The following is a 72,089-nucleotide window of genomic DNA, read 5'->3' on the forward strand; positions in this document are numbered from 1 at the left end:
CGTTGTTTTGCTCTAGCTTTGGAGTGTTACTCTTTAGCGCCCCCCACAGCCTGTAGTATGTACTAAAACAGTGTTGGGGGGGATGTTGAAGCCTTTCTACTAGTTTTCGCCACCGTTTTCACACCTGAACCGGCTTCAGTGCCATGTGGCCATAGCCTGAGTGACCATAAAGTGAGGTGAAGAGGGAGTGAAAAAAGGAGGGTTCATCAACATTTGGACCATATACATTTGCAATACATAACATTTTGAATGGATAGTGTAACTATTATGAATCTGCCTTCTGGATCTGTGATTGTATTCTCAATGTCAAAATTTAACCTTCTATTAATAAGAGTTGTACTCCTCTCTGCCTAGAATTACAACAAGCTGAGTACACGTGTGGAAACTGGGCTGTTGAAAGAAGATTTATTGTTGAGTTTGATAAATGAGTTTCTTGAAGGACGATGTCTGCTTCATTTTCTGCATCTGATTGAAAATCTTTAACCTCTTTTCCCTTGTACCAGCTCCACACACATTCCAAGTAACACACCTCAAAGTGTCCGACATCTGACAAATAAAATGAGGCTACATGCATATTACTGAAGCATGTATGTATGCGTCCCACTGCCTCTCCACGTGGATGTGTGTCTGCCAGCTGAGTGTGTGACATGGATGTGTGTATTAAATGTCTGCATGTGCACTTGCTCTGTTCTGTCATTCATTCTGCATGTGTGTTTGTGTGAATCATGCAAAGTACTATCTGCTAGCAAGCTGGGCCTGATGTTCAAGAGTGTGCGTGCGCTGCTAGTATCATTAATATAATGACAGGTGTGAGACGTGAAAAGAGCAACAGTGCCAACAGGGCGTTCTCTGCAGCGAAGGTTTCTACCTGCTTCTGACTGAATTCCAGTGACCCACATAATGCTTGGAATTCTTTGTGGAGAATCTCTACCAGACTCAAACGAGCATCCAAACTACTAAGTTTCTTGTCTATGGAAATAAGAACGTCCGTTAAGTCGTTCCCAGGTGCTGAAATAGCTCCAGTGAATCCTCATTTTGCTGCCCCTTGGCCTTGGACGAAGTGGAAGGAGTAGATGTTTGATTGGCTTCCCCATGATGATTCTGTCATAGCACCGATCTATAAAATCTGTCAGGCTGGCCAGATCCTCCTCGCTGTGCTTCAGAATGTACCTAAAGAGACGCTATTTTCCTACTTTCAAGATTACGTTGATCAGAATGGTGAAAACACAATTAAATGAAATGTTTGAGCTGCCTGGTTTGAATCTGCCATCTCACCGGAACTACGTCACCTACAACATCTAGTTCTTTTTGATCAGGGGAAGCAGAGTTAAAAAACAAAAGTTAAAAGTTTTTAAAGCAGTTTGTTTCTTTTTCCAACTGAGCCATCTTCCAGACTTAATCTCTAAATTGTTTACTGAAGGCATCCTGGCGTGCAGCCATTAGCACCATTCCGGGTGGGAACTTGCCAAAACTTCCTCTAGTGTCCACGCGCCTCTTCTCCGTCGTATGGCCTAGCCCACCAACAACCTGCAGAGAAGAGGGAAACACGCAGTCCGCCTACCCTGCAGCCGGCTTCTCACCTTAGGTCCATATCAATGTCTGGAAGATATACTCACTCTTTTCCTGGGCCGCCCCGGAGTTCCTGCAGCCCAGGGCTGAGTAGTTGCACCATGATGGGCTATTGCGCTCCTGATCCGCGATCTACCTTCCATGCTTCCGCCATCCCACAGTGTGTCACGTACTCGCCCCAGCAGCCTCTGGTCTTGTTCGCCTCCAGTTCTAGCCACTTCCAGTCTCGGTCAGCCATGTTCTCGGCCTCTGCCCTCTGATCCTGACCGTCTTCTCCTGATCACATCCATGTCCTCTCCATCGCTCTGCCGCGCCGCCCATGCTCTCTGCACCTCGCAGTCTGGCCTGCTGACTCCCATCCCGGTCGTCTCTCTCCCCACTGTGTCCTTGCTCTGTGTCTCTGGCTTATGCGTCACCTAAATCTTCTCAGAGCTGCTCAAACATGTCTCTCATTGGCTAATTATAAGGGTTTGATTGGCTTCAGAGGGTGTCAATAAAATCAATAAAAACACTCTAAAACCCAAGGTGTAAAACAAATAAAACGCGGTTAAAAATATAAATAAATCACGCAATTAAAATGACATGCAGTTAATAAATAAGCTGGACAGACTTTAGACACGTGATCATGGGGACAGATTGAGATTCAGAATGATTAAACCAGAAATTTACCTTATTTGAAATATCTTCAAAGCTTCAATTTTAAAATTGGATTCTCACAGAAATATACACTTATTATTTTATATGTGAATTTGGTCAGGTCAGAATTTAAACTTTAAATTTGTTAATACACAACCTTTGACAAATATGCAATATATTATACATATATTAATATGCAAATGTGTGTACAGTTTTATGCTTATTATGGATACTGTAAATACTGAGAGTAGACATCACAGATCTGGTGGGTGCAGTTAAAGAAAAAACCCAAAAGAGTCCTGATGGTAATACCTCTACTGTCAGATGAATCTATTGTTTTATTCTGATATGTTTGTACAAAGATGCTCTGTGATTTACTTGTGCTTTGCTGTAAGAGATGCTACCTGTAACACTTTAATCTAGGGCAGTTATTTCAGTTTGGATGGATGTGTCATGTAAAATGTGGTGAAGCTGTGTGACATCAGATTATAGATGTAGTTCACAGGTTATCAGGACTTTAAGGGAAAACTGAGACTAAGAATGAAGGAACATTGTTGCTGGTTAGAGAGTGGTCATTGTTTAACCCCAACTGCTTGCATCTATAAAAGATCAAGAACTGAGCCCTGTACCAGGAAGCTGGATAGTCAAAGTCAGCTTTGTTATCAAATCTGCAGCATATACAGGACAAACAGAGAATTAAAATTACAGTTCTCTCAACCCTCACTGAGATAAGATACAAAAAATATATAAGCCATTTATGCATCCCTTTTCTAATACACCATATATATACATATATGGTGTATTGGAAAAGGGATGCATCTAAAAGTTGGGGTTGTAGATAGGACCGGACCTAACAGTATCTTTGTCCCTGCATGTCAGTTCTGCTAAATATTTTGCTGCCATCTGGTGGTTGGATTGTAAAGTACCAATTGTGTATTTATATTTAAGCCAAATGTGCTACAACCTCAATTCCCAGAAAGGTTGGGTCTCTTTGTAAATAGTACATAAAAACAGAATCGATGATTTATAAAACTCATGAAATCATATTTTATTACCAGTAGCAGATAAACAACATCTCAGATGATGGAACTGAGACATTTTACCATGTGATGGAAACTCTGAACTCAGATGGCAGCAACACATCTGGAAAAAGTTGGAAGAGGAGCAACAAAAGGCTGGAAAGGTACCTGGTACAAACCAGAAACACCTGGAGGAGCATTTTACCTGGCAACAGATCAGTAACATGACTGAGTATAAAAGGAGCATTTCAGAGAGGCAGAGTCTCTCAGATGGAAAGATGGACAGAGCTTCACCAATCTGAGACAAACTGGGTCTAACAGTTCAGAAAAATGTTTCTCAGACTTTGAAGATCCTCCATCTACAGTGTATAATCTCATGAAAAGACACGAGGCTCAGTTTCTACTGGGAATAAAATACAAGTTTATTAGATTTGTTAATCATTACATTCTGTTTTTGTTTGTTTTACATGACATCCTGACTTTTCTGGACTTTGGATTGTAATCATAATTCAAGGTTTTGTCTTATTTTGCTCTTTTTACATGATGGAACAAAACTCAAAACAAGTAGTACACATAGATTTATGTGCAATCTCAGTTATTGCCACCATCACTCCTTAAAGCCATATCTCAAGATGAGGATCTTTCCAGTAAACTGGAAAACTATCAACTACCACAAGCCATTTTCTTAATGGATTAAACCTGAGTCAAATAAGTTAGCAACATTAGCAACCTTCACACAGAATCCTGCTCCATTTCTCCATCTTCTCTGGGTCTGGGGAGGATTGGGTGGGGAATTGTAAAAAAAAAAAGTCCCACCTTTGTTTTCTTTTTTCACTTTGAACTTTACCACACTGGAACAACGTCATGCAATTACAACAACTGCTCACTGTGGGGCGATGTTCCCCAAAACAACCACTGACCAAGACAAAAGAGGAATAAAATCCAGCTCACTGATTGGCAAGGACTGAAAATATCTTATTCACCACCAGTAAACAATGGAACAACAATAAAATTCTGCAGTCTGCTTTCTGGTTTTACTCTGATGTTCAAACCTGATCCGGTTTTCACCAGAAGCTGTCCAGTGTGAGCAGCAGGAGAGGCAGCCAGATATCCACCATGCTGATCTACAATGTGTCCTTCATCACTTCCTCTCTTTGCTTGCATGGATGCTCGCGAACTGCACCAGGATTAGAGGGGAACCAGGAACCCTGGTTTTCAAGAGGACCAGAGTTCACTTCTTTGGTCCACATGAGTGTTCAGACTGCTCCAAATGAAACGTACTATCCATGGAAGTGGACCTGGGTTCATTTAATCCTTGAAACTTCACAACATTGGGGCGATAGCGTCCCAAAGTTTCATCACTTTTTTTTCTGTCTCTAGCTCTGTGGGGTAAATTGTGATGGATAGCCAACTTTTAGGTGATCTACTGATGTTTTCCAGGCATTTCTATGTGTGTGTGTGTGTGTGTGTGTGGCTAATTTTTGTGTAAAGTCATGCTCAACTTTTTGTCATAAGATTGACATGTTAAAAAAAAATAACTGACTGGACCTCAGGTGTGGAAAATCGGTCATATTTATTATGTGCAACCAGAGATACTTTAATAACTTTTGAAAGAGACTTTTGTGCAAAATAAAAGTGAAATTTTGAGGACATTATGTTACAGAAGACAGAAGAAGTTTTCAAAAGAAGGGATGACAGTAAGAACTGCGGAAAAAAAACTAACTTTGTATTTTCTTGGACATGTTTATGGCTTTTATCCTTCGTTCTAAATGGATAAAAAGTTATAATGAAGCAAAGAAATGAACGCTGTTCGATATTCGCTCTTTCCGGTGCGCCCACGTGCGTAACTGCAGTAAAATGGCAATGATGCTCCTTTGTTTACGTGCAAGCATTTATACCTGACAGACAAAGCCTTGTTCAAGTGTAAGATATTGTTGGAAAGCTTGTATGATGTAGAATTTGACCAAACTTTATTTACACTGCCAAGACCCACAACAAGACAACAATGGCTGTGAATGTTAGCGCATGGCACAGTTTCACGCTGGGAGTTTTGGTCGGTGAGAGGGGCTGGACCCTCTTCCATTCTGGAGCTGCTCCCGGTGAGAGGCGCAGAGCAGGTGTGGGCATGCTCATTGCCCCCTGACTTTGCGTCTGTACGTTGGGGTTTACCCCGGTGGACAAAAAGGTAGCCTCCCTCCGCCTTCGGGTGAGGGGACGGGTCCTGACTGTTGTTTGTGCTTATGTACCAAATAGCAGTTCAGAGTACCCACCCTTTTTGGTGTCCTTGGAGGGGGTGTTGGAGAGAACTCCTTCCGGGGACTCCCTTGTTCTGCTGGGGGACTTCAATGCTCACGTGGGCAATGACAGCGAGACTTGGAGGGGCGTGATTGGCAGGAACGGCCCCCCTAATCTAAATCCAAGTGGTGCTTTGTTGTTGGACTTCTGTGCTCGTCATGGACTGTCTCTAACGAACACCTTGTTCAGACATAAGAGTGTCCACGTGCACTTGGCACCAGGACACTCTAGGCCGCAGTTCAATGATCGACTTTGTAGTCGTGTCGTCAGACTTGCGGTCGCATGTCCTGGACACTCGGGTGAAGAGAGGGGCAGAGCTGTCAACTGATCACCACCTGGTGGTGAGTTGGCTCAGATGGTGGAGGGAGGATGCCAGTCAGGCCTGGCAGACCCAAGCGTGCTGTGAGGGTCTGCTGGGAACATCTGGCAGAGTCCCCTGTCAGAAAGAGTTTCCTCCCATCTCCGGCAGAGCTTCAACCATGTCCCAGGTGAGGCGTTGGACATTGAGTCCGAATGGGCTGTGTTCTGTGCCTCTATTGTCGAGGTGGCCAGCCGCAGCTGTGGCCGTATGTCGTTGGTGCCTGTTGTGGCGGTAACCCCCGAACTCGTTGGTGGACACCGGCAGTAAGGGATGCCGTCAAGCTGAAGAAGAAGTCCTATCAGGCCTTTTTGGCCTGTGGGACTCCAGAGGCAGCTGATGGGTATCAGCGGGCTAAGCGGAGCGCAGCATTGGCGGATGTTAAGGCAAAAACTCGGGCATGGGAGGAGTTTGGAGAGGCCATGGAGAATGACTTCCAGACAGCTTCGAGGAGATTCTGGTCCACCATCGGGCGGCTCAGGAGAGGAAAGAAGGTAACTAAAAATCTCCTTGGTGGCAAGGCCCCGGGGGTGGATGAGGTCCGCCCAGAGTTCCTTAAGGCTCTGGATGCTGTAGGGCTGTCTTGGCTGACACGCCTCTGCAGCATCGCATGGACATCGGGGACAGTTCCCCTGGACTGGCAGACTGGGGTGGTGGTCCCCCTCTTCAAAAAGGGGGACCAGAGGGTGTGCTCCAACTACAGGGGGATCACACTCCTCAGCCTCCCCAGTAAGGTCTATTCAGGGGTGCTGGAGAGGAGGGTCCGTCAAATAGTTGAAGCTTGGATTGACGAGGAGCAGTGTGGTTTTCGTCCCGGTCGTGGAACAGTGGACCAGCTCTACACCCTCTTCAGGATCTTTGAGGGGGCATGGGAGTTTGCCCAACCAATCAACATGTGTTTTGTTGACTTAGAGAAGGCATTTGACCGTGCCCCCCGGTGACTCTTGTGGGGGGTACTCCAGGAGTATGGAGTGCCGGACTCGCTTGTACGAGCTGTCTGGTCCCTGTACGACCGTTGTCAGAGCTTGGTCCGCATTGCCGTCAGTAAATCAGAATCGTTTCCAGTGCGGGTTGGACTCCGCCAAGGCTGCCCTTTGTCACCGATTCTGTTCATAACCTTTATGGACAGAATTTCTAGGCCTGCAATAGGGTCCTGCCCCAAGTGGAGGAGTTCACGTATGTCGGGGTCTTGTTGATGAGTGAGGGAAGGATGTAGCGGGAGATTGACAGGCAGATCGGTTAGGCGTCTGCAGTGATGCGGACTCTGCATCGGTCTGTCGTGGTGAAGAAGGAGCTGAGCCAAAAGGCAAAGCTCTCGATTTAACGGTTGATCGATGTTCCTACCCTCACCTATGGTCACGAGCTGTGGGTAGTGACCGAAAGAACAAGATCGCGAATACAAGTGGCCGAAATGAGTTTTCTCCACAGGGTGGCCGGGCTCTCCCTTAGAGATAGGGTGAGAAGCTCGGTGATCCGGGAGGGGCTCGGAGTAGAGTCGCTGCTCCTCCACATCGAGAGGAGCCAGATGAGGTGACTCAGGCATCTGGTGTCCTGGTGAGGTGTTCCGGGCATGTACCACTGGAAAGAGGCCCCGGGGAAGACCCAGGACACGCTGGACGGATTAAATCTTACGGCTGACCTGGAAATGCCTCGGGATCCCTCCGGATGAGCTGGTGAATATGTTTCCCTGCTTATAGGCAGCTGCCCCCGCGACCCGACTCTGGATAAGCGGCAGAAAATGGATGGATGGATAGAGTTTTGGTCGAAGAACAGTGTGGATAGACTTAAAATGACCACAATAGGGTAAGGTAATAAAAAATATCGTTCTTTGTGAGAATAGCTTTGGGATTTGGTGCTGTATTTGGTGATAAACATGCTATCTGATAAGACCAGCTGTGATATGTGAAGGTTAGCTTTGTGTTTGTTTTGAGTATGACGTGAGGTGCTTGGCGAATATCTTTTTATGCTTGGTATCATATGAAAGTGCAGCTTTTCTAGTTTCATTTGAGACCCAATATGTTGGGGTGGAGTGAACGGATCACGCGTTGTGTTGCATTTTGTTTCGGGTGTTACTCGTTATGGTGGCGCTCTTGTTTGCGGCATACGTATTTTAAAGTTGTTATTAAACAAATACTTTGTTGACTAAATGCACTTGGAGAGTTGATTTAGTGGCATTAGGTATTCTTCTTTGAGACATATTATAAACAAAATATCCTTACATCACTAAAGTAACTTTTTTAAACACGTGAACTTGTGTTTCCACCTGTTGGACCCACCGGTGGGTCCGTCTGGCTTAAGAGGTTAACAGGTTGACGTTCTGAGCAAAGCATTAGCTCGGATAGCGCTAGCTTAAAACCCAGCAAGATAAATAAATAAATAATAAAGTTAACTCCCCTCCTCCAGTAAGCTTTAAGATGTGTCAATTAACAATGATTACCAATACATCATGCAGTTCAGACAGACCCGGAGCATAGCTGAGTGCTGGTAACTCAGACAAAGTTAGCAAAAAAAAAAAAAAAAAAATGTGGAAGAGGTAAGAGTGCCAACAATTTTTGTTTCATTTGTTGAAAAAGTGAAGATGCTGTTGGCCCAACGTATACAAAACCATAGATCCTGAATATGATGCAACTTCTAACCTAACGTCCTCAGGCGTATGTGGTCCACAGATGGTGTAGCTGTAAATGTTTTGAATAAAACACCGGTGTGACACCACATATGGGACATTTTTAGTCTAAGACAGTGTTGCATGTAAATGAGTGTGACACAGCCAAATGATGCTTTATGTTTTCTACTGAATGTAAGGTTTATGTTGCCAAGACACAAACATATAAAACTGTTGTAATGCAGCAACCAGACGCTCAGTGAGAGGACATTTCTGCAGCAGTAGAAATAATCCTCTGATAGGTTGGATAAGACATGACAGATGTGCGAATGTGTGTGTGTGTGTGTGTGTGTGTTAGAGGCAAAGATAGAGTATAGTGTTTGTGTCCTATAAGTATGTCAGAGTATTAGACTGAACATGTGTGCACAGCAAATGCCACCAAAGCTGCTGTTGTCTGATTGGCTGCTGCCCACACACGCTCAGTATGAACCCCCACTGAGATGTGTGCACGAGAAGAAGGGAGAGAGGGGTGGCGTATAAAAGGAAAAAGACAGGAATAATATAAAGTAGAAGAGACAGCCATTGGTATATACACAGAAACATAGAAGAGCTTCTTCTTCACACCAGTTACTGGGTAGAAACCACCACGTCCATCAACTCAACCAGCAGGTAGGACACATTCTTTACTGGGCTTTGTCTTTTTTGGCAACCAAACTTTTATTTATTTATTTATTGATTTTTATTTATTTTCCACATATGAGAACATATGTAGTAACAGAACTGTGATTCCTGCATGTGTCAGGAAAATTGTCCAAAGAGTTCAAACTGTACAATAAAGAAAAAGCCCGCTGGTCTGCAGACAAATAAACAAATAAATAACTTGCAAATACACTCTACCTCACCTATATATTCATTTCACTCTTTCTCTGTTTTCACTTGTTTTCTACTTAGAATGTTTTATATTAATATATATACATATATATATATATATATATATATATATATATATATATATATGTATATATATGAATACTCTAAATATCCACTGATGTTTAATTTTTATTTAGAGATGCACAATATTATTGGCACGAAATCGGTATTAGCTAATAATGGCTTCATAATAAATATCAGATATTGATCATTCCACCGATCCAAATAACCACTAAAATAACAGCTGCAAAGAGAACATGATCCAAGTCTGTTATAAGTAGGATAGGAAGCACATATCTTACTTGTTTAGTTTAAAACAACTGTCATGATGCAGTTTGACAAGTTGTAACAAATGCAAGTTATTATATATTTTTTGTTTTGCACAAGGAGAGGAAAAAGACAGGAATAATATGAAGTAGACGAGAAAGCCGTTGGTATATACACAGAAACACAGAAGAGCTTATTCTTCACAGCAGTTCATCTGGCAGAAACCACCACGTCCATCAGCTCAACCAGCAGGTAGGACACGTTCTTTTCTGGGCTTTGTCCTTTTTGGCTGCCGAACTGCAGGGGGTGCATATCAATATCGGTTATCAGTCAAATGAGTTGTTAAATATTGGCAAATCAGATACTCGCCAAAAATCCAATATCGTGCATCCCTACTTTTAACGCATGTTCAGTACACCACTCACATGTCACTTTAAATATTCGAAAGTATAAATTAATACCAGAGATATGAATTTGCATCCTTTCAACAAAACACATTTATCTTTATAAGCCACTTAAAATAATTCAGTTAAATGAACGAAATGATCGTTTGACTTTCGTGGATTGTTGTCCATGAAGTCCATCATCTCTTCTCCCAGCATCACTTCGTCCCATGGCATTATTGATCAGTAACAACTGGTGGTGCTCGGTCATTGTGAAAGGAAGCGGAAACAAGCCGTGGAGCTGGCAGCATCATCTAGCTGTGACCTTGTCCTTCATAGCCAAAAGAGAAAAGCATACCATGATTCATGTTACTGGAAAATTACTGCAGGAAGAACAGTTAATGCAACACAACCAAGCCGCTCTGATGCAGCACATCTGCCCAAGATTAGACCCTGACTTAAACTGAGTCAGACATTTCAGATGTGGCTGAAACATACTTCTAGAACTAACAGAAGATTTTAAACCTCAAGCCTTCAAACAGATTTTTCTATTCTATTCTATTCTATTCTATTCTATTCTACAGTCATTTAGCAGACATCTTTATCATAAGCAATTTACTTTTGAGAGTAAGAACAACACAAGCATGAATTCAAACAAGATGGGACATCATAATTAAGTGATGGTTAGACTGCTCTGAGTCCAGTTGGACCCAGGTGCTGTCATGTAGTGCTAGAGGCAGTTCATATACATTTTTTTTAAGTTTTTTTATTTTCTTGTAGTTTTTGTAAGTCATTTTGTTTAAATACAAACATCATGATTTCATCAGACAACATCATCTTGGACATAAGTGCAGCAGCTTCTTCAGTACTTGGTTGAGCCAAAAAGCTGGACAAATCTTTCTAACTCATTTAGTTAAGCTAAATGTGGAAATGCTCCTTAAACAACTGAGTCTTTAGCTTGCTTTTAAAAGTGGATAAGGACTCTGTGGATTGGACGGAGTTTGGTAGATGGTTCCACCACCGGGGAACAACAGAGGAGAAGAGTCTAGGTACTGATGTGGCGCCACCTTGTGGTGGGAGCACTAGGCGTCTTTCACTGGCAGAGCGTAACTGTGGAGAGGGAGTGTAGCTCTGGATTAAGGAGTGAAGGTAGACCCGGAGCCGTTTGGGTTATTGTTTTGTAAGCCAGAAGCAGACCTTTGAATCTGATGCACTTCAACTGGAAGCCAGTGGAGAGCGATTAGCAGCGGAGTGACATGAGCTCTTTTGGGCTGGTTGAAGACCAGACGTGCTGCTGCGTTCTGGATCATCTGCAGAGGTTTAACTGAGCATGCAGGCAGGCCAGCCAGTAAGGAGTTGCAGTAGTCAATGCATGAAATGACCAGAGCCTGGACCAGGAGCTGGGCCGTGTGTTCAGTCAGGTAGGGTCTGATCCTCCTGATGTTGTAGAGAGCAAATCGGCAAGATCGAGCAACCGAGGCAACATGGTCCTTAAAGGTCAGATGGTTGTCTACCATGACACCAAGATTCCCGGTAGAAGACGTAGGCACAAGTGTGATTGAGTCAAGCTGCATACTTATCTGTGGAGGTAAGGAAGGATTGGCTGGAAAGACAATAAGCTCAGTCTTGGACAGATTTAGCTGAAGTTGGCGAGCCTTCATCCATGCAGAGATATCAGCAACATGCTGATATTCGCATTGAGACGTTGTGTCGTCAGGTGGGAAAGAAAGGAAAAGCTGAGTGTCATCTGCATAGCAGTGGTAAGAGAAACCATGAGAGCTAATGATGCACTGAGTGAGGAGGTGTATAGTGAAAAGAGAAGAGGGCCAAGCACCAAGCCCTGAGGCACCCCTGTTGTCAGCCCATGTGATCTGGACACGTCCCCTTGCCAAGATACTTTGAAAGATCTTCCTGTGAGGTAGGGCATAAACCACGAGAGGACAGATCCTGAGATGCCAAGCTTCGAGAGTGTGGAGAACAGTATATGATGGTTGACCGTGTCAAAGGCAGCCGACAGGTCCAGCAGTATAAGGACTGAGGATTGACCAGTGGATCTGGCAAACCGTAGGGAATCAGTAACTGACAGGAGAGCAGTTTCAGTAGAGCGGCCTTGCCTATAGCCAGATTGATATGGATCTAACAGGTTGTTGTCTTGGAGGAACTGTGAGACCTGACTGAAGACGGCACGCTCTAGTAGTTTAGACATGAATGGAAGCAATGAGACCGGCCGGTAGTTTCCAACCTGGGCTGGGTTGAGTGTGGGTTTCTTCAGCAGAGGGTAACCCGAGCTTGCTTGAAGGCAGAAGGAAAGACACCGGATTTAAGAGAGGAGTTGATAATACGGGTTACTGCAGGTTTGATTGTAGGTAAAATGCTCTGCAGGATGTCAGAGGGAACAGGATCAAGAGGACAGGTTGTGGGTTTTGAGTTGACTAGAAGTTTAGAGACTTCGTCCTCATTTAGAGAGCGGAAAGAGCAGAGTGAGGCACCAGTAGCTGGTTTGGTAAGGCTGAGTTGGTCAGGCTCAGTGAATTGGTTACTGATGGTAGCAACTTTTTCAGTGAAGTAGGAAGCAAACATTTCTGCAGTCAGCACAGTGGGAGGCTGAGCAGGTGGTGGAGATAGAAGAGAGTTAAACACCATGAACATGTCGTGTGTTGGGAGCATTGCGGATCTTATTCTGATGAAAGGCTATCTTGGCCGCCTTTAGGCTGGATGTGAAAGTTTCAAGTTTTTGCTGGTACTCACACCTTCTTTCTGCAGCCCTGAGTCCGGCTCTGTGCTTCCATTTTGGTGCTTTTTGGTCTAAACTCAACACAAACAATCAGTAAATGAGTGTTTGGTGTATAATTTCTAACATTAACATTCATTATCTTCTACTGTTGCAAAGTCAGTTTATTTCCCTTATATTTGTTAGGTATATGCATGTGTGGGATGAGCAGTAAGATATGTCTGTAGGGACATGTCAGTGATTAAAACAATAACCCTTACAGAGTTTTCTAGGATGTATAAGCCGTTAGATTTAAGAGTCAAACATTATGGCGACTGACTTCTGCAGTAGTTCCGTGAGGACTCTGCAATTGAAAGTCAGATGGGATCTGATTCATGGAGGCAAAGCTCATCCCTCTTGATCGGTTTCTCATGTTCTCCGTTTTTCTGTTTCATCTTCAGATGTGTTGCATTTCTCTCTTTGAGGTTTTGGCTTCATCCATGTTGGTCTCCACCTGGCCTGACTTATTCTTGTCTACTTAACCCTCCTGTTCTCCTAATTTTTCTCAACTTTGTTTTTATATTTGGTGATTATTTCAGCTGTGTTACATCGAGGGGCGGGAGTTTTGCAATAGCTCTTCATTTTTTGTTTTCCTTCATGTCATTTATGTTGATGCATTTTCCACCCTTTGATGACCTTCCTGCACAAAGAATGCCATAAAACAATCAAACATCAATGTTTTTTTTCAGCTTTTTTTTTTATTATTATTATATTTTAATACATTACTTTATGGAATTCAGACTTGCTCAAAACTAGCAAACATTTAATCAAACTGAGTGTTTTGTCTGGATAACAACCAGGGCTGGATTACAAGATCCAATTGGATTTCCCTTTTATACAACACATTTTCATGATTTAATCGTATCCGATAACCAAAATCCAATCAGATTAAGTTTGAACAACCAGGCCTAAGAGTCAGTTTTATTTCGGCTCTGCTGCAACGGTGTGAAAGAATAGTTTAATTTATTCAGATTAGTTGTTTGTTTGATTCTTTTGTATTATAATGCCGTTGTGTTATACTGTTTAGTAAAACGGAGTGATTTGAGGTCCTTGTGGGCAATATGAAAGAAATTTCTGCCAAAATGGACGATACAGTCGATACAATCAAATAACGTGTTCGTTTGAGAAGAAGAAGAAAGACAGAAGAGCTTATGCTGATGGTCTGATCAGAACTGGAGGAGTTAAGGAGACATTTGTCTCCATGTCCTCTCGACTTGTTCATGTTCACTTTTGCTAAACATTTAATGAGGCCGTCCAATAAATGAGCTGAATTCTGTTTCCTTTTGCATTCAGTTGTCACTTCCTCCTAACAGTCATAAATACCTCTATCAGTAAATCTACATCAGCAGCAGAATTCTTTACAAATGCAACTCATTTCTGGACATCACGATGCCGATGGCGGTTCAGAACAGTCGACTCTCAGGTTAGAACCTCCTGAAACTACATTAATGCTGCAGATTATATGCTGCATGCAGCTAAGTGCTGAACAAACAAAACACCTGCCTGTAACTAAAGCTGGCGTATTTAGCCAAACATGGTGGCTGTGGAAGACCAGCAAAGGGCTGGACCTTCGTAGGCTCACAAAGTGGTTTTAGGACAATGTGAGATGTGGTTAGGGAAATACCCACCAGTCCAGTTCCAGGTATCTGAAACCATCCACTGCGTCAGACCTGCTTTTGGATTGGATCCTGATATCTGGAACCATCTATTGCTTTAGATCAGTTTCTGGACTAGTTCCTGGTATCTGGAACCATCTGCAGCTTCAGACCAGCTTCTGTACTAGTTCCTGGTATCTGGAACTATCTGCTACTTCACAGCCAAGCAGAGAAAATATTGAAAATCTTGGAAGTCTGAAACATCCTGGTGTGTGGTTGGTGGAGGCAGTTGGGACTCAGACCCCTCATAATAAATCCTTAATTTTTTCTGCTCCTGGAGGGACCACTTTTGATATTTTTATAGCTCTGTTGCTATGGTGACCAGCTGTTTCTATCATTGTAAATACTTTTGATAGCAGTGGTTTTCAGACTTTTTGAGATGCAACCCACAAGATAAAATGCATTAGTGTTTGCAACCCACACACAACAACTTAGTGATTAATTGTGTCGTATCAAATCGTCTTGCAGCATCCTCTAAATGTAAGGCTGGAAAACTATCAGAATCTTCACAAACAAGGATGAGGAGGACCACTTTTTGGTGGTTCGCTGCTGAGACAAGGCACCTACATGCCCAAATTCAGCTTCTCTTGTTGAGATAATCAAATTCCGATTTTTAATATGGCATGTGCAGTAACTTTGTTGTTTGTGTGTTGTTAATTCATTTTCTGAAACCACTTTGCCCAATTAAGGGTCGTGGGGAAGCTGGAGCTTATCCCAGCAATTAACAGGCGAGAGGCAGGGTACACCATGGACAGGTCGCCAATCCATCGCACCTGAACGCACATGTCTTTGGATGGTGGGAGGAAGCCGGAGTACCCGGAGAGAATCCACGCATACACGAAGAGAACATACAAACTCCAAACAGAAAGTCCCCCCCACTGTTTTTTTAAATTTTCTGGTGATGCCCTGAAATTTTCTCACTAATCCAATTGGGGTCCCGACCCCCAGTTTAAAAACCAATACTTTATAGCAGTCCAGTTTATGTCATATTCATCAGAAAGGTTGCTACAACATCCTGTAGGATAAAGGTAAACATTAGCTCATGCTATAATTAGCTCTACTTGTATGCTGTTGCTAAGCAACCACAGTTTCAATGCGTAAAGCCAGAAAGCAGCCTTTCTTTCTTATCACCTCCAACATCTGGTCTAACAGAGAAGGAGCCTAACCAGCTAAAAGAAAGTGATTTCCAAACCTTTGACAAAGTGACCCTGAAACTACTTTTTTGAGCCAACCAAAGGTTTAGGAAAGTGTGTAGGAAAGTTAATGTAATGTTGTAACAAACCAAACATGTCTGGCCTCACACAGCTGAAAGTTCACTGTGATGTCCCTGTCCTGTCTGCCGGTTGCCAGAAAACCCGGTGTTGGCAGCACTTGCAGAGGGACTGGCACGGCGTGGTTCCTGTGTCTCTGTAAGGCCGGGCCCAAAGCATCACAGAGATCCAAGATCACAGCACGTGTTATTCAGAACCAGTTCATGAGCCATTCAGTAAGTCTTGATGGTCTCGGAAAATCTGTTGACTCGCGCCATATCATCCAGCAGAGCCAGATAAGCTGTTGTGTGTCTTTATGCACTGGGGTGCCATTTTATATCCATCCATCAATTTTCTGAACAGTTGCAGGTGGGGAAATTGTAGCCTGACTGACGAGCATGTTTCCATGGCGACCATGTTATTTTAATAGTAATTATTACTCATTTGTCTGGTACATGCTGGCAGCAGACTGTCCACCTTATTTAACGTGAATGTATTTTATAACGTAAGTTTTGTTTCACGTTGACAGAATTAATAACATCTCCCTTTCTCTGGAAATCCTTATTTTTTGATTTTGTTATTTTGTGAGCATGCACTCATAGGAGTATTAAAATCAAATGTGCTTCTTTATTCCCTTTTGCAAATAGCTTTAATTTATAATGTGGTGTAAAAAGGTAATATTTAAGGGATTGATTAATTTGATTGAATATTTGATTATTCTGTGCTGTTGGTGTTACCGTTTCCTGTTTTTCCAGATTTTGTACATAGGCCAGGGTCAGAGTTGCCGTGGAGGTAGGAATATTCTTCCACCAATTCTTGTTTTCATGAATCTCAAAAGCCGACTATAATTGGCATACACCGGTTTTTGAACATACGGCAGCTTTATAAACGAGGCCCCTGGTCTTTGCGGCCATTAAATACTCATCATTGCTTCTTCTTTGTTCCTTTTGTTAGTCGCATGTCATCTGTACTGCTCAACACTGCCCCCACAGTCTCCAGCGATACTGCTTCGTTTGCTGCATCTGGCATCAGATCAACAAACTGTAAAAACGGACCAAATTATGCACGTAAAGGATGCAGGAGATGGATGGATGCAGGGCCGGCCCTGGGCATAGGCAACTTAGGTGGTCACCTAGGGTGCCATCTGTTGGAAGGGGCACCAAATTGCTGTCAAAACAAACAAACAAACAAACAAACAAACAAACAAACAAACAAACAAACAAAGTTTTTTGTTTTTTTAACGGTTATTTGATTTCCATTCAAATTCCTTGTAAAAATAACTAGTCCAAACAAATTATAAAAATGAAAAACAGCTACAATTTTCTGGGATGATGACAACCTCCCTGCCTGACCTGATGCTGCTCCTGTTACTGGCTGGCAGGTGAGAGAGTGGAGGGAGGGGAGCGGCGTATCCAGGTTTGTAATGATGATACCGATAGATGACGTCACCTTGACATGTGTTGCAAACAAGAAAATCATCAAGAACGTTTCTGAATAATATCTGAAACTTTTTGAACATTAGTTACAAAATGTGTGTGACTGAGTTATGTAGCTTCAGTTTAGGTAAGCATTTTGCCACATAGGGTGTAGGGAACCCCTAGGGCAACTGCCAACCTAGAGCCGGCCCTGGACAGACGGCTCTGTATCTGTGTTTAGGACACTATAAATGTATGAAGGGCCGTTTGAGACACTATTCAGAATTACCCCCTCACAGACATGTGGGAAATTTAAATCATTCACACATTAGAGTAAAACCTCCTTTACACTATATTGAAATTTCCTCTCTTAATACTATACTGAAATCTCCTCCTCTTATATATATATATATATATAAGAGGAGGAGATTTCAGTATAGTATATGAGAGGAAATTTCTATATAGTATATTAGAGGCAGCTTCAGTACAGTGTATGAGAGGTTTTAGAATAATGTGTGAATGACTTAAATTTCACATTTGTGTGTGAGAGGGTAATTCTGAGTAATGTCTGAAATAGCCGTCATATAAATGGGCCTTACATGTTGCAATGCTGATGGAAATAGGTGAGCAAAATAAGCAGAATATATGCAAACAAATAGCAATATATGTACGTTAATGCTTCCAGCCTTTGCACCCATAAAAAACACCTGCTGATGTAAAAGCTAGGGCTGTCAAACAATTGAAAATTATAATCTGATTAATCAAAGGATGGCTGTGGATTAATACCTAGTTTAGGGTCTACTAAAAGCTTGGTGTTAAACCTGAAGTTGCAGCTTCAAACGAATGTGTGCTTGACGTTGACATAGGGCTGGGATATACTTGCTGTGAACGCAAGCGTACATGCCAACGTTCCGCTACGTTTGTGCTTGCTGCTAACAACTGAAGCACGGCCCGGCCAAAATACTCAATACTGGAGGTCACCACAAGGGAGAGTACATAACACTTGGACTTTAAAATAGTGAAAAGGTCAATTTGCAGGTGTTGGAGAAAAGCTTAAAAATGCACAAGTAATAAAGAACAAGTACTTCTTCCCACAGTATTAAAATACACAGGTACTAATTTCCCACTTTCCAAATGAATCAGGTACTGTTCCACAGAAATTTCTTTATACCTTTCTCTTTAGGGTCTTCTCCTGCGTGTTCTTTGATGGATCAAAATATGAGAGAATACTTCTCTCAGTTAACTAATTTAATAATTACAATTGATATGAGAAATGTGCAAATACAGAATTCTGGATTTATATTGTCTGTCCCCTGGACTAATACAATACGGAGTCTGCTGCTGTTACAGTCAGAACTCCCTCTAACTGATCCTGGAATCCTTTATATATGGGTCTGGCTATACACAGTTTTGCTGACTGCAGAAGTCGGATTGGCTGCAATCACAGGTCGACCACATGCAGATCTCTACAGTGGGGAGGAAAAATCATACAGATGCTGGTAGTTGGAGATGAACTTCAAAACAATCCACCGTTGTGTTTACCTCAGTCATGTTGTGTTCATGCCCTTGTTCTCATGAGTGCCTCTATTGTTCAAGTCAATATCACAACTTGTGCATGCAACACATATCCACGTACGCATCATGGCTTTTATTGATGGTTCCACCTTTGTTTTCTTTTATTTTCAAACTTCCTGTCTATGGGCTGGGATATACTTGCTGTGCACAAATGTGCAAGTCAGCGATCTGCCCCATCTGTGCATATGCTTGCTGCAGCATAACGTAGCCAAAACTTTTGATACTGCAGGTCGTGACTAGCAGCAGTACACTTCTGACAATCTGCGACAAACTGCCAGTCACAGTGTATTTCCAGGCATTTTCTTAAACAGCATTTTACCAACCTGCTGCCAACTGTTAATAAACAAGTGTTTGTCTCTGTGCAACCAGGAGAAACTACTATAAAGATGCCGGTAGTTGCCGACAGGATGTTTTTACTTCTGACCTAGTGTTCATGCTCTTGTTTGCATGAGCTCTTCTAGCGTTGATGCAAACAAGAGCATGAACATGTTACCTTGCTTGACTGTTTGTCACGCTAGGGATGTGAGGCAGTTATGATATGTAGCTTGTTTCCCAGCCCTAAAGGACTTACGGGTTTTCTGATTCTTTCATTCCGTTCTAGTCACAATCCAACATTACATAATGTAACTTCTTGTTTTCTGGTTGGTGGTAGGCACACGGTGATTTGATGTCTTAATGCCACCAGCTGGTGAGAAGTGTGGACCAGAATGTGAGGTGCAACAATTGAGTGGTTAATTTTCTGATCTATCAGAATAGTCATCCTGCAACATGACATGAGTTCCAACTCAGTCTTTGGGGAATGATGTCCTTTGATGTTTTTTTCAATTTATCCCTCCTCCAACACACCTGACTCAAATTAAATGGATCCAACAACCTATGAAGTTCTGCAGAATGACTCTTTAATTTGAGTCAGGTCTGTTGGAGCAGTAAACATTGAAAAGCTGCAGGACTGCAGCCTTTAAGAACCAGAGCTGGACACCCCTGCATTAATGTGTTCAAAAACATATATGCAGTGTGAGGGGGGTGTCCAGATCACATGGGCTGACAACAGGGGTGCCTCAGGGCTCGGTGCTTGGCCCTCTTCTCTTTTCACTGTACACCTCCTCACTCGGTGCATCATTAGCTCTCATGGTTTCTCCTACCACTGCTATGCAGATGACACTCAGCTTTTCCTTTCCTTCCCAGTCGACGTCACAACCGTCTCAATGTGAATATCAACATGTTGCTGATATCTCCGCATGGATGAAGAATCGCCACTTTCAGCTAAACCTGTCAAAGACTGAGCTTATTGTCTTTCCAGCCAATCCTTCCTTACCGCCACAGATAAGTGTGTAGCTTGACTCTGTTACGCTTGTGCCTACGTCTTCTACCAGGAATCTTGGTGTCATGGTAGACAACCAGCTGACCTTTAAGGACCATATTATCTCTGTTGCTTGATCTTGCCGATTTTTCTGGCTTACAAAACAATAACCCAAACGGCTCCAGTCTACCTCCACTCCTTAATCCAGAGCTACACTCTCCACAGTTACGCTCTGCCAGCAAAAGCTGTCTAGTGCTCCCACCACAACGTGGTGCCACATCAGTAGCTAGACTCTTCTCCTCTGTTGTTCCCTGGGCCAGTGGTGGAACCATCTACGACCTCTGTCCGCTCTGCAGAGTCCTTATCCACTTTCAAGAGCAAGCTAAAGACTCAGTTGTTTAAGGCGCATTTGCACATTACTTAACTCTTCTACTCGTCGGAATGAGATAGGAAGATTCGTCCAGTTCTTTGGCTCAACTCTTGCTTGTGTTGTTCTTTTCCTGAGATGTAAGTGGCTTTGGATAAAAGCGTCTGCTAAATGACTGTAGAGGGGAAAAAAGAGCTAATTCCACAGATTAATCTCTTTGCTTTAATGCATTTATTTTGATCAGATCAAACAAACCATCTATTACAAAAAAAATCAAAATGGTGACATAACTGATCCATTTAATACATTGATAAAGGACTAAAATCATGACGTCATCACTGAATTTTTCCAGACCAATGAGGCTGCTTGTTATTTCTACAGCCTGGAGGGCGAGTCCAAAAATATTTGGATGACAGAATGAAAGAGGGGGAGGAAAATGTAAATAGAAACAGAGCGAGAGAGAGAGAGAGAGAGAGAGTCAATAATCTGCCAATACAGATGAATCTCTTCTGCTCTGATTCACCAGTAACAGGACAGGTCGATACCACTCCCCCTCTCTCTTTCTCTCTCTCTTCATTTTCTACACATCTCCTCTTCGTGATCAAATCCTCCGCAGCCGTCAGCATTCATGCGTCCTTCCTCGCGCCAGAGAGCGGCCGCTTGGCTGCTCGCGCTGCCGTTGGGGAGAGGAGAGGAATGCGCGCGCCGCGGCCGCCTGGAGATGATCTCGTTTTGGTTGCTGTGCTGGAAGCTATTGGTAGGTAAATAAGCAAATCAGCCGCGCGCATCAACAAGGTCGATATGTCCCAGCGATCCTTTACTGGTGGCTCTACCACCCCCACATCTCCACCCCCACGTTTGTGGAGAGATTAGGGGGATTCCTTTGGCATCGGTCACCACAAAGCATCTGTAGCAGATGCACGCGGATGTTTTTGGCTCAGATAGCCATCTATCAAAGCCGGGGTCTCTTGGCTTTGGTTTGGCGCGTGCGCTTATCTTTCACAGTTTTCGTGCTTTGCCTGATTTCAGGATGCTGAGTTATGTAAGAGACTTACAGGATGGATCTTATCTGCCAGGAGCTGGAGGGAAAAAGTACCCTAAACAAATATATAAAATGTTAAAATTGAAAATAAAAACATATAAAGCAATTAATGACTTAAATAGGCCAGTATTTAACAAAATTAGAAATTTTATGTATTATATAGATAATACTATATTTGTATTTTAAAAACTGTTGTAAAAACATGTTATTCTGTCACTATTTAATCATTTCATGCACGAACGGCATCTTGGATTCATTATCACTGACAGATTGTCACACCTGATTAGTTATTTTGCTCCCAAATCTTGAGAAATTGGTCCCAGATAAAAGATCCGTGCAGCGCAGGGAGAAAAACTCCGATACATTAGATGGTGGTATTTATCTATACGTTTGATAACTATATCTGTTAATGTAATTTATGTATTTCCTTATGGCCCTTTTCTCTCTCCACAGGACAAAACAGAAAATAGAATAAAATAAAATAAAAGAATAGAAAAGAAAAGAAAAGAATAGAATAAAATAGAATAGAAAAGAAAAGAAAAGAGCATTAGTGTCCAGAGGTGGTCCTCGGGGGCTGCTGTCCTGCAGGTTTTCTACATTTCTCTGCTCCCACACACCTGACTTAAATTAAATGGAGCCATCAGCATATGAAGTTCTACACATTGACTCATTAATGTTAGTCAGGTGTGTTGGAGCAGGGACACACAGAAAACCTGCAGGACCAGAGCTGGTCACTCCAGAATAGAATAATCTAACTCAGATGTCACCAAGTCTTCATTTATTCCTCATTTTCAGTACAAACACTTGCCTTAAGCTGCTCTGTAATCCTCTCTCCACCTCCCTCATCACACTGATTAAGTAACGCTGATAATTCTCCATCCAGCTGTTTCCTGTCAGAGCAAACCGACTTTTGGGTGGTGTCACTCTAAAGTAGAAACTACATTTATAATATCTTTAATAATCAGAGGTTTAAGAGAAGCTGTCTGAGTCGACAGAGGTGATGAGTGCAACCAATAATCCAGCAAGGTTGCTTGATCAGATCCAGATGAGCTGCGAGAGGAGCAGAGATTACAGACGACCCTCCAACCCGCCACATATGCTGACTCACAGCTGCACTGGCCTTATGTAACGTTTCCACCAGAGAATGTGCCCACAGCTGTGTTTCCACCAAGGAAACAGGTTTTGGTTTCCTAAGAAAGATTAAGAAGAAAAAAAAAAAAAAAAAAAAAAAAACTCAGCTGGTTCCATAAAATCACCAAGATCCTTAAAGATGGGCCCGTCCACCTGCAGGAAACCCCCACCGATTCAGGTTGCATTATGTCCTGCAGTCAGTTAAGCCGAGGGTCCGTTTGGCCATTTATTTATTTAAATAGTATAGAATGATGTCCACACAAACTGGATTTTGAGGAAGTTTATTTATGAAATGAAATAGAAATATACTTTATTAATAATGGTTTAGTTTTAATAATTTATTAATAATCTTTACGTTGCAAATTTGCAACAAACCAATTCTGGTTTTTGTTTCCTTTTTTAATTTGAGTTTTTATAATAACAATAATAATAATAACAACAACAATAATAAAAATAAAAATAAATTATTATTATTATTATTTAGCTGTGTTCTTCATCTGACAGGAGCTCCATCCTCACCAGTTCTACCTGGTTGTAAAGGTGACTCATCAGGCTTTCCATCCATGTAGAAAACAACACCAGGTGGGATTAAAGGGGAGAAATTATCCACCAAACAAACAAACTGAGGCAGATTATTTTTTCTGAGCTAAATTTAGCTGCCAGTGAAGATGAGGTCTGAACCAAACTAATTCTCCAGATGTTTTTCTTTAGACATGAAGCAGATGAAACACATTCACGCTGATGCCTGCGTGTTCACCTCAGAGAGAGCTCAGCCTGACTGAACCATCTATTACAAAATCCATCTTTACATAACTGCAGTGCCTCTAAAGAGAGTCCAACTCGTCTTAGATCAGGTTCCACATTCAGAACAATCTGGTCTCCAGTAGGTCGGACCAGTACAATAACACCATGCGATAAATAAATAATAATAACTCCTAATTTTCCCATTTGTTTCACTACAAATAAGTACAAGTACATGACCAGGATGTTTTCATCTGATGATCCTTAACCTGTAATGTCTGGAGAAAAATCAATGAAGTTTCAATTTTCATCATTTACACATTTACATATTTTATATATTTTATTAGTTATCATGTATTTACTATTTTATTGTTTTTTTCCAAATTAATTTAATATTTTCTTTCATTACTTTATTAGTAGATTTTATACACGGTATGTATATTTATATACATGTATTTTCAATTTTAAATTTGATAATATTTTATATGTACAGTTATTTTCATTAATAAATTGTCAATTTTATACATTTTTTAAGCACAGATGAAACATTTTTATTTCAGTTTCATTTGTTGTAATTTTATTTTAGATTTCAAAATATTTTTTTATTACATTACTACATGTGTGTAGTAATCCTGACCAGCTGCACTGACTCACCTCATCATACAAACTGAAGTCACATCTATGAAGTCAGAAAGATGGAAGTTCTCCTCCTGCCTTGGAAATGTTTTACAATCATACAGAAAGCATGAAACCTCACATGGAAACCTTAGAGATTACAGTTACTTTTTTTTAGAATAGTACCTGTAATATCTTCCATGTTATTTTCATATTTAATGCCATGGACCAGATTGGACCCTCTGGTGGGCCAGATTGGGCCCCCGGCCTGTATGTTTGACACCCCTGCTGTGTTTCTTTTCACTGCTTTGTTCTGGTCCTGATGTGGCTGTTATTCCCTCATCTAACCAAGGACAAGACCATCTTGTGAGGTGTCTGTCAACTTAAGGAGAGTCTCCTGACGCTCCTTACTGGCAACCTCTGCAGATGACGTGTCTGATCTGCTTCTTCAGATATTTACAGCCGTGGTTATTACCCCATACCCTGATATAACAAATTTTCATCTCCTTTCTTTGGTGTCTATCAATGCGGAATCCCACACTAAGTACCCAAGAGATTCTCATCATGGATGCAGCCGACAAACCTGCAGCAACTGTGTGATGCTGTCATGTCAATATGGAGAAAACCTCTGAGGAAGGTTTCCACCACCTGCTTCATCTATCACATCAAGGATTAAAAAGTCTAACCCAGTACTAGAAGGTTGTCCCGATGGAGAGGACGACCCGATACTAGAAGGTGGACCTGGTGAAGAGGACGACCCAGTACTAGAAGGTGGACCAGATGTAGAGGACAACCTGGTACTAGAAGGTGGACCCAATGGAGAGGACGACCTGGTACTAGAAGGTGGACCTGGTGAAGAGGACGACCCGGTACTAGAAGGTGGACCTGGTGAAGAGGACGACCGGGTACTAGAAGGTGGACCAGATGTAGAGGACGACCAGGTACTAGAAGGTGGACCCGGTGAAGAGGACAACCCGGTACTAGAAGGTGGACCCGGTAAAGAGGACGACCCGGTACTAGAAGGTGGACCTGGTGAAGAGGACGACCCGGTACTTGAAGGTGGACCTGGTGAAGAGGACGACCCGGTACTTGAAGGTGGACCTGGTGAAGAGGATGACCCGATACTAGAAGGTGGACCAGATGTAGAGGATGACCAGGTACTAGAAGGTGGACCCGGTGAAGAGGACAACCCGGTACTAGAAGGTGGACCCGGTAAAGAGGACGACCCGGTACTAGAAGGTGGACCTGGTGAAGAGGACGACCCGGTACTAGAAGGTGGACCTGGTGAAGAGGACAACCCGGTACTAGAAGGTGGACCAGATGTAGAGGATGACCAGGTACTAGAAGGTGGACCCGGTGAAGAGGACAACCCGGTACTAGAAGGTGGACCCGGTAAAGAGGACGACCCGGTACTAGAAGGTGGACCTGGTGAAGAGGACGACCCGGTACTTGAAGGTGGACCTGGTGAAGAGGACCACCCGGTACTAGAAGGTGGACCAGATGTAGAGGACGACCAGGTACTAGAAGATGGACCCGGTGAAGAGGACGACCCGGAACTAGAAGGTGGACCCGGTGAAGAGGACGACCCGGTACTAGAAGGTGGACCTGGTGAAGAGGACGACCCGGTACTTGAAGGTGGACCTGGTGAAGAGGATGACCCGGTACTAGAAGGTGGACCCGGTGAAGAGGACGACCCGGTACTAGAAGGTGGACCTGGCGAAGAGGACGACCCGGTACTAGAAGGTGGACCCGGTGAAGAGGACGACCCGGTATTTGAAGGTGGACCTGGTGAAGAGGACGACCCGATACTAGAAGGTGGACCTGGTGAAGAGGATGACCCGATACTAGAAGGTGGACCAGATATAGAGGATGACCAGGTACTAGAAGGTGGACCCGGTGAAGAGGACAACCCGGTACTAGAAGGTGGACCTGGTGAAGAGGACGACCCGGTACTAGAAGGTGGACCTGGTGAAGAGGACGGCCCGGTACTAGAAGGTGGACCAGATGTAGAGGACAACCTGGTACTAGAAGGTGGACCCAATGGAGAGGACGACCCGGTACTAGAAGGTGGACCTGGTGAAGAGGACGACCGGGTACTAGAAGGTGGACCAGATGTAGAGGACGACCAGGTACTAGAAGGTGGACCCGGTGAAGAGGACAACCCGGTACTAGAAAGTGGACCCGGTAAAGAGGACGACCCGGTACTAGAAGGTGGACCTGGTGAAGAGGACGACCCGGTACTTGAAGGTGGACCTGGTGAAGAGGACGACCCGGTACTTGAAGGTGGACCTGGTGAAGAGGATGACCCGATACTAGAAGGTGGACCAGATGTAGAGGATGACCAGGTACTAGAAGGTGGACCCGGTGAAGAGGACAACCCGGTACTAGAAGGTGGACCTGGTGAAGAGGAGAACCCGGTACTAGAAGGTGGACCAGATGTAGAGGATGACCAGGTACTAGAAGGTGGACCCGGTGAAGAGGACAACCCGGTACTAGAAGGTGGACCCGGTAAAGAGGACGACCCGGTACTAGAAGGTGGACCTGGTGAAGAGGACGACCCGGTACTTGAAGGTGGACCTGGTGAAGAGGACGACCCGGTACTAGAAGGTGGACCAGATGTAGAGGACGACCAGGTACTAGAAGATGGACCCGGTGAAGAGGACGACCCGGAACTAGAAGGTGGACCCGGTGAAGAGGACGACCAGGTACTAGAAGGTGGACCCGGTGAAGAGGACGACCCGGTACTTAAAGGTGGACCTGGTGAAGAGGATGACCCGGTACTAGAAGGTGGACCCGGTGAAGAGGACGACCCGGTACTAGAAGGTGGACCTGGCGAAGAGGACGACCCGGTACTAGAAGGTGGACCTGATGTAGAGGACGACCCGGTACTAGAAGGTGGACCCGGTGAAGAGGACGACCCGGTACTAGAAGGTGGACCTGGTGAAGAGGACAACCCGGTACTAGAAGGTGGACCAGATGAAGAGGATGACCAGGTACTAGAAGGTGGACCCGGTGAAGAGGACGACCCGGTACTAGAAGGTGGACCCGGTAAAGAGGACGACCCGGTACTAGAAGGTGGACCTGATGTAGAGGACGACCCGGTACTTGAAGGTCGACCTGGTGAAGAGGACGACCCGGTACTAGAAGGTGGACCCGGTAAAGAGGACGACCCGGTACTAGAAGGTTGACCCGGTGAAGAGGACGACCCGGTACTAGAAGGTGGACCCGGTGAAGAGGACGACCCGGTACTAGAAGGTGGACCCGGTAAAGAGGACGACCCGGTACTTGAAGGTGGACCCGGTGAAGAGGACGACCCGGTACTAGAAGGTGGACCCGGTGAAGAGGACGACCCGGTACTAGAAGGTGGACCCGGTGAAGAGGACGACCCGGTACTAGAAGGTGAACCCGGTGAAGAGGACGACCCGGTACTTGAAGGTGGACCCGGCGAAGAGGACGACCCGGTACTTGAAGGTGGACCCGGCGAAGAGGACGACCCGGTACTTGAAGGTGGACCCGGCGAAGAGGACGACCCGGTACTTGAAGGTGGACCTGGTGAAGAGGATGCTGAGTGGATGAACTAACTGAACTAGATCTTTCTGCATCCACGTGAAGGGTGACAGGATGCCGTGTTAGTTTAAACGATGCTAACATAGACGCTGACATCAGCTCTGAACATTTCCACCGTCTGGATCAGGAGAATTTAGTCTTGTTAAAGTTAAATATGAGAATAATTTGTTTCTTCTCGTCACAGTTCTGACTGACTTCAGCAGCTTGACCCACTCTGCATCTTTACTTGGTGTTTCCATAGCAACAGCTCCCATTTGTCACCCCCACATGCCTTAAATTACAGAACATAATAATATGCAAACCCACTCACAGCCAACACAGTGCTGCCATGGTAACAGCATGAAGGCTCACGTTTAGCCCATCAAACATTTGTAGGTCACATACACCAATTTAATCTGATGTGTGTGTGAATGTGATGAGTGTGTGTTTATGTCTGAACATGGTTTTATTCTTTTACTTGAAGGATTTTTTTAACAATCACACTGCTGGCTGAGGTTTTAGCCTTTTCAAATTCCTGATAAAAGATTTGTCTAAAAACCACAAAATAAAGTTCTAGTTTAATATCATGGTGGATATTAAACTGAAGATGGTCTGATGACCTGGCTGGTCTGATAAGCTTTGTAAAACAGGCCTCTGATTTGTCCTATTTTTCACTAAATCTCCTCCTGATTCTGTTTAACTCTCTTTGTGTTTTCAGGTTTGTTTCTTATTAGTTTAATTATTCGCTTCTGCCGGGTCGTCCTCTGCAACAGGACCAAATTCCAGTCCGACCTCCTCTTTAACTCTTGGTGTCATAGATGGAAGCAGGTGGTGGAAACCTTCTTCAGAGGTTTTGTTCCATATTGACATGACAGCATCGCACAGTTGCTGCAGGTTTGTCTGCAAACTTGCTTTTTCCGGGGGAGCTTTATGGGTATAAGGCTCCTCTTGATAATCTGATTTTTTTTTATTTAAATCGTATTTATTTATTTTTAAAGTTTAATCTTGCTGGACCTGACCAGAGGACCTGCTTCAAGGTTGGACGTGTTGTGTGTTCATGCTATTCTGCGTAGACTATGGGCTCCTATTAAATCAATTTTTTGTTTTTCCTCTCTAATTCTGTGTTTTATAATGTTAACTAACTTTTTTCCAGGGAAATGTGTCTACTGTGGGGTGTGTATTGAATTTTAACACTTAAGTAATAAAGTGTCCTAGATATCCAATTATTTTTTGCTTGATTCTAGATGTTTGTAGGACAGCTTCTTGACAGTTAAATGGGATCAGAGCATGACGAGGTGACCTGCAGCAAGGTCTAGGCCAGGATTCAAACCTGGACCAGCTACTTTGAGGAGCTACAGCCTCTATATGAGCTTGCTGCTCAGTCAGCTGTGAACATCATGATTTCATTTGTTATTAAATACACAGCAGTCTCTTCTCAGTAGTTTCTTCCCAACCACTGATATTTTTCTCCCCAATCTTCTCCAGGATAGCCTCCAGGTGAAACTAAATCACTCGGGGGGGAGTTTGCAGGAGGTTTTCTAACAACGTTCCTCCGTGTTTAACAGCCGGTATTTTCTCGGCCTGAAGCTTCACCAGAAGCAGATGCAGCTTTTTCAGTTTATTTTAGAGACACATAGCTTTCAATTTCCTAACTCCTGGTCAACTTATAAGGTGAAAATCTGGTGTTTCTGTTGGTTTTTTAACTTATGAGATCAATTCAGCTGGCATCACAACAGACGTGGGGCTGCGGAGGTCAAAATTTATTCAGTTCTCATCCAGATTTTCATCTTCATTTGGTTTAGGAAGCATTAAAAACTTAAACAGGTGGAGATGACAGATCACAGCCAAGAATTCCTTATTTTACAGCTGAATCCTGTTTCATTCTCAAATTCCATAATTCCTTCCATCTTTTCTGCATCATGGAAATCATCAGATTAGTTGGTGGTAACCAGTGCTTATTTGACTTCCTGCTGCCTTTCCATCATCTCCAATCAGTCTGCCCATTCTCCCCTGACATCAGCCAGATGTTCTGGTCCAGACAGCTGCTGCTGACTGGATATTTTCTCTTCTTCAGACCATTCAGGACCATTAAATGCTTTGAGCTGCTGTCATGTGATTGGCTGACTTGATATTTGTGTTAAGCGCAGGTGAACAGGTGAAACTGAAAGTTTTTGTTATAGATATATTTAAAAACTGACTATCTTAACCATTTGATGAGGACAAAATAATTAATTTGAACTTTATTATGATGTAAAACTAATATTTACTGTATGTGTGTTTTCACAGAGAGCTACAGCTGGTCTGAGGAGGACAGCACCTGAACTAACGGACGGTAACCACGACAACAACCTCACTTCCACACAGCCAGAGGATCCAGCTATCATGGAGGTCAGCTCATCACCTCCTCTGACAGACCTAGACAAGGACAGCTTCTTCAGCTACAACAGCCAGGAGGTGGAGGGGCTCCAGTATACAGAGGAGGAAAAGGGAGATGAATGTGATTATCTGGTTTTTGAGATGGGAGAGAAGGAGAGGGGAGAGCAGCAGGGTGGAAGTGAAGATGGAGAGGGTGAAGAAGATTGTGGGAGAAGAGAAACTCAGGGAGAAGATGAAAGAAGAGGTGTGGTTGAAGGAGAGGAGGATGGTAGAGGAGAAACTGAAGGAGCTGAGGAACAACGAGAAATAGAGATTGAAGTGGAAGAAAAAGGGAAAGTAGGAGAATCAGAGGCTGAAGATGAGGAGAGAACCAGGAGAGATGATGATGGGAAGGAAGGCATGAAAGAAGTGGATGAATGGATAACAGGAATGTTGGGAGAGATGAAAGAAGATCTCTGCTCCATCACTGAAAATCCATCATGTCCATCATCAGTCATCCCCTCAGGTCCTCCAGAGACCACGTCCCAGGAGGCCTGGGGACACAACCTCAGCCTCGGGGATGACCTCAGTGACAGCCTCCAGGCAGAGCTGGCTGTTGTATGCTCTGACAGCGATGAGGGAGAGGACCAATGGGGAGCCTCGCCACCCTATGATGTCACCAGACAGGTAGAAGGAGGCGGAGCTATTCTTGATGTTAATGAGAGCAGAAAGGCGAACAGAGAAGAGGGCGAGGAAGAGGAGGAGGCCAGGACTGGAGCAGAGGAGGTGGTGGAGGAGCAGGAAAGGATGGGAGGCAGAGCTAATGATGAAGAGGAGATGAAGGCAAGGGGAGACATGTCTCCATCACTCAGCTCAACAGCCAGTTTAACCGATCTGGACCGGATGGTGAGTCATGTCGTTCAAGATATCCTGTTATTAATAATTTAACGGAGCAACATTGTTAGTTGTGATATATAATATTTTAAAGACATTTAAATGTATGACTTTATGACTCTATATAAATATCTATGTTGTGATTCTATAATAATGTATTTCTTTTATATTTATAAAACATTATCATTTGTAATTTCCCTAATGCTGTAGGACTTGTATCCCTGCTGCACACTTACACATACACACTTACACACTCACACTTCAATGATAAAAGGTAAAAGCTGGTTTCATCCAGACCATCAGTTTTATCAGAGTTTTTTCATCAATGTTGGCTGTTTAACTTCAGTCGTCACATCTGCTGGTTTTAGGACAGAAATGATCACCATGGAGACGGTTGGTGAGATGATGATATAATTCTGAATTATGATCTAGAACATGGTAGAGATGATTACATTACATGCTGCATTTACTGACCCTTGGACATTTGATGTTTACCTAAGGGAAGGTCAGTTAACAGTAAATGTTTGTAGCATCGGCTCGTTTGTTCATACATTTCAGGCATAGTCTCGAGTGGTGATTAATCATGATTAATTCATTTGAAAGCTGTGATTAATTAAATTAGGGCTGTCATTTGACAGCAGTGAACAACCCGGGATTTAAAAAATCCCATCACCACTTTGGACAAACAGTATCAATGCCATCTCGTCTCCATGTTAGTCGAGTGTCTCTCCTGCCCTGGATGATGTGGGTAGGGTGAAGGACGTGGCTACAGTCCAATGTTTCGCCACTGCTACAGACCTGTGGTCAAGCTGCACCATCAAGCCATATATAAATGTCACGCTACATTTAACTGACGCGGATTTCAACATGAAAACGAAATGTTTCCAGACTAAATTTTTTCCAGATCACACCAGGCAGAACATGGCTGCTGGTCTGAGACAAAATATAGCTATGGGGACCTGGAGGAAAGAAACTAGTCTGGATTACCACAGACACACTGGATTTCCTTATTCTTTCTTTCATCTGGGTCAGTGATAGTTTAGGGAATATCTCCCACTATTGAGTATTTTCAGAATTTTTCAGAATTCACCACCCAATGGAACCAAGTTCCCTGAACTCTCCTGGTGTGAATGCTCCATAAATGTCACTTTCAAAACATGTTTTCTCAGTTTTTTAATTGTAGGAATCCTAAATTTTATCCCATGTCTGTTTTTTTTAGGTTCCTCCAGATTTTTGTGTGAAACAAGAGAACCTCAGCGAGAATGTCTCCACTGAGCATGTGGACTTTATGTTGGCTCGCCAGCAATGGAGGAAGATGGAGGAGGAGGTCAAAGGCCAGCCCACCCCCAAACCAGGACTGGCAGTTCAGGGGAGTTTCCAGGGCACCCACACTTCATTATACCCCCCTACTCGCAGCCCCCGCCTCAAACACAGGTAGGACATGAAAATTGACTCATGTTCCTTGTCGTCATTTCTGGAAGATGAGGATTGAGGATCTAGTGCATTAGTGTACAATGTGCTTTGAATTTCTTCGACATTCAGTTCTTAACACTTTTATCCTACATACTGTCCCATTCATTCCTACGGGGGCTAGCCCTTGGATGTGAAAAAACATGGTCATGATGGTCTGGCTGCTGTGTTGTGCCGAACAAATTTACATTTCCAAGGGGAGCTTCATGGGTATAAAGCTGCACTTGATAATCTGATTAATTTATTTATTTTTCTTTTAAATCTTATTTATTTATTTTGAATGATGGAATTCATGTAATCTTGTTGGACCTGACTGGACAGGACAGAAAAATTTAGAATAATGAAGAGAAGTAAAAAGGAAAGAAGAAAAAAAAGAAAGAGGAGACAAAGATACAGTAGACAGAAGCAACAACCCTTCAGTCCAACCTAACAACAGACAACCAGTTGCTACACCTGTACAGAAGCACAACAGAGAATTTCCTACAGCTTTTAAAGGTAAACTAAGCTGACAATCATCATGAGTTTCCCCCCAAAAAAACTAGAGGTAGACTGGGGTGGCCCAGAGACCCTGGCGATGAGCAGCACCCCAGATTACAAACCCCAACCACCCCACCACGAACACCACCACAGACCCACCCAGAGAGTGTCAGAGGAAGGCCCCAGCCAGAGCCCCTCGCAGTCATGGGACACGGGCCACGGTGGGCCAAGATCAGCAGCTGCTGACCCCATTGGGCACTGGCCATCCAGGGCAGCCAGAGTACAGGGCCCCAAGAGTCTAGAAGCCCCAAGACAGAGTGCCCACACCATGCCCAGCAGGACCAGGCCCTGCCAAAGGACCAGCCTGTGCAGGCCAACTTCCACCTCAATGTTCCAGCTGCACACCCCGGGAACCATTCCCCCCCCCCTCTTACCCACCCCACCCCAACCTTCCCCACCCACCAAGCTTCATTCCATCCCCCAACCACCCCATCCTAAAACCCCTTCCTCTCTCCCTTCTCCACCCACTCCCAACCACCCCCAACATACCCTGCCCAAATGTAGCAGACTGGGGAAACTGTCTCCTCCAGCCTGCCCCCTGTGGCATCCAGAAAACAAGGGTGTGAGCGGACCCCGATGTCCTCACTTGCCCCGCTCATGACTGTTTGTAAAGTGGGTATTGTTAGCAGTTAAAATGGAGGTGTGGCAGTATGTGCTGTAAGCAAGGCCACACAAGCAGCCTGGCCCACCATGCACTACATGGCATTACCCCAAAAGCTGTTTGTGTGTTGTGTTTCTTGTGTTTTGATGACTAAATGTAATTAAAACTGAGAGGTGAGTTGCCAGAGAGTGCAGCCAACAAGGCTTTGCCCCCCCATCACATGGGGGAGGGTGGAGGAGAAAGAAAAACAGCCCCTTACTGAACAAAAGTGCTCAACATAAAACAGCTAAGAAGCTAAAAAAAATTGTAAAAAGAAAAAATAGTAAAAGCTAAACCATACAAAAAACAATGAGTTAAAAAATGCAACTCGTACTGGTTGAAACACCAATGAAAATATTTTTTTTTAATTTTTTAATTTAATTTTTTTAAGGGATTTGATCACTTTGTTTTGATATTATTTAAACATTTGATCATTCTGCAACAATACACCACACCATCTGATGTCAAATGCTGGACTTTTAGTCCTCACCATCAGTGTCAAGACAGCAGTCATCTTCTCTCTCCTCACTATTTACACAACTGAGGCAGCAACATAAATCTGTGCAACACAGTCCTGCAGAAACACAAGAACATCTGCTTGTCTTTCAGGTACGCTGCTTACACCTGCAATGCACGACACTTAAAACACTGTCAAGGGCGGGTTTTCTTGTCATCCATATCATTTTTAAATGTTTAAGTATGTGTGTGAATGGGTGAATGTGATGTATGATGTAAAGTACTTTGGATATAGCACTATATAAATACAGACCTTTTACCATCAGGCTGTCAGAGTGGAGCTGATGTTGATGCTTTTAAAACATTTATGGTGTCTGATAGCAGAACTAATAAATGGCATGTCAAAGATGACTAAATACTTACACAGTGCTTGCTCTATATCAAACCATGGTTCATCTAGATGGAGATGTTTGAGCCATTTTGAGATAAACTGTAATCTGTTTGTTATGAAATAGGGATGAAAACCCACCACTGCTTTTAGTCTTTAAACTAATACGTGGTGGTTTTTGTTGTATGAATCCAATGACTTGAACCAGGTGGGGGAAGGTTTAATTAATTCATTAAAAATAGATAACTGAGTTTAGGTAGAATCATCTTCATGGTGGCAACTCTTTCCACGACTGAGCTGGGTGAGGATTTCCATGTGAGTTCATATTCAACTGTTTTTAGAAGCTGGACATAATTTAGCTTTGATAGTTCTGACTACCTGGGGGAAATGTTGACTCCTAAGTATCTAATATTTCCTGATTGTAGTGCAGTATCAGGAATATTCTGGAAAGTGCAGTTTATGGGTAAAACAGTGGATTTATACCAGTTAATGAAGTAGTCAGAGATTGATGAGAATTTATTGAGTGTGATTGTCTGACGAAGAGATGATTGTGAGTTTTGGAGAACAAAAAATACATCATCAGCGTAAAGACTCGTTTTATGCTCTACATTTCTGTCATTGATGCCTTTAATTTCTTTAATTTGTCTAATACTGCTGCAAAGATTGCAAAAAGTGAGGGGGAGAGAGGACAGCCTTGTCTACTGCCCCTCTGCAATGAGATTCAAGAATTCCTCTACCCTGATAGGTAGCTGCATGTTAAATTGGTTGATGGTGTTTTTTTTTTTTTTAGTTTGTTTGTTTTTTTTTTACATATAATAGATTTAAGCTGGTGGTATTCTAAAAATTTAGTGCGACCATATCGTGAAGTAAGAATATCAAATTACAGGGGTATGGGGAGGTTCTGGCATCATATGTTCTGTTTTATTCATTTATTTTTCCATTGAGTGAAGTTATTCATCTTTTTGCTTTTCAGGATTTTAGAGTTGTTCCAGATGGGTGTAAGCTTACATGGAATAATTGAAGACTTAGTTACTTTTAGAAATTCCCACCATTCCAAGAGGAACTGATGTTAATGCCTTTAAAACATTTATGTGGTTTGATGGCTGAGCTAATGAATAGCAGGTCAAAGATAACTAGATCCTCACACAATGCTTGCTCTACATCTAACCATCGTTCATCCAGACCACTAGGTTTAAGCCATTTGAAGATATATTGCAACTTGTTAGCTAAGAAATATTGATTATTTGGGTAGATCCAATCAATCTCTGTCTTTAGTCTGTTGCAATGTTTTTTGACTGATACATGATGGCTTATTTTTGGACAAAACAGGTAGTTGACTTTAGGTAAAACCATCATTTTAATTGTGGCGACCCTCCCCATGAGTGATATGGGTAAGCACCTCCACTGTGAGAGGTCATCCTCTGTTGTTTTTAGTAGCTGGACATAATTTAACTTTGTTAGTTCTGATAACCTGGGGAGAAATGTTTATGCCTAAAATATCTAATGTTTCCAGACTATATTGTAGTATTAGGTATGTTTTGTAGGTCACAGTTGATGGGCATAATAATAGTCTTAGACCAGTTAATAGAGTAGTCAGATATTGATGAGAATGTGTTAATAAGTGTGATTGTCTGGGGGTAAGATGCTGGTGAGTCCTGGAGGAAAAGTAATACATCATCAGCATAAAGACTTATCTTATGTTCTATATTTGTGGCATGGATTCCTTTATTGTCTTTATTTTGTCTTATGGCAGCAGCTAGGGGTTCAATAAAAATAGCAAAGAGTGATGGAGAAAGCGGGCAGCCCTGTCTGGTGCCTCTCTGCAAACAGAAGCTTGGAGAGGTTTGATCATTGGTCTTCACACATGCATTTGGGTTGTTATATAATATTTTTATCCAATCTATGAAAGATGACCCAAACCCAAATTTGCTCAATGTTGCAAATAAAAATGTCCAGTTTATTCAGTCAAATGCTTTTTCTGCATCTAAAGAAATTACTGTGGATTCCAGATTATCTAGGGTGGAATAATCTATTATGTTAATTAAGTTGTGCATATTAGTAGAGGAATGTCTACCTTTAATAGAGCCTGTTTAGTCAGGATGTATTATTATTTACATTATTGGCATTCCAGATTCTCATCTATGGGATCCATTATGAATAAAATAGAACTTCCCAGATTTGTATATTTAAATTTGGAATGTCCTTTTCCTCTGACCCCTTATAGAAGGGTCGGAGTCGCTTGTTCTTCCTCGGGAGGCTTAGATCTTTCAACATCTGCAGGACTCTGTTGCAGATGTCCAAAGAGTCACTGTTTTCACTGTGCCTCAAACTCTGCACCAAGATCATTCTATGGATATCTGCTCTGTCCCTCTGAAACTGAAAATAAGTTTTCCGGCCCCTTTGCCGACCACTCATTTTCTGCTCTGTTCTGACTGGACGTCTGACGCAAAATGGACAGATTATTATTAATCCTAACTTTAGCACTAACTTGAAGCCTAACTTTTTATCCTGTCCTGTTCAAGGGAAATTCAACCCTCCACATCCAAAGAAGCTCCTCCTTCCTCCCTTTCCTACGCCAGTGATGAGGACTCTTCCTGGAATGACTTGTCATTCCGCAGCCCCCTGGAGGAGCTGGAGAGTGCTGTGGAAAGAGAGATCAGACTGACTCTGGAGAGAGAGGAACAGCACCGCAGGGAAAGGGGGATGATCCTGCAGGGCATGACTTTACCCAGGTTAGACTGACTTTATGTTCTGAAATGTTCCAGTGTTGTTAAATCATTGCATTATTCATGCATAAGGTGCGGCGTGGCTCAGTGGGCAGAGTGGTTGTTTTGTAGCCTGAAGGTTGCTGGTTTGATGATGGGCCTGTTGAGCTCTTGTCGAAGTGTCCCTGAGCAAAACACCGAACCCCAAATTGCTCCTGATGGGTTATGGTTGAGCACCTTGCATGGCAGCTTCCGCCATCAGTGTGTGAATATGTGTGAGAATGGGTGAATGTATATTGTAAAGTGCTTTGGGTAAAAGTGCTATAAATAAATATATGTATATACAGTCATGGACAAAATTGTTGGTACCCTTCGGTTAATGAAAGAAAATATCACAATGGTCACAGAAATAACTTGAATCTGACAAAAGTAATAATAAATAAAAATTCTATGAAATTTAACCAATGAAAATCAGGCACTGCTTTTCAACCATGTTTCAACAGAATTATTTAAAAAAATAAACTCATGAAACAGGCCTGGACAAAAATGATGGTACCCTTAACTTAATATTTTGTTGCACAACCTTTTGAGGCAATCACTGCAATCAAACAATTCCTGTAACTGTCAGTGAGACTTCTGCACCTCTCAGCAGGTATTTTGGTCCACTCCTCATAAGCAAACTGCTCCAGTTGTCTCAGGTTTGAAGGAAGCCTTTTCCAGACGGCATGTTTCAGCTCCTCCCAAAGATGCTCAATACGATTTAGGTCAGGGCTCATAGAAGGCCACTTTAGAATAGTCCAATGTTTCGTTCTTAGCCATTCTTGGGTGTTTTTAGCTGTGTTTTGGGTCATTGTCCTGTTGCAAGACCCATAACCTGCGACTGAGACCAAGCTTTCTGACACTGGCCAGCACATTTCTCTCTAGAATCTCTTGATAGTCTTGAGATTTCATTGTACCGGCACAGATTCAAGACACCCTGTGCCAGATGCAGCAAAGCAGCCCCAGAACATAACAGAGCCTCCTCCATGTTTCAAAGTAGGGACGGTGTTCTTTTCTTCATATGCTTCATTTTTCCATCTGTAAACATAGAGCTGATGAGCCTTGGCAAAAAGTTCCATTTTTGTCTCATCTGTCCATAGGACATTCTCCCAGAAGCTTTGTGGCTTGTCAACATGTAGTTTGGCTTTTTTATGATTTGTTTTCAACAATGGTGTCCTCCTTGGTCGTCTCCCATTAAGTCCACTTTGGCTCAAACGACGACGGATGGTGCGATCTGACACTGATGTTCCTTCAGCTTGAAGTTCACCTTTATTCTCTTTAAAAGTTTTTCTGGGCTCTTTTGTTACCGTTCGTATTATCCGTCTGTTTGATTTGTCATCAGTTTTCCTCCTGCGGCCACGTCCAGGGAGGTTGGCTACAGTCCCATGGATCTTAAATTTCTGAATAATATGTGCAACTGTAGTCACAGGAACATCAAGCTGCTTGGAGATGGTCTTATAGCCTTTACCTTTAACATGTTTGTCTATAATTTTCTTTCTAATCTCCTGAGACAACTCTTTCCTTTGCTTCCTCTGGTCCATATTGAGTGTGGTACACACCATGTCACCAAACAGCACAGTGACTACCTGTAGCTTATATATAGGCCCATTGACTGGTTACAAGATCGTAGACACCTGTAATGCTAATTAGTGGACACACCTTGGATTAACACGTCCCTTTGGTCACATTATTTTCAGTCTTTTGTAGGGGTACCATAATTTTTGTCCAGGCCTGTTTCATGAGTTTATGTTTTTTAAATAATTCTGTTGAAGCATGGTTGAAAAGCAACGTCTGACTTTCACTGGTTAAATTTCATAGAATTTTTATTTATTATTACTTTTCTGAGATTCAAGTTATTTCTGTGACCATTGTGATATTTTCTTTCATTAACCGAAGGGTACCAACAATTTTGTCCATGACTGTATATATATATATATATATATACCATTTATGCTCCTCACTGATTGGGAGTTCACATGGATAAAAAGAATATTTAAAGCAAGTTTGATATTTTCTCTTCAGGGATTAATATGGTATTTATTCAAGATTTCTTTCTCAAACATTCATAAAAATAATGATGTAGTTAAAGAGACCAAGAAATCCTCCATCCTGAGCTGCAGCAGTGGAGAGGAAAATCTCCATCAGAACCAGGAAGGAAAACCTCCATCAGAACCAGAACCAGGAGGAAAACCTCCATCAGAACCAAAACCAGGAGGAAAACCTCTATCAGAACCAGAACCAGGAGGAAAACCTCTATCAGAACCAGGACCAAGAGAAAAACCTCCATCAGAACCAGAACCAGGAGGAAAACCTCTATCAGAACCAAAACCAGGAGGAAAAGCTCAATCAGAACCAGAACCAGGAGGAAAACCTCTATCAGAACCAGGACCAAGAGAAAAACCTCCATCAGAACCAGAACCAGGAGGAAAACCTCTATCAGAACCAGAACCAGGAAGGAAAACCTCCATAAGAACCAGAACCAGGAGGGAAAACCCCCATCAGAACCAAAACCAGGAGGAAAACCTCCATCAGAACCAAAACCAGGAGGAAAAACCTCCATCAGAACCAGAACCAGGAGGGAAACCTCCATCAGAACCACCAGCAGGTGGGAAAACCATCTTCCTGGAGCAGTTGGGGGTGGAGAGGACAGGAAAGAGGGGTGAACCAGCAGCAGATCTTTAATCCAGGGATTCTTGCTGAGAAAGATGAAAAGAAACACAAATGAATGAGCAACAACAATATACAAGATATTTCTACATGGAGATTAAAGAGAACAGAGAGAAGCCCAGTTCATCATGGGACATCCCCCAGCAGTCTATAACAGGAGGACTAAAGGATGGATCAGGGTCACAAAGCCAGACCTGATAGAAGATTTTTATCTGGAACAAGAGAATCCAATTAAATCCAATCTATTTATTATAATTTCATTCAGACCACCGATTCTGAACGTTTAGTCTGATTCAGTCTCTGGTTCTGAGGTTGGCTGGTGGGCCAAAATGGACAGAGAACACCCCCTGCTGACAGGACCAGACTTCCAGCAGAATCAGCGTTAAGGACAGTCGAGCCTTGGCTGGTTGGACACAAACACATGGAAGGGTTGGGGTTTGATGAATTCTGTAAACTTAATTTGGTAAATGTGAAAATAACATAGAAGATATTACCAGAAAATTTTAATTATATTATCAGTGATATTAATAGTAACTAATATACATGTTGTTAAGTACCTTGGTCAGCCTGAGTGTTGCTGAGAGGTGCTACGGAAATAACTGTGATTGTAATTGATTTCCAAGTCAGCAGGAGAACTTGTTCCACCTTTTCCATCTTTGTGACTTAATAGATGTGACTTCAGTTTTGTATGATGAGGGGAGTCAGTTCATAAAAATAATCATACAAATAAATATTTATCAAACTTAATTAAACATTTTTAAATTAATTTTATAAATGTATAATTATTTCTGAATATGCAGAAGTATACATTTTATATATACAATAAAATATAAAATAAAAAATAGCTCAAATAAAAAAAAAAATAGATAAAATATGAAAATGTGTAACTGAGGGAAAATATAGGTAAAACTTCACTTATTTTTCTCCAGAAATTTCAGGTGGTTCATAATGTTTTAGACTGGATAGATCATGAAATGTAAACATCTTGATAATGTACTTGTACTTCTTTGTGCTAAAACAAAGGGGAAATGTGGAGTTTTCATGTGTAAGTATTATGCTGTTGATTTACTGGAGACCAGATTGAGCTGAAAGTGGAACTTGAACTAAGTTTGACATCCCTGCTCTAGAGCTAACAGAAAATCATCATATGGTCTGTACTGGAGCATCAGTGGGATGGTCCCTTCATGGCTCTGGTTGGTGCTAGACCCAGCAGTCTGCACAGGTAACATCAGAGGGTCCAGTCATTGGAATGAGAATGATAACGGTCACATGGAAATTTAAAGACATGATGAAAGACTCGTTGAAAGACCCCTGATCAAAGCATCATTTGTGTGAAACAAAAGGCTCCCGCACTGATCAGATGTCTGATCTTCGGACTGATTGTTAGCACAGCTTCAAACATCAGTAATATTCAGCCGTTATTGTACATTTTAATTCTGTGTGATGGTAGCTGACTTTACCCCGTCTGATTTTTTCTGCTGTTCCAGTATGTGATGAAGATCTGAAATATGGAACTGTTTCCATAATCTTTGTTCATCCCACCTCTTAAATAAAGAAATACAAAAAAATCAGAATAAGTAAATGTGATGTTTTTTGTCTTTAGTAGGAAAAGGAGAAATAAACTGACCTTTAAACTTTTCTGTTACAGACCATCCACCCTGTCGACAGCACAATCTCCCCCCAGACCTCCCGCCTGCCGGACCCCTACTCTGTCCATCTCACCATCCTCTTCATCTCTCCCTCGATCAATGTATCATGAGATGACAGCCAATAACGTCATTATCCTGGAGCCCGACTCCTCTAGCTCCGCCTCCAGGAACCGCCTCCTCTCCTCCGGGATTGGCGGGCGTGGCAATTTACCCGCTAGCTTGGACGTGATGTCCTCCGGTAACGTCATCGTCGTGGAGACCTCCAACCTGATCATTCGCAGCACTTCGGAGTTTTGTCTGAGCTCGGCGCCTGTTTCCATGGAAACGCAGGAGAGCACTTTCACCTCCAACCCATTTTTTAAGCTGCGCTCCATCAGCAGCCAGTCCCTGGTGGAGCAGGAGATCAAGATGGTGAGGCACAGGGAGGAGGAATGGAGAAGGCAGAGGGAGGAGATGTGGAGGAGGAAAAGAGAGGAGGAGTGGAGGAGAGGGAGAGAGAGGTACGATACTGTGCTGGTGTCCCCAGGCCTCCATGAAAACATCACTTTCAACGGTACGTACTGACAGACCAGATTATCCTGGTTATTGCTATATATCACGATAATGTAGATCGTGCAATGCAGCACAGTAGATGGCGGTGGTCTTTGTGGCCTTTAATTGGCCCTAAATAACTGCTAGATCTCCCCAAGCGCTATCACTTCTATCCTCAACAGTGTTTCTGGAACGGTAATGTGCAACTCTGTGGGGTGAATTGTGATGGATAGCTTACCCTTAAAGGAACCCTGGTTCCCTTACTCATACAGAGTCTATCCTCTCAATCTACCTGAAGCCCCTACGTGAAAACCTGTTGGTCACACATATGAAGGACTGAGTAGAGAAGCTACATTAGTTTCTAAAACATTGACTAGATGAACATTTAGGTAAATCTGGGCATTGGATAAGAGTCTGTATCAGCAGATTCCAGCAAACAAACAACTAGGATCACTAGCTGTAAAACAAACTTGTGTTTAACCCTTAAACCTCCAGCAGATCTCCCAAAGTCTCACTTTTCTATCATCGCAATCATCTCAGGAGGGGCAGTGTGTAGCTCTGTGGAGTAAATGCGATGGATATTTTACCCTTTAGCTGATCCACGGAAGTTTTCCAGGCATTTCTATCCTGTCTAGGAGGTTTACAATCCAGCCACTAAATGTAGTTTTATTCATAGACTCTATCTGGTAAATCCACAATGATCCATGATAACAGCATTATTTATCACATTTCACCATAAAAACATCACCATCACTACTATGTTGCTAAGAGACCTCTATTTAGACCTGGGCATGATGATGAAGCCACTTCCTGTCAGACTTTCCACCAATCAGAGAACTTAGATTGACGGTAACGTCCAATCAGGAGCAGCCAAAGATCAACCAGTGAGCAGAAAGTTCTATGTGTGTGTGAAAAGAAGAAAAGTAATGCTCCTCTATGGCTGGAAAGGTTGCCAATAATGTATATGTTATATACATTATACATTATATTTTTGACCAGTGCACTTTTTCCAGCTCTTTTGGGGACTCTTGAGGTGTTCCCAGGTCAGCTGAGAGACATTGCCCCTCCAGCATGTCCTGGGTCTTCCCAGGGTCTTCTCCTGGAGGGACATGTCTGGAACACCTCCCCGGGGAGGCGTCCAGGCGGCATCCCGACCAGATGCCCGAGCCACCTTATCTGGTTCCTCTGGATGTGGGGGAGCTCCTGGATCACGGAGCATGATCCAGGAGATCTAAGTGGAAACTTATTTCAGTCGCTTGTATTCATGATCTGGTTTTTTCAGTCACTGCTTACCACAGGTGAGGTTAAGGAACATAGATCTACTGGTAAATCCAGAGCTTCTTCTTACTGCTCAGCTCCTTCACTAGAACAGACCGATGCAGTCCACATCACTGCAGACGCCGCACCGATCCTCCAGTAAATCTCCCTCTCACTCTATATATATAAAATTGTCAAATCAACCAAGAATTGCAGGACGTCCTGCAGTACCCCCACTGAACCTCTAGGGGTTGTGGACCGCCTGTTGAAGTCTTCTGTGCCTTAAGGTGTTTAAATGACTTGATGAACCCAAAACAAAATTGTGAGAAATGCTGTAAAAACTTCATTAATAGTCAATAAGACCAATAATTCAGGTAAAGGCATGTTTTTATCTTAAACTAAAATGTTTATCATTATTTCTTTTCGTTTCCTTCATTTTTATTTCAGTGCCAGAGGTTCCAGACAGAAGTGTCTCCTCACCTTCATCCCCCTCCAGGTCCCGCAAGATGGAACGATCTAGTTTGTCATGTGACCACAAGGTGGGCTGGCGCACACTCGACACACACACACACACACACACACACACACACACACACACACACACACACACACACACACACACACACACACACACACACATGCGTACATGCATACAAACAGGGAAATCCTGCAATGTGTACCAGGAGATGTTATGCAGCAGAGTATGGAAAGAAAATGTTGACTTTGGCCTGAAAATGAGTGCATCGCTCCATTTGAGGTGAAGATGCATCAGATTCATAAAACATGCACACATATACAATCAGATTATTAGAAACTACTCTAGGTGGTTAGACCAAGTCAACACAAAGAAGCATAGTGTGAAAAACTACATAAAATCCATAATTCAACGTCCTTTAGCAGCAGAAACGTGTGGGATGTTATCAGCCCCTCCACAATGTTGCTTCATTCATCACAGCTCCTCCAAAGCCTGTCAGTCAGACTGAAAGCTGGACTGTCGCTGCCTCTCAGGCTAAAAGAAGGATCCATAACAGCTGCCAGTTCTGGGATGGCTGAAGGACCTTTCATCTGAAATGCTTGTCTCCTTACAACATTCAGATGCAGCAGACAGATGACAGATTGAAGCTGCGGCAGTCAGTCAGTTGATGTAAAAACAGGAGCCAGTTTAATTCCTGAAGCCAGACTGGGAGCCGGTTCCACAGAGAGGGGTCTCATCTCTGAAGGTTCTGCCTCCTTTTCTATTTCTAGAACCCCTAGGAACCACCAGTAAACTTGCAGTCTGAGTGAAGCTCTGATGGGAAACCTGGGACTCTGAGATCTTTAAGATCCAGTGGATCTTGGTATCTAAGACATAGAGGAAGAATTTTAAATACTATGAATTTAACAAGAAGCCGATGAAAAGGACATAAAACTGGAGAAATATGATGATAACTAGACTGACAGCACACTTTTATTCCAGGGGCTAATCTCTGATCAAACATAGAGGCCATATAGAGTTCAGAATATTCCTCCTAAAACTAACATACAGAATAATCTGTCTTCTGATTTCATTGCATTAATCTTCATGCAGGTACCTCATTTATTTTATAGTTTACATGATGAGTAACTGATTTCTTCCTTTACCCATTCTTTCATCTGATACCAATTTTAACTGTGAACGCTCTGATTTATTAATCAGTTGGACTGATTAAATCTTTTAATCAGTCAGTTCAAAATAGAGCCGCCCATCTATCTACCTCTCACACCTGGACCCAGTTATCCCATAACAGCTCTAACTGTACCATTCCATCTTCATTTCTTTTATCATCCCTCCAAAAATCATCCCCGTCTGTCTGTCCATCCATCTCTCTGCCCATCCATCCGTCCATCTGTCCTTCCTTCCTTCCTTCCTTCCTTCCCTCCTTCCCTCCATCCATCCATCCATCCATCCATCCATCCATGTGTTTTTGATCCAGTGGTTTAGCTGAATCTCCCCCTGCCCTCCAGTTTCCCCCTTCCCTCTCTGCAGGACCTCGACGGCAGAATGCCATGGCGCAGCGATGGGAGGCCTCCTTATTGGCCAATCAGAAGAAGGAGTAAAGCAACAATTGTGCTCATTTGTCTTTTTAAAAGTCAGAATGAAGTCCTACATCTGTGTCTTTCTCCCTCTGACCCAGTAAGTCTGTCAGGAGCCTCGTAGCTGCAGGTTAGAATCATACTGGGGGAAATGTCTGTTGTCTGCCTGGTGACAAAAGAAAGAGACTTTGTCTTTCAGTAAACTTTGTTTCCAATATTACAACCATTAATTGGCTTGGATTTCTATAATACACTAGATTACCGATCGTATTGGGACATCTGGGATATGCCATTGTTAATCTGTTGGGTTTATTAAGGAGTCAGACCACCATTTTCAGCCATAACAGCTTCAACTCTCAAGGTTTAGGAGTGTGTTTATAGGAATTTATCACCATTCTTCCAAAAGCACACATATCCCCTGGTTGTTTTATTGGGCTGAGGTCAAGTTCCTCCACACCAAACTTTTTCATCCAGGTCTTTATGGACCTTGGTATGAACACCTCAATTCAATGCGTTGCAGAGGTGTCCCAATAGTTTTGGTAAAATAATGCATTTCAGTAGGAAATGTTTTAAGGTGTTATTTTTATAGGGTATGACAAGGGAAACCTTATAAAATCAATTCTGGACTTGCATATATTACCAGTGATACATAGACCTCCCTTTTTAACTTTACATTTTCTCCAGCATATAAACTTTGGAGATCCTGTCAAAAGTTTGAGTTTTCCACTTTATGTTTAATGTTTACAACACTTTTACTCTGTAGGGCTTAATTACTTATAGTACACATAAAAGCTATTTATCAATATTCATTAGGTTTTATAAGAGTGATGAAGTGATTTTTAACATTTTCTTGGTAGAAATATTTTATTTATTATTTTACTCTCCATAAATTCAAACACCTACTTTGGTAGCCTTTAAAAGCGGCATCACTATGCAGAGAAGGAACACATCAACAAAAGTTAGCATGTTTTATCATTTTCAAGTCACACCTAATGTAAATGTAAATCCCTGCCTTAGTGAAATGCTGAGTTTCTGGAGGAGAGTGGTCGTCCCAGGTTTCCCAGCGATGCCTAAAATCCTGCTGCTTGTATAGAAGATCCACTGGAGGTGTAATAATTCTGACTTCTGCCTCTTTTTATAGCTACATTGAGTTTTAACAAACAAAAAAGGTTTAGATTTTTTTTTTTACGTTTTTGAGGCAAATAGAAACTCTTATGAAGATATTTGAATGTCAAAGTTAAACTAAATACCAGATTTCTTTCATTCATGGCGTAAAACATATTAGTTTCTGAGACCTTCAAAGACAAGAACATGGCAGACAAACTGAAGCTCACATTTAGACTCCATCGAGGCGAAGGGTTTATTCCCTCCAGTCATAAAAAACTAAACTAAATGACATTCAAATATTTACATTTGACTGAGGCCAAATAACTCCACTGATGGAAATAAGAAGAGAAAATGAAGTAAAGAGAGAAACTAATGTTCCCAAAGAGGACTAAGATGAAACATTTACTGTAACCAGAGGCTTTGCTGAAGATTTGTATATTTTCTATCTTTTGTCTTGATTCCTAAAAAGAGACTCATTGTATTGTATTTTTTATGCAAATATTTATGAACTGAGCAACGCTGATAATTCCTAAGTTAGTTTCTATATTTTAACATTGATGACTGACGTGTGAGCTCAGTGGGTTTTTTACATGACTCTAATGTGTTTGACGGTACCGCAGTTCTTCCTCCTTCCATCACCTGATCTGAGCTCGCTTCAGTTTGGCTGCTGCAGAGCAACAGTCAGGATCACTGTTAGCTTCGCCTATATGGAAACATTTGCAATAATACTTACGTTATGTTGATGTTTCATTGTCTAAATAAGCACATTCAGAATGTCTTGGCTTTACTTGACAAAGTATAAAATTCGATGTGAGATATTTGTGTGAATTCAGTTTCAGACGGAGTATTACAACCACGTTAAGGAAAGTTAGGAGAATTAGGCTGTAATTTTATGAGAATAAAGTTGTAATATTTAACCAGTTGTTTTATAAGAGGAATGCTGTTGAAAGGAGAGCCGTGGAGCATTTTGAGAAGTTGTACTTCAGAAGCAGGCAGACTTGGAGAAAATGGCTGCTTTTATGGAGAGGGAAATGTCTGCACCTGGTACCATGTAGACTTTTTTTCTCATAACATTAAGACTACTCTTGTAATATTATGACTTTATTATCGAAGTCTGTGAAAAATATTTACTATATGTGGCCTAATACTCTGTGGTACCACTTAGACTTTAAATGGTAAAAAATTTGTTGGACACCTTATTTAGAAGTTAAAGTAAACTCTTAAAACAAAAACTTTATTTTTTATTTGGCTCAATCTGAACATGGAAGAGGTCCGACTCTGCATGCATGAAAAAAAAACTGAAAATCTGGTCATATTTTAGTCACACGGATGAAACTTTAAGCGAGCTGTGGTTGGTTGCATTCCTGAAGGAATGCAGATGCTTCCCCGGAGCAGGGGAAGTTCACGACATCATTGTCAGAGAAACTGTATATTAGCATGTGGTACATTTAGACCTTATTTCACTGCAGATGGGGATCACATGCATACCTGGTCCCTCTTAGTTTTAGTTTAAATGATGTTAATGACAATAAGTCTGAACTATTAGCCTCATGATTTTAGCTTTTCTTTTCTGCTTTGGGAGATTTCACGCTATAAGCATCAGAAGGAAACTGATTCAGTTTGGATTCACATAACTTCTTTCCTCACTTAGCTCAGTAACTATATTTATTCAGTTTCATCTTCTTTTTTCTTGCCTTGAGTTTTTGACATTTCTTATGGCCAAATGAAAAATTTGATGATGAAATGTTCAATAAAAAGTGTGACTCCTAAGAGATGCTGTGTTTGTCTCTGAATCTGTAAACTAATACTAATCTGGATGTAAACAGGAAGTTCAGCTCAGATAACTTTATCTGAAATAAGCATTTTCTTTCATTTACAGTTTTTCCACAACAACATACAAACAACAATCATCACAAGGATCAGTGATCAGGATCTCAAGGAAATATTTAGAGGGGCATGAGCACGTCAGTAAAATCGTAACAATGGTTTGACAATTCAATAAAATCAATAATAAGGACATAAGAAATACAAAAGTCGGGATCCAGAGCTGTTGCTAAGACCATGGGCGCTAACATTAGCAGCTAATGCTAAGACCGTGATCTCCTCCAAGTTCAACAACATGTGTATTCAGCTTGTTATAATTCTAAGCAAAGAGAAGTAGCAACTCTTATTAATAGAAGGTTAAACTTTGACGTTAATAACACAATCACAGATCCAGAAGACAGATTTATAATAATTATATATTCAAAATGTTAAGTTATGCATTACAAATATATCTGGACCACATGTTGATGACCCCTCCTTCTTCACCTCACTTTATGGTCACTCATATAACACAATAATTATAGGAGGTGACCTTAACTTTATATCGGACAAACACAGAATTCAGGTATCTTCTCAGCCTTAAGGCGGATTTATACTCGCACGGCGTCTGCGTGCGGTCGGTTACGGCATAGCTGACGCTGGTGAGTGTGCTCTCGAACTTGAGCATAGGGGGCTGGTAAACTCACCAGGTCGGAGTTCTTTTGATGGTTCACTTCAGTTTGGTACATTTTCTGTTTTAAAACAACAATGGCGTCCGGTATGGTTCAGTGTAGCTTGTGGAAGAAAACAAATAAGTAATTCCATCAGCCTCTCATCAACTTGACCCACTGGTTATTGTTTTTTGAAAATGGTGGTTACCACACAAATTCAGCGAAAAGATCTGGCACTGCATTATCCCAAACTGACCAATCACAAGGGAGTACCTCCGCGTAACCGTCTGTGTAGCAGGGGTGCACGTCAGGTCTGGAAGAGGTGCACCTCGAGCCTCTGTGGAGCTACGCTGAGCCTACGGCGATGACGCTGACACCACATGAGTATAAATCCGCCTTTTACTCAGTCCAGTTAGCAGACACTGCAGCATGGCTTGTGACTTTCTTTAATCTTTCTGACACCCAGCCGTCTCTCCGTCCATCTATCTCCATCTCCCACGTTTCTGCTGGCTGAGTGTCCTGTTGGAACCTGTGGACAGTCCTTAGTTTCTGTCATGCTGCTGGCCTCACCATGGTCTTTGTTGTCCTGAATAAGAATTAGCTCCGCCTTCAGGATGCCCTCAAACTCCTGAACCTGCCCACTGTCATCTTGAGCTGTCTGGAAGCCCATGAATATGGCTGTGATTGGCTCAGTGATCTGCAAGCTGGAGAGCATTGTGCAAGGACTGTGGTCTACTAGAACCAGGGAGGGGACTCTGGTTGCCTGGCGGGATGGCGGCGTTTGGCAGTCGAGTTCATGGATGTTATCATCAGCAGGAATGAGAGAGTCTGGAGCTGAGCTCTGCTGAGGTTGGTGTGCTGTTGCTCCCTCCTGGTGTTGTGATCTCTGAGGAAGTTGGCGACTAGAGCTGCTGTCATTTATCACTCTGCTGTGTCTTGACATGCTGTTGCTGTATTGGCTGTAATTGTGATCTCTCCCGTTGCCATGGTAATGACCCTGACCCTCGTGGTTCACAGCATGATGACAATAGCAGAGCTCATCATGTGGGTTTCTTCTCCAGCGTCCCCTGGAGGTAAAGTCTGTCTCTGCTAAGGTGCCTTTGAGGATATGGTTCCTGTAACGTCCTTCCTGGTCTTCTCTCTCATCGCGGGGGTTGGGAAAGCCACGCTCCTTCCTCTTGTTGGGATTAAGGTGGTAGTTTTGTTGCTTTATTTGACAGAGCATCGTGGCACTTCCAGGAGATTGTTCCACCTGCTCAGAAATACATCTCTGGTTGTGGGACCCCTGAAATGAAAGACAGGAAAGACAACTAAGGACTCAAAGACAAATAACTTTCAAAAACTAAGCTTTAAGCGTTTGCCAAATGAACTTTCACATCTTGCTATGTTTTTTAAAAAATGGTGGGAAAAAGTATAAATTCTGCCAATTAAGCTAATTAACTGGTTGGTTTGCAAATATATTTTGTACACTATCAGTCTGTCAGTGCATCAGACCCAGAAAGTCATACTAGTAACTTCTGCTGGATTCTATGTTCATATGTAATTATTTTGGCCAGTCCTCATAATAATATGCACTGTGCTTGTTACGGCCCTTGGCCATTCTGGATTGGCCTCCGGCCTATCACTCTACACTTTGATATGCAAATGCATTGGCTGTGGACCAGCAGCTGCAGTTCCTCCCCTCCACCTCGCCAATTGGTTGCTACCGCTCCCGCACTCCCCATCTGGAAATCAGGATTGATGCCTAGCCCTTAAATAGGAGGCCCTGCCGTTGATCATGGCAGCTGTGTCAGTAGGACACAGTTCGCCTCTTGGTTGGTTCTCTGAGTGTGTATTAGCTGAGTTGCATAACAGTTGTTAGTAGAGAAACTATTGGTGTTGTGAACTGTTTTGCTAAGAGTACGCTTTGTGACTTCTTGTATAGCTTGGTGTCAGTGGACACTTTAGAAAAGAGTGTTAATTTGCTGAATGTAATTAGGGAGCTTCCTCATTAGTAGGAGGCTCCCCTGTTTTGTTTCTTAGGGTCTTTTCTAGATGTTGTGGTTTCCATATTTTTTGTATAGATTCTGATTTCTTTTGTATAGGATTTATTTGGTTAAGTTAAGTTATATTTTTGTAAATGAGTTATATTTTGCTGCCGGTTGGAGTGCAGTTCCTTTTATAGGACACCCTTTGTTTGTTGTTTGTCCTTATCAGGTAAATAACATTTTATGTTGTATTTATTTGCAAATAGTAGAAACTTTGTAAATTATTGCTTATTTTATTTTTCATTTCCGGCTTGTTGTATTACTCCATCCCTTCCACCCCTGGACCAGAAGGGGTCCGTAACAGCGCTCTTGATGTAATCAGTAAAGAGTTGTTATGACTTTAGACGGGAACCTTTTCTGTTCCCTTGGGCAAACTTCACCCACACTGACTGGACCTTCACCAGGGGCTTAAACAAGTAAATATTCTCCTTCTAACATCATGCTCTGCAGCTACACTACCGTTTAAATGTTTGGGGTCACTTCCCTATTGAATTCCATGGCAAAGTGACCCCAAACTTTTGAACGGTAGTGTACATGTCATGTGACTTTCTGTCAGGCTTTGCAGACTGAGCTGTAGAAGTCAGTAGGATCAGGAGCTCATCTCTAATCACGTAAATGAAGTAGAGGTGGATGTGTTTGAAGATGAAGACCATCTTGAGGCAGCAGTGGCTCAGGTGGTACAGTCTGATAGTTCAAACTTTGCTTCTTTGAATAAGAAAACATGACCCGGGTCAAACTGACCCACTAACAATATTACTGTTCCTAAAAAAACAAGCATAACAGGAGGGTTAAAACATGTCCCAAAAACATATCCCCCCACCATCACACCAGCAGCAGCCTGAAGCGTTGATCCAAGGCAGGATGGATCCATGTTTTCTTTATGTTTCCACCAGATTCTGAGCCGAGCATCTGAATGTGGAGCTGAAATGGAGACCAGCAACGTTTCTCCATCTTCTATTGTTACCCTACAAATTCAGATTCTATCTGGTCTAAGTTCTCTAATGCGCCCCCTGGTGGAATCCTTCTGTAACAACCATAATACAGAGCTGGTTGGGAATGTGAGTAGGGATGTCACAATTAGACGATTTCACACCTGGTGTGGTCTACTGCTGCTGTAGCCCATCTGCTTCAAGGTTGGACGTGTTGTGTGTTCAGAGATGTTATTCTGCAGACCTTGGTGGAACCAGTGCTTATTGGACTTCCTGTTGTCTTTCTATCATCTCCAACGAGTCTACCCATTCTCCTCTGACCTCTGACATCAACAAGACATTCTGGTCCAGAAAACTGCTGCTCGCTGGATATTTTCCCTTCTTCAGACCATTCTCTGTAAACCCTAGAAGTGGTTGTGTGTGAAAACCCCAGTAAACACTCAGACCAACGACCATGCCGAGTTCAAAGTCATTTAAATCCCCTTTCTTCCTCATCCTGGTGCTCAGCTTGAACTTTAGCACGTCATCTTCACCACGTCTACATGGCTACTTGCTGCCATGTGATTGGCTGGTTGGATATCTGTGTTATTTAAAAATAACAAGCAACGACTGAAGAAATGTTCTGAAATCACTGAAAAAAATGGCCTTACTCTTTCTTGTGTGCTTGGCTCATTGGGCTTGTTGGCTGGTGGATTGGGGACGTCCGGATCACCAGGCATAACCTTGGTCACCTGTAATGGCTCTGTGGGGTGAAAGCAGAACTGTTATGATCTATTAATATGTTTAAGATCTGAAAATGCTAAATTAATATCATGACTTACCCAAAACAAAGCTCCTGTTGGCCTCCTGATGGATGGGAACAAACCAGTAAGAGGAAAATAATGTAAATGCAAACTTAGACTCACAAACTGTGTGTACTTCAGTGGGAAATGGTGTGTCTTTACTTTGATAATGTCATCTGGACCTTTCTGCAGAGCCTTCAGTCTGTTTAGGATGAAGCACTCATTAGCAGAAATCATGCCCTCCTGTCTCTCCAAACACTCCACCTCCTTCTCAGTCCTAACGGAGAAGGGGAGTTGGTACAGATGAGCTCATCAGGTTTCTGCCTGTTCTCTGGTTTTGTTTGTGTCTAGTACCTGTGGATGCTAAGCTGCAGAGCTCTGGTCTGACTGTAGTTGGATGCCAGGTCCTGCTGCTGTGTATTGAAGAACTCGGACTCCTGCAGCAGCCACTGCTCCTTCAGGATCATCTTCTGTGGATTTCAAATACAAAAGGACAGTGATATGCATCCTGGAAACAGTTGGAAGAATCATTTACTACAAACTTGTACATAATGTGCTAATATTTATCAAAATGTTTACAGTTTTATAAATATATGAATAATGAAAATGAATTAACCCTCAGATGCTGAAGTTTGAGTTTTTCTTGGTCTAGCTCCAGTTTTTTCTGATGAATATACTCCTGGATACGATGCTTAGCCTGTTTCATAAAAAAAAAAAAAAAAAAGATGAATTAGAGAATGTATAGAACACATGCATTGCCTGGCCAAAAATGAAGTCACCACCTGGATTTAACTGAGCAATGGGAGGCTCTGACTAAGAAGTCGGAACCTCTTTTGGATAATTACTGCATGGATGATGATCTTTTAGCTGCAACACGTTATTTAAACCCATCTGATGCAATGAGTAGCTTCTCATTTCTTATGAAATGGGGAAAGGCACATCAGCAGAAACTACTGAAATTGGATTAAGAACTGTCCATTCATTCACTGATTCATTCATTCAGTCATTCATTTTCTGTACCGCTTAATCCAATAAAGGGTCACAGGGAAGCTGGAGCCTATGCCAGCAATTAACAAGTGAAAGACAGGTACATCCTGGACAGGTCGCCAGTCCATCACAGGAGAACTTTCCAACGTGTTATTAAAACCTGGAAGGATGGTGGAGAAGCATTGTCTTCCAGGAAGAAATGTGGTCAGAAAAACATCCTGAATGATGGTGATCCGGTTATCAATTAAACGTTTGGTGGAACCAGATGGAAGAAAAACAGCAGTAGAACTCAGACTATGTTTAATAGTGATAGAACATTTCCACATGAACAATGTGAAGGAACTCAAGGGACTGAACAGCTGTGGAGCCATAAGAAAACCACTAACCAGTGAGGCTAACCGGAGAAAAAGACATCAGGTTGCTAGGGAGCATAAAGACTGGACTCTGGAGCCATGGAAGAAGGTCATGTGGTCTGATGAGTCCAGGTCTACCCTGGTCCAGAGTGATGGAGCATCAGGGTAAGAAGAGAGGAGGATGAAGGGATGCAGCCATCATGTCTAATGCTGCTGTACAAGCCTGTGGGTGCAGTCTATGATCTAGGGTTTCTGTAGCTGGTCAGGTCTAGGTTCAGGTCTGGGTTCAGCAACATTATGTGTCCAAAGAATGAGGTCAGCTGATACTTCAATATACTGACTTAGCAGGTTATTCCATCTTCCCTGAAGGAATGGCCATATTCCAAGATGCCAATGTGGGATTCGTGTGACTCAGACTGTGAAAGAGTGGTTCAGGGAGCAGGAGACATCATTTCCACACATGGATCAGCCACCACAGAGTCAAGACCTGAACCCCATGGAGAATCTTTGGGATGTGCTGGAGAAGGCTTTGTGCAGTGGTCGGACTCTCCATCATCAATATAAGATCTTGGAGAAAAATGAATGCAGCGCTGGATAGAAATAAATCTGGTGACACTGTAGAAGCTTCTAGAGACGATGGCACAGAGACGCTGCTGGAATCAGAGATAAAGAAGGTCCAACCTGATATTAGAGGGTTTTTTCTTTTGTTTGTGGTGACTTTGTTTTTGGGCCAGGCAGTGTATTTTGTAAAACAGATTCCACTAATCTGAAGATTATGTGTAAGGATCACAGATTATAGTACCCATATATATATATATATATATATATATATATATATATATATATATATATATATATATATATATACCCAAATTTCCCTGAGGGCTCTCCGAAGGGATTAATAAAGTATTTCTATTCTATTCTATTCTATTCTATTCTATTCTATTCTATTCTATTCTATATTATTAATACTTCATTCTACATTTTCCCTCAAATATGAATAAATGCTAAAAAGAACAGGTTTTTTTTTTTTTTTGTCTACCGTGATAGCGTGGAACCTCTCTCTCAGCAGGTCACTGTCCTCCATAACTTCATCAGCGTCAGGATAAAAAAGAAAATTGATAAAAAACATGATACATATTTGTCAAAATTAAAAAGCAGAGGCTACAAATTTAACCCCCCCCCCAAAAAAAAGAAAAAGATTTGAAACAGTTAGACAAGTCTGTACAACACAAAGCGAAAATACAAACCAAACTCCAGTGAAGTTGGGACTTTGTTGAAATTGTAAGTAAAAACAGAAAAGAATGATCTGTAAATCCTTTTCAACCTAAGTTCACTTGCGTTCACCACAAAGACATAAAGATTCGGTGTGTATGGATTACGTAGAGTTGTTCGTCCATTCACAGACAATGTAGCTGTAATTATGGCAGCTGCATGTAGATATAAATGCTCCATTCTAAGAGTTGTTTTAGTAAAGTCATTAAATACCGATAGAAAAGAGTTTTTGATGATAAAATATATTTTTTTCTGTAATAGATCTTTGATTTTGTTACATACTGGACATTTCATTTTCAAACTAATGAAATTTATTGTTTATTTGGCAAATAGTGACTCATTTTAAATTTAATGCGTACAACATGTTCCAAAAAGCTTGAACAGCATCATGATCCATCACCTTTCCTTTTAAAGCTGGATTTATACTTGCATGACATCTGCGTCAGGTTGGCTATGGCGTCAGAGCTGTACGCTCCATGTAGGCCCACAAAGGTTTGACACGCACCTCTTCCAGACCTAACATGCACCCCGTTTGCTATCCGGTTACGCAGATGTACTGCCTTATGATTGGTCAGTTTGTGTTTCTGGAGCTTCCATGGAAGAGAAACTGCAACATGACGCCGTAACCATAAGCTCGAGTGCAAGAGCACATTTCACCTGCGTCATACACGAATAGAAATCCATCTTAAGGTGGCACTATATCACTTTCTTTTTTTTTTTTTTTTTTTTTTAACCCTGTCCTGTCCAGCATCCTAACATACAGAACGGTGGTCTGTGTGCCATATTTTGCTTGACAGATTTGCTCTACCAAGGGAGACATGTTATATACATGGCTGCCCTTGATATTTTTATTATTTTTATTGTAATCTTATTTACTTTAGTCTTATATGTCAGTGCCGAACCTGACAGGGAGATAGAGGAAGAGAGAGAGAGAGAGAGAGAAAAAAAAAAGGGAGAAAAGGACAGGATTAAAATGTGGAAATAACAGTTGTCTATGCTGCCCAGAACATATCACAAAAAAAAAAAAACAACAACATAAACTACCACAGTACCACATGATACCGAAAGAAAGAAAGAATGATGATGATATAAAAAATTACAATAGTCATCAAACGTACCTGCAGATGAACGTACCAACACACAAACATCACCTACATCTAGTGAGAAGCGGATGGAGAGACGAGCACGTTTGTGAGCATGCACGTGTTAATATGCATGTGTGGCCATGCAACAGGGAGGAAATGTGTACCCGCAAGGGGGCCGGAATCACGCCGCACCCCGAAGCATCAGCGGGGGACGGGGGGAGCCCGAGGCCCCAAAGGCCAAGCAGATCCACAGAGTACCAAGCCGGGGCAGCCCAGGGCGATGGCGAGCAGGCCCAGCGAGCGCCGGGCGCTGCGGTGCGGGCCGCACGGAGGGCAGGCGCCCCACAGGCCCAAGGGCCACCCTTTCCCCCCAGCAAAGCCCCACCCAGGAACCCGACGGGGCCCGACCGCCCCAGGCAAAACCATCGTGGGCCACGCCAACCCAACACCAAGGCTAGGCACCCCAGGGACAAGAACAGGTCCGCAGGTCCCCCGACCAAAAAAAAAAAAAACCCTCTTTACCCCAACCCTTACCCATTCACCCCCCCCCCCCCCCCCCCCCCTGGTGGGCCCCAGACCCGACCCTCTCCACATACACACACCCACACAACCACATACATTCTCCCTGGGGTCTCACCAGCCCCCCGATGCGGCACCGAGGGCAGCCCCCAGGGCAGATGGCGCCCAGCAGCACCCCACACAGGACTCCAGGCAGGCACCGAACCTCCACCCCCCTCAGCCCCGAGTGCATCCCGGGACACGAGGGCGTAGGAAGACCCCGGCCCCCCTGCCCCCCAGCAGGATCCCCTCAGGACTCCCTCAGTGTGTGTGAGTGTGTGTTATGTGTGTAGTGCAGTACTGTTAAATGTGGTAGTGTCTAACATGTAAATAAAATCGGGGGAGAGAGGTCACAAAGGGAGGGGATGGAGGAAGGGCCACCTCGGTGGCTCCTTTCCGCCCACCCATAGCCCATGTGCCCATCCCCCCGAGGCCCTAAATGTATATTAATGTCTAGGTTGTGATTAAAATCTAGTGGGGCGGGCAGTCACAGGGGTCCACCGGGGGATCCGGCAATGGGGACCCCCCAGCCAAATCCTGGTCGGGTCCAAGGCACAGCGCCCCCATCCTCCCTGAAGGAGCCCCCGGCAGGAGGGGAGAGAGCGAGAAGGAGAGCAGACTCCATCCCCACTGCCCACCAGGACTCCCGCCGCCCCCCTTCCCCCTACCCCCTACCCCTCCCTTAGACCCAACGGACACATTGTAATCCCAAGGGTACCTGCCCGGCATCGGATCAGCCCGACCCCGATGGCATGCCCAGGGCGACCAAGCCCCCCCGAGGCCCAGGAAGGGCCCACCGAGCTGGAGGGAGGCAACCCCCAGACCCCGGGGCACCCGCCCCCCCGCCCGGCCCCCACCCCAGCAACCCGGCTGCCCAGCCCCAGGCCAGCCCCCCAACAGCCCCGGACCCCCAGTCGCCCCCCGGCCCGCCCCCAGTGAGCACCAGCCCCCAGGCCCCAAGGCCCCGGAGCCAGTCAGCCACACCGTCCCCTACTCAATGGCCCCCCCGACCACCGACCCAGAGAAACAGCCAGGGCCGATGGACCCCCAAGGCCCCCCAGCCAGCCCCACCCCTGACCCCCACAGAACGACTAGACCCCAGCACCCCTTCCCACTACGTGATGCGACTAATCAGCGGGGTCCAGGAAGACTGAGAGTTAACTGATTGGTGTTTAATGGATGCCGATATAGACTCTAGACTGATGTGATCCAACAGGAGATTTCTGTACTGGTTAATATTTAGATTGTTTTTAGACTTCCAGTTCACTAGAATAGTTTTCTTTGCGATACATAAGGCCGTGAGGACCATATGTGCTTTGTTAGTGTCTCTATTAATGTCACTTAGGTCACCCAGTAAACAAAGTTTTGGACATGCAGGAATGTTACATCTAACCCATGTTGATAAATCCTCACAGACCTTATTCCAGAACTTCTGGACAGGTGCACAAAGCCATAAAGCGTGTAAGTAATCATCTGCTGTGTTACCTGTGCACTGTGTGCAGATATCGGAGTGATTAAGACCCATCTTGAACATCCTTTGTCCTGTATAATGCGTTCTATGGAGGACTTTGTATTGTATGAGTTGTAAATTTGGGCTGTCTGTCATATTAAAGGCATTAAGACATATTTGTAACCAAAATGGTTGACTAGGATTGATGGATAAATCTATCTCCCATTTTGAAGTAGGTAGTCATCTATTTTTAACATTAATCTGTATATTTTTGAAAGTAATTTGGGGGTACAGAGGTCCATAAAATCTGCTACTATTGGAGGAAGTTCCAGATCTGTTCGGTGAAGGGGGAATTTTGTGTGTATTACGGTTTTGAGCTGTTGATATTCTAAGAATCTATTGCTGTTAATCCCATATTGTGATGAGAGTGTATTAAAAGATAACATGTTTCTATTATGGATAATATGTTCAAAGTATTTAATTCCTTGGTTAATCCATTGGTTAAAGTTTAGCATATTTTTGTTTAGTAGAATATCAGGATTGTTCCAGATGGGTGTGAGTTTACATGGTATTATTGAGGAGTTGGTTTTATTGAGAAATTCCCACCAGGCTGTCAGAGAAGTGCTGATGTTGACACTTTTAAAGCACTTTTGCTTTTTTATACTTAAGCTGAAAAAAGGAAGATCAGAAATTTCCAAATTGTCACAAAATGTTTGTTCTATGTCTATCCACAGGTCATCTAGTGGACTAGGTTTGAGCCATTTTAGGACATATTGCAATCTATTAGCTAGGAAGTAATGTTGAAAGTTAGGCAGGTCTAATCCTCCCCTATCTTTCGGCTTTTGTAAAGTTTTTAAACTGATCCGGGGTGGTTTATTTTTCCAGAGAAATCGGGAGATGTGTGATTCTAGCGATTTAAACCAGGTAGAGGGGGGTTTCATAGGAATCATAGAAAACAAATAGTTGATTTTGGGTAGAACCATCATTTTTATGGTGGCGACTCTCCCCATGAGTGAAATGGGTAGAGATTTCCAGCGAGCAAGATCATCTTCTATAGTCTTAAGAAGGTGAGTGTGATTAAGTTTTGTTAGTTCTGAGAGCCTGGAGGGAATATTTACACCCAGGTATCTAATGTTACCTGATTTTAAGGTGATGCTGGGTAGATTTTGAAAGCTACAGTTGATGGGTAGAACTGTACTCTTAGACCAGTTAACGGAGTAGTCCGACAGTGATGAGAATTTATTAATTAGTGAGATTGTTTCAGATAGAGAGGTTTGTGAGTTCTGGAGGAATAGTAAAACGTCATCAGCATAAAGACTTATTTTATGAAATATATTTTTGGACTGAATGCCTTTAATAGCTTTATTTTGTCTTATTGCAGCGGCTAGCGGTTCAATAAATATAGCAAAAAGTGAGGGAGATAGTGGACAACCTTGTCTGGTACCCCTTTGTAGATTAAAACTTGGAGAGGTCTGGTCGTTTGTTCTAACACTCGCATTAGGAGAACTGTATAAGATTTTAATCCAGTTAATGAAAGATGGGCCAAAGCCGAATCTGTTTAGAGTAGCTAGTAAATATTTCCAGTTAACACGATCAAAAGCTTTCTCTGCATCTAAAGAAACTATTATTGTTTCCAGGTTATTGATGGTAGAATAATCTATTATATTAATTAGTCTCCGCATGTTAACAGAGGAATATCTGCCCTTTATAAAGCCTGTTTGATCAGGGTGTATAATGAGAGGAGTTACTTTCTCTAACCTTCCAGCTAATGCTTTGCAAATTATTTTAAGGTCTGCATTTATCAGTGATATGGGTCTGTAGCTAGATGGTATTGTGGGGTCTTTACCTGGTTTTAATAGTACAGTAATGGTGGCAGAGTTTATGTTTGGGGGTAAGAAACCATTTTCCTTTATTTGTGTCACCATTTTGAAAAATGTTGGGGCCAGTATTGACCAGAAGTCTTTATAGAACTCTGCTGGGAAGCCATCTGGACCTGGGGCTTTTTTACAGGGCATATGTTTAAGGGCTTCATGTAGCTCCTCCACTGTGAGGGGGGAATCTAAGGCCGTGACTTGTTCCTGCTGTAAACCTGGAAGATCTATGTTGTTAAGAAAATGATGGATATCATTGTCTGATGGATCTAAGTGTGATGTATACAGAGTTTTATAGAAATCTCTAAAGATGTTGTTTATTGCATCTGGGTCATGCGTAATATTACCTATTGAATCTTTAACAGCCGATATGGTAGATTTTTCCTTATTTATTTTTAACTGGTTAGCTAAAAATCTTCCGGATTTATTACTGTGTTCAAATATCTCCAAGCGTAATCTTTGCACCAGAAATCCTGTTCTCTTGTTGATTATTTCATTTAATTCCAGTCTAGCCTTCCTTATTTGGTTCATCATTGGTTCATCTGCAGAAGCACTGTAGGCGTCCTCTAATGATTTAATTCTTATTTCTAATTCTAATATTTTTGAGTTTTCGTTCTTTTTTTTATGTGACGCAAAAGAGATGATTTTGCCTCGCATTACCGCTTTCCCTGCTTCCCACAGAACACATGCTGAGACTCCTGGTTTGTCATTGTTTTCTAAGTATATAGCCCATTCTTTTGTGAAGTAGCTGATAAAGTCGGGATCTTTAAGCAACGCTGTATTAAATCTCCAGCTTTTAGTCGGTGGTGTGATTCTCGTGTTCCTCAAAGTAAAGGAAACTGGGGCATGGTCGCTGATAGTGATGGGGTGAATCTGGGTCTCTGAAATCTCACTCACCAAAGAGCTGCTAACCAGAAAATAATCTAGCCTAGAGTATGAATGGTGAACTGAGGAAAAGAAGGTGTACTCTCTGATATTAGGGTGATAAGACCGCCATATATCACAAAGTCCAAAATCTTCCATATATTGTTTTACAGTGTTTGTGGATTGCCAGTTTCGATGATTTACAGTGTTACTAGACCTATCAGCTGAGCCCAGAACCATGTTAAAATCCCCTCCTGCGATCAGTGTGCTATCTGTGTGTTCAGAAAGTGATGTGAAGAAAGAGTGAAAGAAGGAGGGATCGTCAACATTTGGGCCATATAAGTTAGCTAAGCATAACTTCATATTTTGAATAGATAATTTTACTATGATGAATCTCCCTTCTGGATCTGTGATAACGCTGATTTCTGTGAATGTTACTTTTCTATTTATCAAAATGGCTACCCCTCTCTGTCTGGAGTTAAAACAGGATGAGTAAACATGAGGAAACTGGGTTGTAGAGAGAGCATTAACTGATGTTTTTGTCATATGAATCTCCTGTAAGAACACAATGTCTGCCTGCAGATCATTTAATCTATTAAAGATTTTTAGTCTCTTCTCTCTGGTCCCAGCTCCGTGCACATTCCAAGTGATAAATCTAAGGATGGTCATGCTTGTGGTGAAAAAGTGTGCATTGTGTGGATACATATCTGAGGTCAGTAGAGCCAGGGAGTGGTGTTATGGTCACGATGTAGCTGTCCATTAACGTAAAGCTTGTCCACCGAGATGACAGAGCGGGCTCCTCCGTCCAGGAATTTTCTCCTGATGGGGAACAAGATCTTGCGACGCTCCTGGATTTCTCTGGGAAACTGATCGCTCATACTAAGGTCAGTCCCACGAAGCTGTCTGCCGCAACGCTTCACCTCTTCTTTTTCTTTGTGGAGAACGAATTTAGCTACTATCGGCCTGGGTCTGCCCTCCGGTTTTTTTTTCCCTATGCGGTGAACCCGATGAAAAGAGATGGCTTTTACCTTTTCCTCTGGAAGTTTAAGGTTGGATCTGATGAATTTTTTAACAGCTGCCTCTGTATCTTCCTCCACCTGCTCTGGGATCCCTGAAATAACTAGGTTATCTCTCATGCTACGGCCCTGTAGATCTAGGACTAACTCTTTCATTTTTTTATTTTCCACTGATAGTTGGCTTACTCCTTCGGTGAGGGTTTTCACCGAGTCTCTGAGGATGTTGTTCTCCGTAGCAAGAGCTTCCACCTGCTTTTGGCTATATTCCAAACTTTCCCTTAAAGATTGAAACTCAGGATGAAGAACTTCCAGCAGGGAGAGCCGGGCATCGAGGCTGGATAGCTTCCCGTCGATGGAGATTAGAATATCCGTCTATATCACTATATCACTATATCACTATATCACTTTCTGACATTATGAATGCTAAATTATCTGTCGTTAGGGGAGAATGTCCTTAGGATGAAGATGATGCTACATTAGACATTGTTAGGGGAGAGAGAGAAAAGATGGGATGAAGATGATGATGGTTTAGTCGTTGTTAGGGGAGATCTTGGAGAAGAGACGGGATGAAGACAATGCTGGATTAGCCGTCGTTGGGGGAGATCTCGGAGTAAAGACGAGATGAAGATGATGCTGGATTAGCCGTTGTTAGGGGAGATCTTGGAGTAAAGACGAGATGAAGACAGTGCTGGATTAGCCGTCGTTGGGGGAGATCTCGGAGTAAAGACGAGATGAAGACGATGCTGGATTAGCCGTTGTTAGGGGAGATCTTGGAGTACAGACGAGATGAAGACGATGCTGGATTAGCTGTCGTTGGGGGAGATCTCGGAGTAAAGACGAGATGAAGACGATGCTGGATTAGCCGTCATTAGGGGAGATCTCGAGGTAAAGACGAGATGAAGACGATGCTGGATTAGCCGTTGTTAGGGGAGATCTTGGAGTACAGACGAGATGAAGACGATGCTGGATTAGCCGTCGTTGGGGGAGATCTCGGAGTAAAGACGAGATGAAGACGATGCTGGATTAGCCGTCATTAGGGGAGATCTCGAGGTAAAGACGAGATGAAGACGATGCTGGATTAGCCGTCATTGGGGGAGATCTCGAGGTAAAGACGAGATGAAGACGATGCTGGATTAGCCGTCATTAGGGGAGATCTCGAGGTAAGGACGAGATGAAGACGATGCTGGATTAGCCGTCGTTAGGGGAGATCTCGGAGTAAAGACAAGATGAAGACGATGCTGGATTAGACATTGTTAGGGGAGAGAGAGAAAAGATGGGATGAAGATGGCGATGGTTTAGTCGTTGTTAGGGGAGATCTTGGAGAAGAGACGGAATGAAGACAATGCTGGATTAGCCGTCGTTGGGGGAGATCTCGGAGTAAAGACGAGATGAAGACGATGCTGGATTAGCCGTCATTAGGGGAGATCTCGAGGTAAAGACGAGATGAAGACGATGCTGGATTAGCCGTTGTTAGGGGAGATCTTGGAGTACAGACGAGATGAAGACGATGCTGGATTAGCCGTCGTTGGGGGAGATCTCGGAGTAAAGACGAGATGAAGACGATGCTGGATTAGCCGTTGTTAGGGGAGATCTTGGAGTACAGACGAGATGAAGACGATGCTGGATTAGCCGTCGTTGGGGGAGATCTCGGAGTAAAGACGAGATGAAGACGATGCTGGATTAGCCGTCATTAGGGGAGATCTCGAGGTAAAGACGAGATGAAGACGATGCTGGATTAGCCGTCATTAGGGGAGATCTCGAGGTAAAGACGAGATGAAGACGATGCTGGATTAGCCGTCATTAGGGGAGATCTCGAGGTAAGGACGAGATGAAGACGATGCTGGATTAGCTGTCGTTAGGGGAGATCTCGGAGTAAAGACAAGATGAAGACGATGCTGGATTAGACATTGTTAGGGGAGAGAGAGAAAAGATGGGATGAAGATGGCGATGGTTTAGTCGTTGTTAGGGGAGATCTTGGAGAAGAGACGGGATGAAGACAATGCTGGATTAGCCGTCGTTGGGGGAGATCTCGGAGTAAAGACGAGATGAAGATGATGCTGGATTAGCCGTCGTTAGGGGAGATCTCGGAGTAAAGACGAGATGAAGACGATGCTGGATTAGCCGTTGTTAGGGGAGATCTTGGAGTACAGACGAGATGAAGACGATGCTGGATTAGCCGTCGTTGGGGGAGATCTCGGAGTAAAGACGAGATGAAGACGATGCTGGATTAGCCGTCATTAGGGGAGATCTCGAGGTAAAGACGAGATGAAGACGATGCTGGATTAGCCGTCATTAGGGGAGATCTCGAGGTAAAGACGAGATGAAGACGATGCTGGATTAGCCGTCATTAGGGGAGATCTCGAGGTAAAGACGAGATGAAGACGATGCTGGATTAGCCGTCGTTAGGGGAGATCTCGGAGTAAAGACAAGATGAAGACGATGCTGGATTAGACATTGTTAGGGGAGAGAGAGAAAAGATGGGATGAAGATGACGATGGTTTAGTCGTTGTTAGGGGAGATCTTGGAGAAGAGACGGGATGAAGACAATGCTGGATTAGCCGTCGTTGGGGGAGATCTCGGAGTAAAGACGAGATGAAGACGATGCTGGATTAGCCGTTGTTAGGGGAGATCTTGGAGTACAGACGAGATGAAGACGATGCTGGATTAGCCGTCGTTGGGGAGATCTCGGAGTAAAGACGAGATGAAGACGATGCTGGATTAACCGTCATTAGGGGAGATCTCGAGGTAAAGACGAGATGAAGACGATGCTGGATTAACCGTCATTAGGGGAGATCTCGAGGTAAAGACGAGATGAAGACGATGCTGGATTAACCGTCATTAGGGGAGATCTCGAGGTAAAGACGAGATGAAGACGATGCTGGATTAGCCGTCGTTAGGGGAGATCTTGGAGTAAAGAGAAGATGAAGACGATGCTGGATTAGCCGTCGTTAGGGGAGATCTCGAGGTAAAGACGAGATGAAGACGATGCTGGATTAGCCGTCGTTGGGGGAGATCTCGAGGTAAAGACGAGATGAAGACGATGCTGGATTAGCCGTCGTTAGGGGAGATCTTGGAGTAAAGACGAGATGAAGACAATGCTGGATTAGCCGTCGTTGGGGGAGATCCCGGAGTAAAGACGAGATGAAGACGATGCTGGATTAGCCGTCGTTAGGGGAGATCTTGGAGTAAAGACGAGATGAAGACGATGCTGGATTAGCCGTTGTTAGGGGAGATCTTGGAGTACAGACGAGATGAAGACGATGCTGGATTAGCCGTCGTTGGGGGAGATCTCGGAGTAAAGATGAGATGAAGACGATGCTGGATTAGACATTGTTAGGGGAGAGAGAGAAAAGATGGGATGAAGATGATGATGGTTTAGTAGTCGTTAGGGGAGATCTTGGAGAAGAGACGGGATGAAAACAATGCTGGATTAGCCGTCGTTGGGGGAGATCTCGGAGTAAAGACGAGATGAAGATGATGCTGGATTAGCTGTCGTTAGGGGAGATCTTGGAGTAAAGACGAGATGAAGACGATGCTGGATTAGCCGTTGTTAGGGGAGATCTTGGAGTACAGACGAGATGAAGACGATGCTGGATTAGCCGTCGTTGGGGAGATCTCGGAGTAAAGACGAGATGAAGACGATGCTGGATTAGCCGTTGTTAGGGGAGATCTTGGAGTACAGACGAGATGAAGACGATGCTGGATTAGCCGTCGTTGGGGGAGATCTCGGAGTAAAGACGAGATGAAGACGATGCTGGATTAGCCGTCATTAGGGGAGATCTCGAGGTAAAGACGAGATGAAGACGATGCTGGATTAGCCGTCATTAGGGGAGATCTCGAGGTAAAGACGAGATGAAGACGATGCTGGATTAGCCGTCATTAGGGGAGATCTCGAGGTAAAGACGAGATGAAGACGATGCTGGATTAGCCGTCGTTAGGGGAGATCTCGGAGTAAAGACAAGATGAAGACGATGCTGGATTAGACATTGTTAGGGGAGAGAGAGAAAAGATGGGATGAAGATGACGATGGTTTAGTCGTTGTTAGGGGAGATCTTGGAGAAGAGACGGGATGAAGACAATGCTGGATTAGCCGTCGTTGGGGGAGATCTTGGAGTACAGACGAGATGAAGACGATGCTGGATTAGCCGTCGTTGGGGAGATCTCGGAGTAAAGACGAGATGAAGACGATGCTGGATTAGCCGTTGTTAGGGGAGATCTTGGAGTACAGACGAGATGAAGACGATGCTGGATTAGCCGTCGTTGGGGAGATCTCGGAGTAAAGACGAGATGAAGACGATGCTGGATTAACCGTCATTAGGGGAGATCTCGAGGTAAAGACGAGATGAAGACGATGCTGGATTAACCGTCATTAGGGGAGATCTCGAGGTAAAGACGAGATGAAGACGATGCTGGATTAACCGTCATTAGGGGAGATCTCCAGGTAAAGACGAGATGAAGACGATGCTGGATTAGCCGTCGTTAGGGGAGATCTTGGAGTAAAGAGAAGATGAAGACGATGCTGGATTAGCCGTCGTTAGGGGAGATCTCGAGGTAAAGACGAGATGAAGACGATGCTGGATTAGCCGTCGTTGGGGGAGATCTCGAGGTAAAGACGAGATGAAGACGATGCTGGATTAGCCGTCGTTAGGGGAGATCTCGGAGTAAAGACGAGATGAAGACGATGCTGGATTAGCCGTCGTTGGGGGAGATCTCGGAGTAAAGACGAGATGAAGACGATGCTGGATTAGCCGTCGTTAGGGGAGATCTTGGAGTAAAGACGAGATGAAGACGATGCTGGATTAGCCGTTGTTAGGGGAGATCTTGGAGTACAGACGAGATGAAGACGATGCTGGATTAGCCGTCGTTGGGGGAGATCTCGGAGTAAAGACGAGATGAAGACGATGCTGGATTAGACATTGTTAGGGGAGAGAGAGAAAAGATGGGATGAAGATGATGATGGTTTAGTAGTCGTTAGGGGAGATCTTGGAGAAGAGACGGGATGAAAACAATGCTGGATTAGCCGTCGTTGGGGGAGATCTCGGAGTAAAGACGAGATGAAGATGATGCTGGATTAGCTGTCGTTAGGGGAGATCTTGGAGTAAAGACGAGATGAAGACGATGCTGGATTAGCCGTTGTTAGGGGAGATCTTGGAGTACAGACGAGATGAAGACGATGCTGGATTAGCCGTCGTTGGGGAGATCTCGGAGTAAAGACGAGATGAAGACGATGCTGGATTAGCCGTCGTTAGGGGAGATCTTGGAGTACAGACGAGATGAAGACGATGCTGGATTAGCCATCGTTAGGGGAGATCTTGGAGTAAAGACGAGATGAAGACGATGCTGGATTAGCTGTCGTTAGGGGAGATCTTGGAGTAAAGACGAGATGAAGACGATGCTGGATTAGCCGTCGTTAGGGGAGATCTCGAGGTAAAGACGAGATGAAGACGATGCTGGATTAGCCGTCGTTAGGGGAGATCTTGGAGTAAAGACGAGATGAAGACGATGCTGGATTAGCTGTCGTTAGGGGAGATCTCAGAGAAGAGATGGGATAAAGATGATGTAACTGCCCTTGTTAAATGTCTGGTTACTTCTCCCTTGACAAACACAGACCTGATGAGATATTGGTTTAATGTCAACACCAATGGCTACTGGATGCTGCTTGGACCATAAGACTTCAATGAGAAAAGAAAAGGAGAAAGGCTAGGCATTAACAGAGAGGCAATGATAGTTGAAATATTTAAAAGACTTATTAATCTGTTTGGGATGCTATATTATCCCAAATCCATCATTTATGAATTTTTTTTTTTTTTTTTTTATATATCTGAGCTTCATGTGGGTCTTTTACCAGTCAGTGCTTTGCAGTGATGGCAGCACTGCTTCCACCGTTGCTCGTATAGTGGAGCACTCTTCACACCAGATAATGGAGGACCATGACACAACTTATTATCAGTTTTGACTCTCACAATGCAAAATTCCAAGATAGGAACTGCTCCATTATCTCGGTGAGAGTGTACTGCGTACCATGAAGATGGCTGTGATTGACTCAGTGATTTACAAGCTGGGAAGGATGGTGTAAGGACTGTGATCAGCAGGAATGTGAGTGTCTGGAGCTGAGCTCTGCGAGGTTGTCATGCTGCCACTTCCTCCTGCTCATGTGATCTCTGATGAGACACACATGGTTACATAACTTCTTCTTGATGAGTCAAATCAAATCAAATCAAACTTTATTTATAAAGCACTTTTCATGCTGAGGGCAACACAAAGTGCTTTACACGATAAACAAAAAGCAATTCATTCAACATTCATACATCATCATAAAAATAAAACAAGCCTTTACACACATCAAAATAGATTACTTAACAAAAAAAACAACACTCATTAAAGACACGGCAACCACCCAATCAGGGCAAACAGGGGCCTACACCACATCCATAAAGCTACACTGCAGGGCCCAGGCACCCAGACAAGGGCAATCACCATGGCAACCGACCAGACTGCGTAAACACAACTCCCAGCATGAAGGATCCCCATGTGGAAAACATGGGTGACCTGTTTTTTCTGCATCCTGTCTGAAATGACACACCCCAAATAAATGAAGTAAATCTCCACAACTACAAGCGCTGGGATCTGAGATTACTACAGAAGTGCTCAGAAAACATTTAACCTATCATTAAAAACTCTTGGTATCTAAATACTTTACTAACATACAGTAACTGTTGTTTTTAGTTTGTTAGAAAAAAGCGTTTATATCTACTCACCGCGGATCCACCTACATGGTAATACCACCATTTTTACTATAGCGTCACTGAATGGACAAACAACTCAGAGTAAAGCTTTTATACAGCAGTCCCGGATTTGTTTGATGGGAACTAGAGCACTGTTTGGGTTAAGTAACGCCTTAAAAGCATTACAGTATTACAGTGACGTGTTACAGTAACGATATTACTTTTTTGGGTGACGAAGTAGAGCGTTACACTTACTGGACTACAGTAACGTGTTTTTCTGCTCGAGCCGTGTTTGCCTGTGTGTAAAGTTCTGATCTGTTTTAAGTGGTACACTCATGCTGCTGCCTGTGTGTGTGCTTGCCTGGGCACGTTGCCGTAGAGATCAATTTGTGTGATGTAGGTGATTGTTGGGCCAACCAAGGAAAAAGGAAAATGCAGCTGAGACGGAGATAGGGGCTTTTGTTCAGTGGTGATATTCACATTATTTTCAGTTCAGTCCAAACTGGCGAAAGATCCTGCTCGCTGGTCAGTGGAAGGAGTCCTTCAGCAACCGGCCAGCCTAAACAAGCTAAGCTTTTTTCAACATTTCCTGGAGCGCAGCAGCCGGTAAGACAGAAATTAACAAACTAGTTGCAGGTTCATAGTAGGAGACATGCTCCCCCTGTCGACTATTGAGTCACCCAGGTTTAGAAAAATACTAGATAAAATGATTAAGAGACAAATGTGTCCATTTCTTCCCAGACAGGGATGTTGTTCTTGTGGTTTTAAAGCCATTTTGTTTACATTGTAAACAATATGCAGACAGGCAGTGATGATTCGGCTATGATGTTCGACCTTGTCTACACTGTGAATTAAGTAAAGTAAAGTAATAAGATGACGTTACTTTTCAAATGCAGTAACAAGTAAAGTAATTTCATTACAATTTACAGAAGTAATGAGTAACTAGTAACTAATTACTTTTTAGAGTAACTTCCCCAACAGTGTATGTCAATATTTGTTATACACTGGACCTTTAAGGCAGTAGTTCGCAACCTGGGATACCGGATTCCCTGATGGGGGTCCCCAAAGAGCATAGGGCTCGTGCTTGACTTTAAAGAGTATTTGAGCTTCAAATAAAGTCCATGTTCACGCAGAGACAAGTTGAGGTGTATCTGTACAAGTTCAGGACATTCAGTCCGCATGCAGCCAGTGTTTTAGCGCCTGAAATCATGTCCCAAAGTGAATAAATGGGAATCTTAAAAATCTGCAATAAAACGTTATATTAAAACATAAATCCTCAGTCAGAACAAAAAACTAACAAAAAAAAAAACAAAAAACGTTGCTTATTAGGCCACAGCTTGAGCATCCAATCAGTTCTGGTCCATGTACTGTGGTTTAGTGAGGTCTAGTATAACCTTGGTAGAGAAGTAGGTCATTTCTATTTTTAAAAAATCCCACAGAATAAAAGTTTTGTTTGCCAGGGACCTAGCGTTCACCAGGCCAAACCTGGCCAGTGTCGGTGCAGACTGTTGGTCTGGAGAGGAAGGTGTCCGGGAAAACGTCCTTAGTTTCCAGAGATTAGGTTAATGTTTTCATCACAGTTTACCCCACAGAGTTACACACTACCATTCCTGAAACACTGGTGATGGTAGAAGTCACGGCACTCAGAGGATGTAGTGGAGTTTAAAGGGTCAATGAAACATATGAGAAACACCACAGTGCATATGATTAGTCCCTATTAAAAATAAAAAAGCTATATGTTTATAGTTACCTTAACTTTGGTTTTTAATATCGAAGCATCAGGTTGAGAATCACCTGATTAAAGCACAGAGCCGAGCATGGCTACAGTACGGGGCTGTTGGCTGGGAACCGCTGCCTGAAGGTCAGAACTTTCCACAGTTTTGACCCATTGAGCCAATTCAACTCGGGGAAAGACAATAACAGTCTGAGGAAGGGCTTTAATCTCCCTGTGTTTGACCAGTATGACACAGTTACCTGCTGGCAGACCAGACCATCACTGCTCTGTCACTCCAACATGAAGGTGTGCAGGGTTTACAACCAGTTAATGAAGTAACCAGTCAGTCCAACGCTGGCAAACTGAGCTAATCTGCTATTAAACAGTTAATCCCTGTAAACCATCTGCTGGCAGCTAAAGTTAGACCACAGAATGCTGATCAGTATGTGTTCAATACCTATCATCGTATTTTCTCTGTCGCAGCATGAGGCAGTCAAACACAGTCCAACAGCGGGACATGGAAACATGACATTCTTCTAGAAACCCGTGAGCACACATCAGCAGCAGACAGATGATAATCTTTGTGTGCACAAAGGAGAAATCTTTCAGAACAGAGGCTCCAGCCTTCACACATTTGAGGAATGAGAATGTTCTCATGTAAAATCAACCAGTCTGTGCAGAGACTTGACTGGGATCTAAACACTGAAACAAGCAGAAACAGGGAAAAACTAACACTTAGACAGACTCAAGGAATTAACTTCCTCACATTTTTTCTTTCCACTATGACAATGGTTTCCTTTCCTCAGGACAAGTAAAGATGGCTGATGTTTTAGTTCTTTAGTTTTAGCTTTTTTATTTGTACTGAATAAAAAGAAATACATCAAGTCGACAGAAAAAAATTACAGTGCAGGAAAAGGCAGAAAGCCAGTCTGGCTCATCTGAAGCCTCCACCAAAATAACAATTTAAACATGACAGGAATACAAAACAACAACATCTGATGCAGGGATGCGTGAAAGAACAATGGTTGATGCAGGTTTGTCAGGTCACTTAAACTTACACTTAATTTATGAGTTATTTAACCAGACACAACTCACATTACAACCAACTCATATGAGTGGTTCAGTCATAGCTGTAGAGTTAGTAAATACTTATTTTAGACCAGTTGCAAATCTATACTGCTCTCCTGTTGCATATGATCCTGCCCCATAAAACAGCTGCTACACTACAAGTCTTTTATCCATAAAAACCTGTTAGAGGCAAAAACTGCAGGATTTTAAGGAATGAATAAATGAAAGTTATGAGATGACTTGGCCTACCTGCAGGTGGCTTCCTCCCTCTAATGCTGACTGGTTGAAATACAGAAGCTCCACAGCGGTGGGTGGGGCTCTGCGTTTGTATGATCATGTAGCATGTGACTGACAGCTTCCTATCCTCTTACCAGCCAAAAGCAACAAGAAAGCTGTTGGTAGTACAAAGATTTATCTACTCTGTACTCTAGTGCAGCCAAACTCTCCAATGAACAGAATAATTTTTATTTAAGGTGTTGTGCCGTGTAACATAACCTGGTCATAAGTCCAAATAAAACTGTTTTTAAGCTCAATAAAAAGAGGTGTCTGAACAACTATGACTGATGAGTGGCTCAGTAATATTGTAGTACTGAAGTCAGGATCATTGAACCTGCATAGTTTTGTGGTACATTTTGTCACCTGTGGGAGTAAAAGCTGTCTCCAACTATATGTTGATGATAATATTTATGTATACGATG

General features: G+C 43.0%; 2 protein-coding genes and 1 long non-coding RNA gene across 5 annotated transcripts; 1 reads left to right on the forward strand and 2 right to left on the reverse strand.

The window, feature by feature from the left end:
• The first annotated feature begins 20,861 nt into the window (after window positions 1-20,861).
• On the forward strand, window positions 20,862-45,511 carry LOC121645075 (cilia- and flagella-associated protein 251-like). Of its 3 annotated transcripts, XM_041993385.1 has the most exons (8): window positions 21,075-21,148; window positions 28,185-28,360; window positions 29,753-30,727; window positions 31,935-32,149; window positions 36,729-36,938; window positions 41,266-41,819; window positions 43,502-43,593; window positions 45,038-45,511. In XM_041993385.1, exons 3-8 carry the CDS (start codon window positions 29,849-29,851, stop codon window positions 45,128-45,130), a joined length of 2,043 nt encoding a protein of 680 aa, XP_041849319.1. In that variant the 5' UTR covers window positions 21,075-21,148; window positions 28,185-28,360; window positions 29,753-29,848; the 3' UTR covers window positions 45,131-45,511. The 3 variants fall into 3 exon arrangements, with proteins under 3 accessions (XP_041849318.1, XP_041849319.1, XP_041849320.1); XM_041993384.1 differs by lacking the exon at window positions 28,185-28,360 and having other exon boundaries at window positions 20,862-21,148; XM_041993386.1 differs by lacking the exon at window positions 28,185-28,360 and having other exon boundaries at window positions 21,090-21,152.
• On the reverse strand, window positions 39,515-41,317 carry LOC121645077. Its single transcript, XR_006011349.1, has 3 exons — window positions 41,245-41,317; window positions 41,078-41,161; window positions 39,515-39,646 (listed from the first exon to the last, which is right to left on the reverse strand). It is a non-coding gene; the product is annotated as an uncharacterized LOC121645077 (long non-coding RNA).
• Window positions 45,512-47,999: 2,488 nt separating the features above from the next.
• On the reverse strand, window positions 48,000-54,852 carry LOC121645076 (palmdelphin-like). The gene is made up of 7 exons (XM_041993387.1): window positions 54,808-54,852; window positions 53,042-53,122; window positions 52,780-52,895; window positions 52,588-52,702; window positions 52,465-52,489; window positions 52,294-52,385; window positions 48,000-49,972 (listed from the first exon to the last, which is right to left on the reverse strand). Exons 1-7 carry the CDS (start codon window positions 54,850-54,852, stop codon window positions 49,100-49,102), a joined length of 1,347 nt encoding a protein of 448 aa, XP_041849321.1. The 3' UTR covers window positions 48,000-49,099.
• Between the last annotated feature and the right edge of the window lie 17,237 nt (window positions 54,853-72,089).

Source organism: Melanotaenia boesemani, chromosome 8, assembly GCF_017639745.1.
Source record: "Melanotaenia boesemani isolate fMelBoe1 chromosome 8, fMelBoe1.pri, whole genome shotgun sequence".
Taxonomy (NCBI): Eukaryota; Metazoa; Chordata; class Actinopteri; order Atheriniformes; family Melanotaeniidae; genus Melanotaenia; species Melanotaenia boesemani.

What these genes read in the sequence shown, in the direction of transcription:
- LOC121645075 (XM_041993384.1), top strand. Translation starts at nt 21,020, where the DNA reads ATGCGTCCTTCCTCGCGCCAGAGAGCGGCCGCTTGGCTGCTCGCGCTG. An exon ending in CAGGGCATGACTTTACCCAG is followed by an intron (nt 36,939 to 41,265) that starts GTTAGACTGACT and finishes TTTCTGTTACAG; the next exon opens with ACCATCCACCCTGTCGACAG. An exon ending in TGAAAACATCACTTTCAACG is followed by an intron (nt 41,820 to 43,501) that starts GTACGTACTGAC and finishes TTTTTATTTCAG; the next exon opens with TGCCAGAGGTTCCAGACAGA.
- LOC121645076 (XM_041993387.1), bottom strand. Translation starts at nt 54,852, where the DNA reads ATGGAGGACAGTGACCTGCTGAGAGAGAGGTTCCACGCTATCACG. An exon ending in CTGCAGCTTAGCATCCACAG is followed by an intron (nt 52,703 to 52,779) that starts GTACTAGACACA and finishes CTTCTCCGTTAG; the next exon opens with GACTGAGAAGGAGGTGGAGT. An exon ending in AGCCAAGCACACAAGAAAGA is followed by an intron (nt 49,973 to 52,293) that starts GTAAGGCCATTT and finishes CTTTCATTTCAG; the next exon opens with GGGTCCCACAACCAGAGATG.